This window comes from Micromys minutus (assembly GCF_963924665.1).
Source record: "Micromys minutus genome assembly, chromosome: 16".
NCBI classification, from domain to species: domain Eukaryota; kingdom Metazoa; phylum Chordata; class Mammalia; order Rodentia; family Muridae; genus Micromys; species Micromys minutus.
Genome location: NC_137985.1, coordinates 31,740,105 through 31,811,334, shown reverse-complemented (window position 1 = coordinate 31,811,334; position 71,230 = coordinate 31,740,105). Strand labels below are relative to the sequence as shown.

Genomic DNA, 71,230 nt, shown 5'->3' with positions numbered 1-71,230 from the left:
AAAAAAGTCCCTTTCTTAGGGCTGGGGAAGTGACTCAGTAATTAAGAGCATTTACTGCTCTTCCAGAGGACCTGGGTTTGACTCCGAAAACCGCCATGGTCACCTACATAGAAACTCACAGCTCGAGGGAATCCTTCACGAGGCATGCATATGGTGCACATACATGCATGCTAGCAAAACACTCATACACAAAAACAGTTAAAATATTTTTAAATTGTTTTAAAAGATTTTCATTTTGTCTCTTTCTCTGTCTGTCTCTCTTTCTCCATGTTTGTTTCTGTCTCCTTGACCCTCTGTCCCTCTATCCCTCTGTCCCTCTGTCCCTCTGTCCCTCTGTCCCTCTGTCCCTCTGTCCCTCTGTCTCTCTGTCCCTCTGTCCCTCTGTCCCTCTGTCTCTCTGTCCCTCTGTCTCTCTCTTTCTGGGTGGTGAACTTTTTGGTCTCTGGCACCTTGTCATGGACACTTCTCCATTTTGTTAGTGAACTTTCCACTGCTAAGACAGAACACCTGAATCAGTTGATGGTGAGGAAGGTTGTGTAGCTGACAGTTACAGAGGCCTCATGTGAGGAAGGTTGTGTAGCTCACAGTTACAGAGGCCTCAGCCTCTGCTCATTAGTCCTGCTGCTTTAAGCTACTGGCAACACCACATTTCATGGTGGCAATGTGTGGTAAAAGGGGTCAGTTTACCTCATGGTGGCTGAATTGCTCCTAAAACTCAACACTGGCCCTTCCGGTGAATCAACGCTTATGCTAAGATAAATTGGATTTCTATACCTTCTAACCAAAGGGATCTTGATAGACACAATATGCGTGAACTCAGCATTAAACAGATAGAATATAATAGAGGCTCATAATAAATATTAGGCACAGCAAATGCTCCCAAAAAAAATTTTTGAGCTTTCACACTTACAGAATCTATGCTTTAACTCAAGAAAAACTCAGAAGCCCATGTGCATTTGCCTGCATGTGTGCATGCTGGCTTACAATGATGTTGACAGTAATAGTAATGAATAACAAACAAACAAAAGAACCTAACTATTCCAGAGGTACAAGCTCACTGGTACAAGTCAGTCCTATCTAAAGGTAAAGTCTATTTCAAAGGAAATGAGCACACATTTGCTGAAAAATGGGTAGGGAATCTTTATCATTGGGGTGACAATTAATTGCACCTTGTAAACATTGGAATAGTTAGATGGGTAGCTGTTTATGGATTACCAATTACTCTCATTGCCTGAGGAGCTGCAGGTGTTAGATAAATAAACAAGAGGCTCTGCATGAACATTCCTCTGCCTTTAACGTGTCTCCTTCCAGAGCTAACCTTGAAAGCCTTATTTTTAAAAATGTAGCAGGCAGACCTGCTATCTGGCTAGAGATAAAATGTTCAGAGCCATTTAGTTTTCATCTTTCTCTTAAGAGACACCTCCTTAATTGCTAGTAATTCTAAGTGTGGCAAGCTCATGCCTCCAACTTAGAACAACATGGAGAGGTTATAGAGGCAATAGAAATAATGAGACAGCAGGAGGCAAGACTTCCTGTGTAACTGCGGAGACTCTGAGTGGTCAACTCAGAGTCTATAATGGCTCCTTCAACAAAGCAAAACTAAACTAGAGCAACCACTTAGGAGAGCGAGGCTGGATGAGGCTACATGAACTCCTGTCTGACTTGCTAGTTGTCCCTAGAGTTTTCAGAGACAGTCATAAGAGAACTGCTGTAGGCAACCAACGGGACACCATCTTGTCAAAACAATGGGTGCATTGTCATAGCCTGACACACCCAAGGAGCATATTGTAATGTGCCAGAGCCACACTCTTCTGCCTAGTGACAGATGAGTGTGTTACACCTTCTTTAAGGGTCAAAGTTGACATTCTTTTTTTTTTTTAAAGCATATGCTATATAAGTCTGTACAGAGACTAAAGAACTGTTGAAATACTAGTGGAATTTCTTGATGCCTCAGGGTCAGAAGGAAACATGGTTTTGCCTAGCATGTCTCCTAAGCAGCAGGAACATTCTCACTAACAATGCAACCCAGAAACAAGTCATGTTCAGCTTTCCTCCCACTCACCCAACTCGAACACACAACCCAGTAAAGGCAAAGCAAAAATAACACAAATACATCAACCCAAACAGTATCAACACACACACACTTCAATGTTCCGCATAAACTGCTGAATAACAAAAGTAGTAATCTCTTATACATCAGGGCTCGAGTCTGACCAAAACTTACACAAAATAGAACTCAAGAAAATAAATTAAATTCACTTCCCAGTTCTCTGCAAGAAGGAAATGTTATCTGGGTAAAAAGTATTCCTATTTTTGCATATGAAAATACATTGTCCCAAATAAGCAAATTCCTACTATGATCCCATCCCAAGGCAGTGTGAAGTGCCCTTCATTCTGGGTAGGGCCCGGAAGAAAAATACAATGACTGAGTTCTAATTGTTTGCCTATATCATAGCTACCCTGCACGGAAGCTGATGTGAACAATTCTATCAATGTCTCCTTCCTCCTGAAGTTCAAGGGTAAGAGACATTTCTATACCAACAAGTTAGTTTACTATGAGAAGTGCCAGTGAAATTTTGGCACGGTAATTTTTGTAGGTTTAAAGACGTTGGTAGGTGTTACACCCTTAACTTTTTATAATCAGTAGTCACGCCTTAGTCTTTATTCACCCAACAGATACTGGCTTGCCCTAGACAGAAGCCATTGTACTGCTTAGGTTTTATCAGCTTGACACAAACTAGAGTTTACCCAGGAAGAGGAAACCTCAACTGCTTTCATCAGATTGGCATGTAGGCATGTCTCTGGGGAATTACCTTGATTAATAATTGATATGGAAGGGCCAAGCCCACTGTGGGTGGTGTCACCTAGAGTAGGTAGTTCTGGATTCTATTAAAAACAAACGAAAAACAAAAACAAATAAAACTTAAAAAAAAAAAAAAAACAAAAAACAAAAAAACCCTGATCAAGAGAATCCACAGCATTCCTTCCAGGTTCTACTTCAGTTCCTGCTTTGAGCTCCTGTCCTGACTTCCCTGGATGATGGACAGTAGCATGAGGTGAAATAAGCTCTTTTCTTCCCAAATTGCTTTTTGGCAGTGGTGTTTATCATATCAACAGAGAGCAAACCAGAACACACATTAACATATGAAGCTATTCAAGCACAATGGGATCAATACCATCTCAGGAGCTCATGAGAGAAATATCTGGGAGGTGGTGGCGCAAGCTTTTAATCCCAGCACTCAGGAAGCAAAGGCAGGTAAATCTCTGTAAATTTGGGGCCAACCTGGTCTACAGAGCAAGTTCCAGGACAGCCAGGACTACATAGAAAAACACTGTCTTGACAGACATACAAACAAACAAACAAACAATAAATAAATAAATAAACAAACAAAACAAAGCTTTTTTGAGATTATCACTAGATAGAGACTCTCTGAATGAGAACTCCAGCCAGAGCCCCCCAGAGCTCCCAGGGACTAAGCCACAAACCAGTGAGTACACATGGAGGGACCAATGGCTCCAGCCACATATGTAGCAGAAGATGGCTTTGTCTGGCACCAATAGGAAGAGAAGCCCTTGATCCTGTGAAGGCTTGTTTCCCCAGTGTAGGGGAATGCCAGGGTGGTGAGGTGTGAGTGGGTGGGTGAGAGGGGAAGCATCCTCATAGAAGCAGGGGAGAGGGGATGGGAGTGAGGGGGTGGAACAGGGAAAGAGGACAACATTTGAAATGTAAAATTTTTAAAAATTAAAATTAAAAAAAAAAAAGACTTCAAATGCTGAAGCAGGTTTCTCTTGTGGGCCTCCTCAGGTTCACTGCTACCAAACTGGCTGCCTATGTTGGCCTCTCTTGTCCAATCCCGAGCCGAGACTGTAGTTCTACCTTGAGCATCACTCGCTGGGCATAGAAGAGATGACACTGGAATACTTCACCAGGCCAAAGACAAGAAATGTTAAAACTGAGATAAATAATAATATTAAATCAAGACAATGGCAGAAAGCTGGCTTTTCCTGGTCTTGAAGCCCAGCACATTCTATCTGCCATGTTCCCATAAGGCAGCCTCTTCAATGAGGCCATATGAAAAGCACATCTCTGTGTCTTAGCGCATAAGAATGGAAACCTACGGCCAGATTGCAGAGCCATGAAAATCTGTCTCCTTCAGAAAGGCTTGCCTTTTCAGTTCTTTTCTTTTTCAATTGATTTCATTTATGTGGATGAGTGTTTTGCCCGTGTGTGTATATATGTGTATAATATGTGTGTAGTATCACCAGAAGCCAGGAAAGGGCATCAGATTCCTTAAAATTGGAGTTGTAGATGGTTGTGAGCCAGCATCTGGGTACTGTGGGCTTATTGAAGAGGTACTGAGCCTCTAAAAAAAAAACCTGTCCCATTTCCAGTAAGGTCATGCCTGATTACTGCAATGATCACTTTGCACTCTAAATCTTGCTTTCTCTTGACATACTTTTATTAATTTTTCCCTTCACTCATTCAATTATTAGAAAAAATATACAGTGTCTACTATATCCCATTCAGTGCCCTAAAACTACAATAATTAAATAATTCTAATTTTTCCTTATTGTTTTTCATTTTATGTTTTCCTTAATAAATATAATTGACAAATGAAAAGTGGATACAATGTGATTATTTGCTATATGTGTAGTGTTCTAGCTAGTTTGATGTCAACTTAACACAAGCTATCTGAGAGGAGGGAACTTCGGTTGAGAAAATGCCTCCATAAAATTGGGCTGGAGGCAAGCCTATAGGGTACTTTTTTCATTAGTGATAAATGTGGAGAGGCCCAATACATAGTGGGTGGTGCCATTCCTAGGCTGGTGGTACTGGGTTGAATAAGAAAATAGCTGAACAAGCTATAGAGAGCAAGGCAGCAAGCAGCGTCCCTTTGTGGCCTCTGCATCAGCTCCTGCCTCCAGGTTTCTGCCCTGTTTGAGTTCCTACCTTGACTTCCTTCAGTGATAGACTATGATGTTGAAGTGTAAGCCAAATAAATCTTTTTCTCTCCAATTTGATTTTGGTCATGATGTGTCATCATAGCAATAGTAACCCTAAGACGTGCATTATAAAATGACGACCGCAATCAAATTAACTCAACCAATATGCAGTTATTAGTGTCTGTATGCTCTGTACTTAACTATCACTCTCTTAGGAAATGCTACCATGTTACATTGGGTCCCTAGAATCTCTTTCCCTACAGAACACATAATATAATAAACATAAGTTTAAAAAAATAAGTTCTAAGAAGGCCTTATATACGGAAATGCATACTTAGGAATACATATAAATAAAATGAGAAAATTATAAAAGATACAAATTAAAGTTTGGTGATAAGTTGAAAATTGCTGATGATGAAGGATAGATACATTGTATCTATGTGACTACCTTTGGCATTAGTGAAACTAAAAGGCATCCTAAAAGTATTCATATAAGCTGATCAGTGAACCATTCATAGACCAAAGCATATGATCAGAACAACCACTCCAAGCTTCTAGGGGGTATCACCACAGTAAGGCACAGGGCTACAAAACTGACCATATGTACACAAGCCAGGAGATACCCATTCTGGGTAACTTTCAGAGTTTCTTCATCTCCTGGGTGAGTTATCCCCAGGCTTCTCTGAGGAAGCAGAAACAGCAGAGTGGCCAGAATCATCACTTAAATAAAGGCAGTGACATTGCTTCTTGAACAGGAATTGTTTTTTGTTTGTTGCTTTTCTATCATGCTAAGTGACAAAAGGCACAAAGGTCCTTAAACAGTCTAAGAAATAACAGAAGAATTATAACTCACTAATTAGCTTTCTGTTAAAGCCAATTAAAATACAGCTATGAATGTAGCTCTATTGATAGAATGCTTTCCTAGGTAGCACTCATCCCTGGGCTCCATCCACAACATCACATAAAACAGGTGTGGTAGCACATGCCTACAATCCCAGCATTTGGAAGATGAAGGCAGGGGAATCAGCAGTTCAAGATACTTGGCTATTTATAGCAAGTTTGAGGCAAGCCAATGCTACATGAAAATCTGCCTTTATTTAAAAAAAAAAAAAAAACTGTTAAAAATACGTGTGGCTGGACCTCCTCTGACTAACAAGGTTATTTTCAGGTTGTTTCTGAAGTTTGATATTCAAATGATATTAATGCTCTTCTTGGGTAAATGTCCTAGGAAGACGTGTTTGCCCAGCAGGTACTGGTCAGCCAGAAGAAGCTTTTAATCATGGGATAAGCAGAAAGCAAACTGAAGGAGGGGAAGAAGTAGGAAAAGCAGATGTTTGATACAATACAGGAATGAGAGTCAAGCCATATCCAGGATATTGAACTACACTGAGTCTAAGCTCAGAAAAAAAGTGGTGGATGGGAAGGAAGCAGGAGCAAGCGGCGGGCTGGGGAGATCTCTAAAGGACGTTGAGGCCAAGCACTGTGATACTGAGTACCATTTGGTATGCTTCTCGTGGTCTAGACATGCTCCAGTATGTCACCACAGATGGCAATGAGACACTGAACTTCAAACATAAAACCCAGTGTATAGTGAGAAAGGTCAAGAATTCTGTCCTCAGAGTTCCTCCAGCCAGGGCAAAGGTCACATAAGTTCAGTGACTTGAAATGAGCATCGTGGCTCACGAAATTTGTGCCTACTTCTCCTGTCCTCTTCCCACTCTCAGACCTGTTTACTTATGTGGGTCCACATCTTGCTTCAGGACAGCTTTATTCTTTGTGATCACCCAAATTCTCTGCTCCCATAACAGTGACTATGCGTGTCATTCATTCAGTATGTATGGCGTATTGCTTTTATTTTATGCACAAGAACTAAGAGGGAAGTGGATAGGGCTAATTCTTAAATCAAACACGTGCCACACAGAGCCTGAAGTTCTGTGGGGGACAGGTGTGTATGCACGTGTGTGAGTCGAGGGCTTGTAGACACTAAGGTTAGTTGTCTTCCTCCGTGACTGTCCAGCTCTTTTTTCAGACGAGGTCTCACACCACACCTGGAACTCACCGATTAGGCAGGCTACCTGGAAATAGAGCTCTGGGCATCTATTCATCACTCCCTCCCCAGCACCAAACTCTTAACAGGAAGGCTGAGGATCCAGACTGGTCCTCATGCTTGCAGGACCAGCACCATCTCCCCAGACCTGAGAGGAGATTTTTAAAGGAAACTCAACATGATGCAGCCCCAGTTCTGTATTGCAACTGGAGACCCAGTATCACACAAATAACAGGGCATTTTGCACATCTTGGTCTAAGAAAAAGAGGTTAAAAGTGTTAATATGCTCCACATTGGATGATTCCGTGGGAGCCCTCTGTAACACACTATTCGGATTTAGCTTGGTACTCACTCACTATTGATGGTTCTTTCTTTCAGAGTCTGTCCCTGAATATCCATTGGGAGATTCCCAGAAGCTCAAGTCTCTAATACAAAATGACATATTTGGAGCTAAAAGATGCCTCAGCCATTAAGAGTATGTGCTGCTTTCAAAGAGACCCTAAGTTTGGCTCCAGAACCCCCATTAGGTGCCTCTAACTCCAGCTGCAGGGGAATCTAACACCCTGTTCTGGTCTCCATGGGCACCTTTATCCACTTGCACATACCCACGCAAAGACATATACAGACACACATAAATACAATTTTTTAAACAACTTAAAAGTTGTTTAAAATGACATGTTTGTGAGTAACCTATGCAGATCCTTCTGTATATTTTAAACTTTCTCTAGCTTATGCATAATACTTAATTCAATGTAAATGCTATGCAAATGATTCTTATACTGTATTGTGGAATGGTGACAAGAAAGGAAGTCTGAACGGTATAGATGAGTTTATTTTCCCAGAATATTGGCAGCCTACAGCTAGCTGAGTCCATAGATTCATGCCCATCGACATGAAGGATGAACTACATATTATACAATTCTATAGTGTGTCCCCATGGCATTCTTCACCGCACGAGTTCAGGGAATATTTACTCTTCTTGATGATGCTGTAGGCAGCAAGGATGCTGGTGATGAATGACGACTGTTAATAAGGATGACTTCATGGTCAGCAGGTCCAGCGACCCTGAACTTTGAGTTTGAATGCAACCCTTCTGCCATGTGCTCTCATTCCTCCCCCTCCTTCCTGACATGTGGGTTAAGGGTGGGAAGAGCCCTCCAGTCTGGCACAGGCCCCTTTAAAAATGTACCCAGGCTCCTTCTCTGCCAACCAGGTTGCTAAAAATACGACTACAGCAAAAGCTGAAATATTTGCAGAGAAAACTGAATTTCCTGCGCTCCCTCCACTCAAATGGGTAAAACCTGACCTTAGAAGCCCCAGATCAGCTCTGCCAAAGGCACAAGCCTCCAGCTTTCCCACCCCTTCTTATTATGGAGTCTGTCTGTGGGCTTGAGCGGGGATGTTATGTTCAGAAAGGGCCCACTCCCAGGAAAGGAAGCCACAGTATTGGCAAATACATAGTCACGTGATGCCTCACCCTTCCCGCCCCCCTCTCTGCTTACTAGGACCAATCCTCTCCAAAGCCCATCTCCATCTGTCCCGTGAAGGGTATGTGCTGGACCACGGAGGCTTTACACTATGTTAAGTTTTCTCCTCTCACTGTTCGTACCATCTCTTCTACCTGCCTTACCTTCTAATCTTTGCTTCCACAATCCTAGCTGGCTCCAGCCCAGCCAGCATGCCCTGGCTCCCTCCCTAACCCAGCCTTTTCTAGAACACTCCTCTCCAGGACTGCAATCCTGTCCTTTGGCAGTTGTGGGAACTGGCGAATGGGCAGGACTGTTGAAGGTGTCAAATGTATAAGGTCCAAGATCCAAGCTAAGTCAGCTCTAAGACGCTCTCTAGAACTTGATCTCCTATACCCAGACCCTAAAGTTAAGCAGGCTGTGGTAGGAAGCATAACCTGACATCACTTTGCCAAAGACCAGATTCATGCAGTCACACACAAGGCCCCAGGCTACTCCTGTCCCTTCTCCAAGCTCACCTAGAAAACCACAGTCTCAGAGCCCCATCAGCTCACCTTGATGACAAAGTCCAGGCACCTTGTCCAGAAGAGAGGCTTCCCACTAGCCTTAAGCTGTGCTCCGAGGCAGTGATGGAACCCAACGGGAAGAAGTGTTGGATGTCACAGTGTGACAGCCTGCTCAGGGTGTTTCTGGAGATAGATGAGCAGCCAGTGTTGTGTGCCTTTGAGTCTGTGTGTGTGTGTCACTTGCTTCTGTGTACTTAAATTGTGAGTGTGCCTGTCTTCTCAATCTGGGTTCTGCCTTCCTCTCTGTCTGTCTTTTCCTCACCTTGAAGCCTGCCCATCCCCCAGGCCAAGCACTGAGGCCAGTTCTGTGTGGGCATGTCAAGTGGGCTGTTGCTGAAACAGTTGTTTTGTGGATGGAACTGACAGTTGCCGTATCTGGTGTCCCATGGGTCTGCCAGTGTTCAGACACCCTCACCCTACACAAAGGTGTCTTACAGGAGGAAGGAAGGGAGGTGCTGTGTGGGAGTTGGAAGAGGGGGGTAAAGATGCCCCTCCTTTTAGTTCTGACCAGCAGGAAGAAGGGCCCAGAGGCAGCACAGCCTGCAGAGCAATGTTGCCTAGCAACTCGAAGACTTTACTGCAGACTCACCAAATCCCGAATTCCTCAGCTCTAATTTGGGAAAAGCAGAGTCCAGATCTGATATCCTCTCTGCCCCTCTGTTTCACCCTTCCATCTCCCCTCTGGGTTCTGGAGTAAAAGCACAGGGGAAGTTGGCACAACCAGAGGCTCCAGATGTGTTTGTCATTTAGGCAAGGACCTTAGTTCCTAGGACATCCTGCCATTTGGTGGAGGTGGGGGGACTAAAGATGTGCCAGAGACAGATTGGGGAACAGATTTGCTGTTACAGGGGTGGGTGGGTCCCAAACATGCTGGGAGAGACACCCCTACACCCCAACCCTGGAATCCCAGCCAGTCACTAGCTCAGCTTGGAGCCCCAAGCTGGCTAATCATGTCCTCCAACCTGAGTGGACACTGGCATATCCCTCCCACCCATTCTCCCTTTAACAAGGAAAGCCATGACCCAATGTGGCTGGCCTTTGACAGTAGATCCACTACAGCCGGGCTGTCTGAGGCCCCCAGTCCTACTCAGAGCAACCAGGCATTTCCTTCCTCTCTACTTTAAGCAGTAGCTTTCCTTCCTTGTCCCTCCTTGGAGAACTTAGCTGAGGAGGACTTGAATTTTTTCAAAGGAGTCCCAACCACCTGGGTATCATGTGACACAATCAGCTATATTTCCCTGACAGGCTGGGAGGTTAAGAGACCACACACACACACACACACACACACACACACACACAAGTCAAGCTGCCTACTCCAGATGTTCCTTTCCCTATCTCTTCTTTCCAGCCTCTCTCCAAACCACATCCTTCCCCAGTATGGGCTGAAAGAGCCAAAACCAGTGATAACCCCTACACTGCTTGAGTTGACAGCAGCTTTTTTCTTCCTAAGAGCAAGTGTGAGGGTGGCTAACTTCTGTCTTATTTTAAGGCAGTGAATCCAAAGGTTAGAAAGTCTAGTGTGAGGAGTGGGATGGGTGGGTGTGCTAAGTCTGAACCAGCACATAAATACATTCAAAGTGGGTAGACAGATCATAGGTCATGGACAGATACAAAAGAGATAACTGGTCAGTGAGGATAGAGGACACATAGAACTAGTCAAGTACCGAAAATAAGAGGCTATTGAATGCCCAGCCAGAGAGAGGACATGTATACACCAATACTTCCACAGCTCAGAAAACATCATGGAAGAAATTGTGGAAAGAGTTTAAAAACCAGAAGAAGGGAGGTGAGGTATGGTATTATGACTCCCAGTCATGACATGGCAATTGTATTCTTGAGTTCACAACAGCTGGATCATCTGCCTAAGATCTGCACAGGACTGGGCCCATCAACAGTCTGCCATGGAAAGAGGAGGGGCTTATGAGGTCCCACCCAAGGAAGATTTTATACACAGTTAATAGTTGGAGAGGTAGGGACAGACATTTACTTCAGAGGTGGAGTCACTAGTATGATGCCTATGATGCTGTAAACATGCCCTTACCCACGCTCCTGTAAACAACACCAATAAAATTCAATTGGTCCCTTTCCTCCCAACCCCCCTCAAAAAATAGACATGACAAAGAATGCGGGTTATCAGGAATGGGAGGGGGCGAAAGAGGATAGCCAGGTGAACATTATTTAAACGGCACAAATGGGTCACAAAGAATGCAGTTATTATGTAAAATCAATATGAGCTAATACAGTGTTTTCGGTAAAAAAAAAATTAAAAAGAAAACTTAATGCAGACATTGACAGCAGTGAGGATGCAGGTATTTTTGTCTATGTGCTAGCGAACAGGAGGTCTACAGTCTACCTGTGCTTCGCGGGGTGTGTGTACACGGCCGGTGTAGTTGTTTTTGCCTATTGTGTCTGCAGTGTCTGTATGTGGGAAGACAGCCGCACCACTCAGCCTGGGGTATGTAGGGATGGGTGCATGAGGCTTGGAGCTCTGTGCCACTATGTGCCCATCATTCAGGCTGTATATCATCAGTTTTCTCTGTAGCTGGAGTGAGGAGGGCACCTCTTTGCAGAGGGAAGATAGAGGGATGTTGTGAAAGTATAGGGAGGTGAGTGGGATGCATGGTTTCCTACCTATGGGCGGTAGGGCGTGCTGCGCCCAGATGTGTATTTGTGCCCTGGCTGTTGGGGGGCCTTGTGCCTGCTCCGACGTGCATCTGCCTAGCAGTCTGCGATTTAGAAAGCAGGGGGGGTTGAATTTGGGAGATGGGGTGTGTAGGAGGAATGGATGGAAGTGTGTAGGTGGAGAGGTTGGGTCACCAAAGCGAGCGAGGGAGGCGGAGAGAGTCGAGAGAGGGAGTGGTCCTCGCTCCAGTTCTCCCCGCCCACCCTGCAGAAAGTGTCTCCTGATTGGCTTCGAGGCCGCAGGGCTCAGGTTACATTCGCAAGAGTTGCGGAGCGCGGGAGACCGGACCCAAGAGGAGAGAGGCTGGTTCTGCACCGATTCTGTGCTGGTCGGGGAGTGCCCGACAGCCCCTGAGCTGCCACCCAGGATCGTACAAACCCACCCCCGCTCTGCGCCAGGCTCCACCCCAGTCAAGGACCCTCAACACCGGCAATGGACTGCTGCACGGTGAGTCCATACTTGAACTCAGCTTGGTCTGGGGCAAGGGGCGCCCGAGAACCCCTGGGGTTGAGGAAGGGATGGAAGTGGGTGAGGAAGACCTAGGAGCCTTGTGGGGAAGGATGGTGCTGAGATATTGTATTGGATGGTGGAAGGCGCCTGCCTGATCTGAGCCAAGCCCTAGGGAAAATGCTCCCCAGCTCGCGGGGGCGTCTGAGCGCCCATGGGCCAGACAATCTAGGTTGGATCCGGAGCTGAGCAGAGCTTTCATGAAGGAAAGCTGCTGCTTAGATGAGAGATGGAACTTCCCCCCATGGAGACACAGGAAAGTTGCTCGTGTGCTAGTCCTTCCCCTTGGTATTTTTTGACCTCCACATGAGCTCTTATCTCACTGCTGCCGTCGCGGACTGTGGCAAGATCTTCAGGACCCTCAGATGATCGTCTAAACCTTTATGTGGCGAAGGCGGGGAGAATCCACCCTTGTCTTGGTGGTGATGGGCAGCAAAGAGCCTAGTCAGTGTGGTTCTGAGGAGGAGCTGGTCCAACCCCCAAGACCTTCTCCTTTGGAAGGTACTGGGTGAGTGACCGTGAGAGGGCTCTGTGGGCAAGGGGAGGAAGTGTCTGTCAGCGCCTACACGGAAACTGGATGCTGCCAGTGCCTAATGCCAAAGCAGATCGCGTTAAGGGCTCTTGTATGAAGGCATCCGGCACAGTACTGGCTCCTAGCTGGGTACTGGAGTTGAGTGACACAGGTCTTTGCTTATTCTCAGCCTCTGATCTGCAGGGAAAGACTACTCCAAACTCCTGGTGTTTTCTTTCTGTCGGTCTGGCTAAAGACGCCAGAGGTTACTTAACTGACAGCAGAAACCCCACCTTTCTCCCACAATGTGCAAAATAAATAACTAAGTTTGGAAGGAAAGAATAGCCCATTTCTTTAGGAGGTGACACTTACTGATGTCTGGGTGCCAAGAGGCAGTAAGAACTTAGGGACAAGCCATTGTTGACATTTTAATTCTTGTTAAATCAATAACAGCTGCCGGTGTGCCTGATCACCCTAGGTAGGTAGGTCTTTTACAACTGTACAAACGGGGATTTAGAGATGTGACCCCCACCCATAGGCGCCTTTAACAAGTGTGGAGCCCTGTCCTCTCAAAAAACTGCCCTCTTTGAAGCATACTGATTTTCATTATCGTAAATGCTCATAGCAGTAAATGTGTAAGACCAGAAAAAAAAATATGTAAAAAGAAGCATGCCAATCACATACAGTCCCCGCCCTTTGAAGAGCACTGGCCAGGGCTTCTTCCAAGGAAGCTGTTTGTTATTCTCCAGGGAACAGTTTGTCTGCTTATTTCTTATTTACTTACTTTTTTTTTTTGGTGTTGGAGATTAAACACTGAACTTTATGCCTGCTAAATATATACTTTGCTTCTGAGCTACACACTGAGCCCAAGAATCACTTTTTGGCTGGGAAAGGAGAGGTGTGAGTCTTCCGTCTCAAATGAGGAAGAGCCCCTCACCCCCAGCAGTGTTCCATTAAGTAAAAATAAATAAATAAATAAATAAATAAATAAATAAATAAATAAATAAATAAATGGCAGATTATGAGATATGAGTCAACAGGGGAGGAGGGTAACTGCTAGGCAAGAAAGAAAAGGATGAGAAGCCAAAAAGGATGGGGAAAGGAATCAGAAGATGTGAATGGGTGAAGATTCTAGAAAGCCTGAGAAGGATGAAGAAGATGAGATGTGGGGCTCCGGCCTCCAGTCCTGTCTCTCCCGGCTCATGCTTATGAATAGCCAGGAAGCCATTGGTGGTGTGTGGCAGGAAGATAGCTCCACAGCATATAACCAATACCCATAAATAATAGCTGAGAGTGTGGCTGACATGTTTGAAATCAGTGTCCCCTACAGGAAGAGGGACTATCCACCCAGGAGGGCTTCCAGAGGTATTGAATGTCTGAGGTCCAGGGGTACCTCCTCCACTGGGCCCTGACACAGTTTTCTGTTTTCATATCCAAATTCCACTGGACCAAAGGGCCAGACAATATTGGGCATCAGTCTCATGGAGAGAGGCAGAAGACAAATGGGGCGAGAAGGGTGGAGGGCTGGGATGGGGCAGGGCTGCTCTCGGCAGCTCTGTGCTGTAGAAGGAACAGTAGGCTTCCTCATCTTTTACTCTGGCATTCTCTTCCATGACCAACCTACCTGATGTTTGGGAAGAATCTGGTCTTGCCTTGTGTGTTTCTTTCCCCCTTGGCAAGCAAGCTTAGAGAGAAATGAGGAAAAAGAAAACAAATCAGGGAATGGTTTTAAAGGGGCTATTATTCGATGCTTCAATGGCATTTGACATAGGAAATGTACATGTCTTTCCTGCCTTCGTTTAATAGGGAAAGGAAAAGAAATATGTTTTGATATCCCATTCCTTCCTCTTTTTTTCTTTTTCTATTTATTTATTTATTTATTATTCCTCCTCCTCCTTCTTTTCCTCTTCTTCTTCTTCTTCCTCTTCTTCTTCCTTTTGTAGTCTAGTGGCTGCATACCAGCTAACAGTGTAGAAGTAACCACCTGCCCTAAGGCAGGGGGTAAAAGTACGAATTCTAAAGTAGACCATTTCACTGTCTGTCTGCTGTGCAACCTGGGGGAGTTATAAATGTCTCTGAGGTTGTTTCTTGACTTCTAAAATGGGGGTTTCATAGCATAAAATGTCTCAAGTACTTAGCACAGGACCTGATATATAACAAGCATAGTTCTTAAAGCTGTTCCGATTTGGGGAGCAGAAGGACACTATTCACCTGAGCTAAGTTCTGCTTGGCCCTGAAGAAGATGAGAGTCCCAGAGGCAAAGGGTACCCATTCATGGTTCCTCCTTTTTTTGGCAAGTGCATTCTCCAATCCCCAGATATCCCCAGTTCACACAGAGGCCCTCTGCACAGATGACCATCAGTCTCTAAGAGGCAGCTGCCCAAGCACCAAAACCAATGAGCTTCTCCCAGATTCCTATGGCTTTTGCCTCCAGTTCTGCCTATGAGCAGCCATGAGCAGCCTCCTAAGGAATCAGCCACAGGAACTGGGAACAGACTCAAGGAAGAGCAGCATTGCCCTGTGCTAGGCCGTGTCGGGGTAGCTCAACTTGTCTTGCCAAGTTTCGTGTTCTGGATTATCTGTGGTGGGTGGTGATAAGATCAGGTCTTAGGGTAGTTGGAGAAAAATACCAACCACCCAAACCACCGCAACCTCTAACATCTAACAGTGGGAAGACTAAGGAGAGGGGATCCGGAATTTTGTGCTTGCTGACCTCTGTCAAAAAGTCTACTTCCTGAGGATATCTCAAAGAGAAAATTATACTCACACTCGGAAAATCAGAAAACCCAAAGGGGTTGATCTGAATTTTATGTGAAGTATAAGATGCCAGAGAGAGCCACAGAGCTAACTAAGAAGGACAAGAAGACAGAGGATGTTTTCGGCCTATCCATCTGCATTCTGGCAACTCCCTGAAATTGTGTTTAAGTCCATTAGAAGCATCTTGAACACAAATTAAGGATCTCTAAGGCCCAGGAAATGAGGGCAGTGGGGGAAACATGATGGGGGGAATCGTTTGTAAACTTTGCCTTGGGCTTCTGGAGTAGAAACTGAATCCTCACTCATACCCTGACCATTTCTGACAACTAGGTAGCTGGTGGCCAGGATAAGGCAGAAGAAATGCTGCCTTACAATGTGAGATCTTGGCCACCTCACAGAAGAAGAGAAAGACGGTGAAGGCAGTTAGTTTTTCTTGGTCAAGACAAAATCCCAGAAGCCATTGGAAGGTTCTTCTAGGCCCTTCTGGCTTCATAGCAACATCCCCTCCACATCCCTTACTGATGCTGGAGTAGTTAGCCTCTGAAATGGATACTATCAGCTTCCAAAGCCTTTCTTTTTTTTTTAAATAAAGATGTATTTATTTATTTTATAAGTACACTGTAGCTGTCTTCAGACACACCGTAAGAGGGTGTCAGATTCCCATTACAGATGGTTGTGAGCCACCATGTGGTTGCTGGGAATTAGACTCGGGGCCTCTGGAAGAGCAGCCAGTGCTCTTAACTGCTGAGCCATCTTTCCAGCCCCCAAATCCTTTCTTTATTTTTGCTCAGTTGGTAGTGGGGTGGTGGTGGTGTGTTTGAGAGGAGATCTCATGTAGTCCGGAGTGGCCTCAAACTCCTGATCTCCCTTCCTCAGACTCCAAACTCCATAGAACTGAGAGTACAGAAATCTACCTGGCCCCAATTCTTTCTGCTCTCACCTAGAGCAAGGTGACAGAGGAACAGAAGCTGGACATGAAAATATGCCCGCAGCATTCTGTGGGCAGAGGCAATAAGAACTGAGTTTAAGGCTTTCCTGGAGTACAGGTTGCCTTCCGTCTAGGGATGCAGCTCGTTGGTGGCCATTTGCTAATCATTCATGAGGCCCAGATTTGATCCCCAGAACTCAGAACTAGCAACAGTAAGAGTGAATGAAAGAAAGGAAAAAAGTGAGGGAAGAAGAGGAACCCTGGCTTTGATGACATCACACATTCCTTAATGGTGGAAGTATGTTTTGAGAAATGTGTCTGTCATTAGCCAACTTCATAATGGTTCAGATATTTCAGGGTTTACAAGTAAACTAAAATGGCTACAGCAGCAATCACTAATATAATTGGGGACTGCCATTGTATGTGATGTGTCATTGGCTGAACATATCATGGCACATGACATATCATTAGAATGAACTGTGTAAGACTTGTTACAAGACCACTTCCAGCTTACAGAAGCAGTGACATTTAACATCACCTCACCGTTTTGCAAGGCAATCAAAGCATAGCTACTGTTTGCTGATCAACTAAAGTATGCCAGAAATTTTCATGAAACCATTCAATTTATTCTTCTCTAGAATCCATAAAAGCAAATACTATCATTGTGATATTTTTCAAATGGAAGATCTAAGACTGGGAAAGCTCAGATAAGCTCTCAAGACCACACAGTACTCCCAGAAGTACAGCTAAGCTGGTTGGCTGGTTAACTGGTTACCTGGTTGCATTTCCTTTCTTAGGCATTACAATAAACTCTAAAACTTGTCATAACAAGGTTCAAATCTATTAGCTATTGATAATTGTCTGGATCCCCAGGTAGGTTGTTGGAGTTTTGGGGGTTTTTTGTTTGTTTGTTTGATTGATTGATTGATTGATTGATTTTCGGGTTTTTTTTTTTTTTTTTTTTTTTTTTTTTTACATTCCTAGCTATCAGTTTCATCACGGTAAACTCAAGAAAGAATGAAAGAGTGCTCAGTCTTTATTGTTGAGGAAGAATTAAAATGCTTGGAAAACATAGCTCTTGCACGTGGGATAAAGGAAAAGCTTAAATGGTAGCCATTGGCCTCATTCCTTTCTTCTCACGAGCACATGAGGAAAGAACTTCTTGCTTTCTGTTTCCTTTTCGGTAGTTGTTTTACCTCTTTTGGGTGTTTGAGTCCAACCCAGGAGACAGTAGAAAATAGGAAACCCAATGGGAACACCGAATGGGGCCTCTGGCTGACTTGTAGTCTTTTTCTGATGGTGTGTCCATTCCCTGAGGAAGAAAGGTCCTTCTGAGCTGCCGGGCATCATCTGAGAGCAAGGGGGGGGGTCACTTCCAGCACTACCTGCTGCTTTTTCTCTGTTCTTCCTGACGCAACTAGGCAGCACCCTGAAACTAAAGGCTACTTTCAAATGGAGCTAGCTGGCTTTCTTTTCTTTTTCCTCCGAAACACTTCTTCCTGTGTCTGTTGGTCTAGAACCTTTCTGGTAGTTGCTGCCTAGAATGTGTGCTAGCCCTCAGAGGCTTCCCTCTCTGCTCCTTCCGCCACCCTCCAGGTCCTCCCAGTTCAACAGGGCACTAGGCTTGCCCCATCCTCTGGGAGTCTGGTCTTTATCACCCCCATCCCCTCCTTGTCTGGGCCTTATCACCTCCATTTTTTTTAATACCTGCCCCATCTTCAGGAGAGTGCCTGCTCCAAGCCAGACGACGATATTCTAGACATCCCGTTGGATGATCCTGGAGCCAACGCCGCAGCAGCCAAAATCCAGGCGAGTTTTCGGGGCCACATGGCGAGGAAGAAGATAAAGAGTGGAGAGTGTGGCCGGAAGGGACCCGGCCCCGGGGGACCAGGCGGAGCTGGGGGCGCCCGGGGAGGCGCGGGCGGTGGCCCCAGCGGAGATTAGGCCAGGTGAGGCTGGCTGGAGCGCTTCGCGGGCGGGAGGCTCTCTGGCTTTCAGGCCTGCTTGGAGAAAGCTGGAGAAATCTAAGGTTGGGCTGGGAGTGGAGAAGGAAGTTAAGGGTGGGGACCCAGAGGCAAGTGGGTGGGAGGCCAAGGATGCTGGTATGCCACGAGCTAACCTGTTTCTCCCTCCCTTTCGTCTGCCTCACCTTGGACCGAAGAACTGAACATTTTACAAGGTAACCAAAGCGGCAGAGTTTGTAGGGGAGTATGTTGGGTGGGAGAAATGACTAGTCCCTCTCTCTGCTAGCCCTGAACCCCTCGGGCCAAGGAACATAACTTTGAAGGCCTCTGGTATGTCCAGACGCCTGAGGCTGCGGCAGGGACACACCTGGACCAGCACGTTCACATAGTCAGTCACCCTCATTTGACTGCACAAGCGCAGCCGACGGCCATAAGCGCGGGGAGGCTCGCTCACGTAGCTGCCCTAGGGCTCACTTCAGCTCAGTGAGCCGGGGCGGGGGTCTGGGTGACACTCCCCGAAAGGGAGGGGGAAATGGTGCCAGCAGAAAGCACATTCTCAGACCTTCTCTTTCCTCAGTTCCAGAGGAGAGTCGGATGCCGCGTCCCCCTCGCAGTGACAAGACTTCCCTACTGTGTTTGTGAGCCCCTCCTTCCCACCAACCAGCCAGCTTCAGGAGCCCTCCCCTCTCCCCGCCGCGTCCCAGAGACTCTCTCTCCCAGGCTGGCTTCGTCGTGGCGTAGCCAAGTCCGTGCCCTTTATAGCTCTTCCGTCTAACGTGGTCTCCTTTCGCCTTTTCTCCCCACCCTCGTCCCAAACTCCAGACTCCCAAAAATGTCCTTTTGCTTCACGCCCACCTGTCCACGCGCCCAGCATGCAGCTCTGCCTCCGCAGCCTCGGTGCGCTTCGCTGCGCGTACTGCAGAGGGCGCCCAAAGCGTCGCCCAAGTACTCTCAAAAAAACAAAAAAGAATGAAAAGAAAGAACATAATGAAAAGAAAGAAAGACAAAAAAAAGAAAGAAAGAAAAAGAAAAGTAACCACCAAGTTCTTTCGTTCTGTGGGCAACGAAAGGGGGCGCCCCGCGTCTTTCTGCCCTAGCCTAACCTCAACCTCCTAAACTTGGGGCTAGGAAAGAGGGGGAGAGGTTTTCATGATTACCTGATGATGTCCCTTGCTCTAATGGGAAGTGAAGTCCTGTCCCACACCTGCCCGTCACCCTCTTTTTTTCTTGAGAACGCACCCTGAGAGCAGCCCCTCCCGCTCTCCTTTGTTTATGCAAAAGCCTCGGGAGCAGCGGAGCGCCAGGAGGCTCCGACCGGAGGAGTCTTCTGCCGGCCAAGCCCCTTATAGCCTCTCCCCCACTGGGCTCCTGGGGTTGTGGCTGGAAGGTTTTTAATCTCTGCGTGTGCATGTTACCATACTGGGTTGGAATGTGAACAATAAAGAGGAATGTCTAAGTGTTCAGAGGGTGCAGGGTGGGGGTGGGAGGGAATGGGAAGTGAGGGAGCAGGGGTTTGCATAAGGCACTAACGGAAGTCAGAACAAATCTCATTTAGTCAAACCAAAACTCAGAGACAGGGTGGAGGGGTGAAAGGGTGGGAGCTATACAATGACACCTAGGCTGAAGCCTATCCCTTTGAACCAGTCGAACTTCCTACTTCTAGCACCATCTCTAGGATTTCAAACTCCTCACTCCTTCCTTTCTTTACTGATAGTACTCTTTGGGCCACAAAGAGGAATTCACCGCTAGAAAGGAGAACGAGGTAGCATGGTACCTAAAGGTTTTAATTATTAACATCCGCCCCCCCCCAATCACCCTCAGGGATCACAAGTCAGACAACCATAGGGAGTTTGGACTTGGTGGCGGTCACTGTGCTGCCGGATGGAGACCTCTCCAGGAGCCCTTTGCCGTAATCGGCTCCCATAGATGCTTGCTCAAAAACCCCAGGAGCGGTGGCATCCTCCCTGAAGGATACAAGCAAAGTCATAGGGAAGCTAGAAACATTCCTTAGGCAACTATCATCCTCTAACCCGGGGACATTTAAATTTTGCTGTCCTGAGAATCACCTGTGGAACTTTGTTTAAAATGAAGGGACTCCAGGCCGGACTCCACTGACACACACACTTTGCCTTGGGAAGCATGGAAAATGGCCTAAGTCAGAGCGTTTAAACAAGTTCCTGGGTCTTTGTCTAGTCATCCGAAGGCCACATTTTAAGACATGTCCTGGGAGTTGAGGAGGTGGCTCAGTGGGTCAAGTGCTTCATTTCTAAGCGGGAATACCTTAAATCCAACCCCAAGAATTATAAAATAAACCAGACACAAGTCTGTAATCTCAGAGCTGGAGAGGTAGAGACAGGTGGGTCTCTGGGGATTGCTTGTCATCTAGCTTGCTTGGCCAGCTCCAGATCAGTGAAAAATGACTACAAAAGGTCCTCTTATTTCCACATGGGTGGGACAGCACATGTATGCCCTACCACACATGTACAGTATGAACATACAACGTTAATGAGCTACAATAAGCAAAAATGTGTGAGATGGTCTTCCTAGAAAGGCCAGGTTATCCTCTGGCCACAAACTTGCACACTCAACCTGCACAAACATATACACACATGCGCATATGTGTACATGCATACACACACACAGAAAGAAATGATCAGGTATGGTGGTGCACACCTTTAATCCTAGTACTTGGGGAGCAGAGACATAAGATTTCTACGAGTTTGGGGCCAGCCTAGTCTACACAGAGAGTTCCAGGCCAGCCAAGGCTACCTAGTGAGACCTGTCCAAGGGAAGAAAGAAATCTCACTCCTGTCCCTATGCCAACGCCATGCCTTGCAGCTTAAGTGTCAGGTATATAACTAAGAAAGTTTTGGCCTTTTGTGTTTACTCCATCCAGAATAACTAATCCCATGACAAATAAAACTCCTGGCATCCACCTCTCCTGTTACCTCTATGTGAGATATATATATACCTAAATGCATTAGGTAAGTGATATATAGCTAAATGCATTAAGTGATATATATTTAAATGCATTAAAGGAAATACCACACACACACACACACACAGCAATCCAACAAACTGAGCCATCCCTATCCTAGCTTATAAATCAATCTCTCCTTCCAGTACCAGGGCTAAGTAGGAACCCCTCCCCTTAAAGGTTTTTAGTGACATTAGCTTGAAGACATCCACTTGGAGCCTGATCTTTTCCATTTCCCTCTGCACCACCCCCGGCTCTTCTGCTTACCGAAGGTCACTGCCCCCGTATGTCTCCTTGGGTTCCTTTTTTCTGTCTTTCTGGAACCTGATCAGGCAGAATGCAGCAACAGACAGCAACAGCACGCCCAGAAGCACCCCGATCAGAGTCCCAGCCACTCGGCCTTCAGAGGAGTCTAGGGAGACAGGACCCTCAGAGTTGTAGAAAATTTTACCCACCTTCAGATAGTGTCATACAGTCTCCCCCAAGCCAAGCCTTTGGCCAGGCCTCTCCTCAGCATCCCTACCAGTCACAGAGAGGTTCAGCTCGCAGGAGGCACTGCCCATCTGGTTGCTGGCTACACATCGGTAGGTACCAGAAGAGGCCAGGGAGAGATTGGTGAGAATGAGCTGCCCGGACACTTCATCTAGAGAGTGAGAAGGAATCGTGCTTTCATGTATTCAACTCACAATGAGTCCACACTAACGACCACAAAAGCTTAATGCATTTATTCCTTCAAACAACCTACCAAGAAAAGTTTAACCTCATTGGTCAGAATCCTGGCCTCCAAAGTCCCTGCAACCTGTGTGCCCTTGCCACCCGACACTGCTGCCTTCTCCGGAGGAAGCGGAACTGCATCTCCAGGAAGATGATAATGGATGTGGAACACTTACTGGATGAGCTCAGATCCTGGTGTCAGCGAACGTCTTAATAACTAAACATCCTCTAGAACAGATCTAAGCTGAGCCAACTGCTTTTCTCAACTCTACTTCTGCCTCAGAAGGCAGAGAGCACATCAGGAAATGATGGGGGGGGGGGGAGATTTGCTGGATAAAGCCGTCTACAGGGATTGTAACTACACAAAGAAACAAAGCATCTGGGACCAACAAAAAGAAAGCTAAGCCTTCTAGATATACGGCTCCAAAAAAAACCCACCAAATGTTTGAACCAGTCAAATCTACTCTAGTTGCCTCTCTAGGAAGTTTGGAAGGAACTTGTGACCCTTAACAGATAGATCTGTAATAAGTAGACAAGAAGGAAGTATATAACTGTCCCCTGGCTGCTACTCTCTACCATGTTATCCAGGAAGACATTTAGTTTGGGAAGGGTTTCCCAAGCACCAAAAGGAGGACAGACAAGAAGGCACCAATACAAGAAAGGAGGAAGGAAAGCCTTAGTCATAGCAGATATGGGGAACAGGGTATAGAGACCAGATCTTACGTCTCCAATCTCGTATTCCCAATGCCCTGTGAGGCTCTTACCTTGAACCATGCTCCCAGAAGGAGGTGTAGGAAAAGACCCAAGACGTACCCAGTTGTACACTGGCTTGGGTGCTCCCTCAGAAGAGCTGCATCTCAGTGCAGCAGAACCTCCCACAGAGGTTTGCCCACTCTGGCTGCATAAGGGGTTACTGGGGGGCACTGCAAAAACACACACACAGAAGAACCTCGGTAATCCTTTAACCCCAGACCTATTGAGTTTAACTTTTTCAATACCTCTGCCAATAGTGGTCTATACCACTCGGTGATTTTCCACTACTGGGAATTCTGAGTCCTAGAAAGGTCTTCCTCATGCTGAGCCCAAGCATATTGTTAATATAGTGTCGACGAATTGGTTTCACTTCTTGGCATCTGGGGCCACAAAGAGAAATTATAATTTCTCCTCCACATGAAGGCTCTTCAGATATTCGAATGCATGGGCCAAGTATAACATCCTGGGCCTTTTGTTTTTCCATATAAACATACCTGTCCACTTTTCAAAGGTCTTGTTCAGCACTGAACATAAACCAGAATTTATGGCGAGGTGGGAGCTCTGAGCACAATGTGCTACTCAATTCTGGGGGCTTTGTTCCTCTGGTAGCCACTTCCTTCTCTGTCACTGACATTAAGAGGGACAGAATCCAAATCTGAGCTCCCAATGGGAGGTTCCTGAATGATGGAGCTAGTGAACTATGTTGTGACTCAACATCTCCAAATATGGTTACCCCCTCCCCCACCAAAGGGAGATACTGTGGGGTGGAGTTGTAGCTTAACCATCTAGGGTAGGGTAATTTTTTTTCTTGAGGCTCCTAATGCCACTGAGTGCTTGGCCTGCATATCAAGACTAGAGGTGGGGGGGAAGGTAGGATAGGAGAGTGGCTAGTGCATTCCCAGCATGCCTTACCCAGCACAGTAAGGTTGATTAACCCCAACCCGTTGGTGTAGAAATCTGGCGGGTTATTAACGTTGCAGAGGTAGGTTCCAGTGTCGGAGGGGCGGAGGGCAGTCAGTTTCAGGGTAGCCAATCCTCCGGTGGGCGGGTTGTGGAGAAGGCTGGCCCGATCTGCTTTAGAGCCAGTGGGATACAGGTGGCCATTGGTGAAGTACAGAATCTGAGAAGAGGCCCACGTCTTATAAGCAGCAAAAGGCAGAACAGTATACTCTCAACCACACCGCCAGGTTCAGTCAATGTAGTGGCTGAACCAGGCTACATTTGGGCAGAGGAGTTGGGACTCATGAGCTGGGTGGAAGAGAAGGAGAGAGTGTAGGGCCAAAATGGCTGAGTCCTCCCCACCCTTCATCCTGGGTGAACCTCTGTCCCTGGCCAATCCCGGAAGGCACGCTGCCCTCAACTCACAGGCACAGATGCAGAGATGGGCTTCCCAGGCTGCACAAAGCTCCACTCCAAGGCAAAGTTGTCACCCACGGATGTGCTGTAACTGCAGCTCAGCTCAACCGTCTCGCCCGTTGGCATGCTCAGAGGCTCAGTGGGGACAGTCACCTCCACAGCTAGCCCTGGGACCGAGGACCCCAACAACACAAATCTGTCCCACACTACCATGGCTATTTAGAGGTTGGGGCCTCCTTTGCCACAGCACAACCCCCTCCTTCAGTTCAACCCCTTCTCTCCTGAAACGAGGTTTCCGGGAGGGAGGAGCCCACGGCCCAACCCGGTTTTGTGTGTGTGTGTGTGTGGGTAAAAGGTCCAAGACTAGGCCAGGTATGAGGATGCATTGGCAGAAAAGGAAACAAGAAAAGTTCCTGCAATGGTAAATCCTCAGATGTAAAGAGAGGCCAAACTCATTAGCTTGCCTCCCGCTTCTCCTCCCAGCCTTCACTGCCTCCTTCCCAGCCTGGCACAGTGACTCCCCGGCTGCAGGAACTAAGCAAGACTGGGAAGCCCTGCCCTGCTCTCAGCTCTCGCCTTGATCCCATTCCCCAACCCCCACCCCCAGCCTCTCCTCACCACTCAGGCACAGGAAGCCCAACAAGTGCCCGCAAAGGAAAGCCCCCACCGGGGGCCAGGCCATAGCCACTGCGGTCTCCAGGTCCTGTCCTTTATCGGTCTGAAGGATGTAAGGAGTTGGGTCTAGAAAAGCCCGAAGGGCAGCTGCCTGTGTTTGGGCTGGAGAGAGACTGATTATCTCAGAGCAAACAAGGGCAGAGGCGGGCACCCTCAGGTAAGAAAAATGCTCCTCCCTCTTCCAGGCCTGATTCTGGGATAATTTTTTCCTCCCCCACCACCAAACTCTGAAGCTTTCAGACCTCTAGGGAAGGTGCTGGGCTTGGGGTAGGCACTCTAAAGACAAGAGTTCCGAACCAGCAGTTTGCAAGGGAAGTGTCTTAAGCATTCTGATACTGACTGGCCGATGGTAATGTCACCTTGGAGGCCATAGGCAACAAGCATGTGTCCCAGGATCTGTCCTAAACTCTTCAGAGATTCTCTTCCCACCACTTGCTTTCAGTGTAAGTCTCTCCAGGGAAACTATACCCACTGCTCCATTTCCAGAGTTACTAGGGACAGAGAAACTGAGATCTGAAGACCCCACCCTTGGTAGGAAAGAACTGGGTAGGATTAGGACATCAACCGGCACAGCATCTGATGCCTTTCTTCAAATGAAAAAGGGCTCGGCTACCCAAATGGTAGGAAGGTACACCTGTTAAGAATCCAATGGCACAGGTAAGGAAACACACGGGGAGGTTCTTCCACATCACCTCCTTGCTGTTCGGAGTAGGTTAGGGAACCCTTGGCCTCAGGCTCTTGGTACCTTCTCATTTCATATGACAACGCATGGCCCTTCTACAGAAGCTATAAGCTAGTAAGCCCTGAGGTTGTAGGATCTACTTTACAGCCTCCCGAAACTCAACTTTGGAAAGGTCCTAGTTAGGGGGAAAAAATTGATTTGATTATTACTTGTCCATGCAAATTCGATGTATCTTTATTGAAATTTTCAAAATAAAGACAAAGACACCAATTTCAAGTCAGGTTTCAAATGTCTTTCCTATCCCCTGCTCCAACAAAACCCAGCCAAGCCAGCCGGACAGGTTATATTAATACAGGGTGATAAAGTGAGTGGCAAAGGGACAGCGTTAGATGAAGGCGTGGTACAGATCACAGAGCCAGGGGCATCACTGACCGGCAGTCTCCTCCAGGGCCCTTGGAGGGTAGCCAATCTCTGCAGCCTTCATCTGGCTTCATAGAGAAAAGCTGGGAGGAAGTGAAGCCTCCTTACTCCCAACCCCCAATCTCAGGTCCGTTTCCTCCTTTTGCCCTTTGACCCAGATTTTGGTCTTACTGAGGCCCAGTATTCCAACAATAGAAGGAGGTAGGGGCAAAGGACTGGAGGTCTAGAGTGTAGGTATCCTCCCAAGTTCCAGTCCTCTGTGCCTCCGGAGACCTTGACAGAAAGGTGACATACCAGATGTAGCTACTGAATGTCTGCGCTATCACACGAGAGACCCTGCCTGACTCTGTGCGGGCACCATCACAGGCACAGCACCCATGCGGTTCAGAGCAGAAGAAGACACCCCACCTGGGGTCATGGATACTGCCTGAGGTGGGGGTCCATCTGTCCTGGGCAGTCTTGGTGAGGACAGGGCCTGGCTAGAGACACTGGGTGTGGGAGTAAATGTGCCAGGTCTTGGTGGAGCAGACTTGGGTGGCCGCAGGGCCCGTGCTGAAGTGACTGAGGAAAGTGTCCCATTCTTGGAGATGGTGTCTGAGCCTTTGGTCCAAGGCAAGGTTCGGGGAGCAACGGCATCTTCCCTGGTCATCAAATAAATAACACATCAGAAGCCAAAAGGAGAAAAGGGAGAAGAGTTTCTACACGGTTGTCTTACTGTTCCTCCCCACACATATATCAACTCCCTCTCTTTCCTTTTACATCTTCCTGGAAGGATATTGTTATACCCACTGCCCAGCTCTCTATTAAAAATGGGAATGGCTTGAATTCCGAGATGCCAGAGAAAAGAAGAGTTGTCACCTCCTCAAAGATCAGGGCTACCTACTTGATATCATTGGCCAGCTCTTCTAGAGTCTTGCTCCGACGTTGGTACAATAGGACCAGCCCGGCTATCAGCACCAACCCAACAAAAGTGCCCACAACTGCTCCAGCAATCATTGCAGCCTTGGATCCTGAAAAAGCCTTAGTGTCATAAAGAGGGCACTTATCTGTTTCCTATTCACTCACGATTCACTACCCAGCTATCACCAAGACATCCTGCCCTTCTCTCTGTTAAGATGGAGGTAGAGGACTGCCAAGGAGAAAATGGCCAGACACTGATCAAACATCTGGACCTGCCTTTGACCAAGTTCAAGTCCCAGTCATGAATCAATGAGAAGCCACAGCAGACTGGCCTCTTCTTTCCTGCAAAGCCATCCACTGATTGTACTTCTTCACCACACTTACCCCTTACTGACCTGTCATTACGTCCAAGGTCACGTTGCACTTGGCAAAGCCTACTCTGTTTTGGGCCTTGCAGACATAGACCCCGGACATGGCGGTGGAAAGGTTGGTGAGCTTTAAAGATCCACGGACAGCATCTACGGAACCAATTTAGCTATCAGTCCAAGGGCCAACTTTTCCATTAAAAACAAAACAAAAAAGTATATATCACGCCCTGGTTCTGGAGTGGCCTCTTTGAGTCTCTGAGAGTCACTGCTCATCTCTGGCCTAATGAGCAGGAAGAATGTGGCAGCTTTCTGGGCTCTGAAGACAGGCTAGCTCAATCAATGCCTGCTCCCAATAATCCCATCTGATCTCTGAACAGACATGCTACGCAGAAAAACCAAATCATCATTTTGACATTTGTTTCTGAAAGGCAATGTGGGGGGATGATCAGGCAAAAAAAAAAAAAAAAAAAAAAAAAAAGTTTGACTAGAAACTAAAATAGCTAGGAACCCAAATGCCCACGTGACCCTTGTGGGTCCCTACTTCGTCTGCAAAATGGGGACAGTACTTTTCAGTCACTGGGGCTGAGAAACAGTCAGACCAAGCATGCTGTTTGGTTGCTGACTCTGTGCTGAGCCTGACCTAAACTCTATGCCTGCTTTTCCTTCACAAGAAACCTATTCACTGAGCCCTTTTAATAATTATTACGTAATTATTAAAGTGTTCAGATTAGGGGCTGGGGAAATAATTCAGTAAATGATGACCAGCCACTCTGGTCAAATCAATGAACATAGGTCCCAGTGAGGGACCCTTTCTCAAAAGCTAAAGTGGACAGCTCCTGTCCCAAGGGTGACAGCCGGCCTCCACACACACGCTCAAGTATCGACACTCAACTTAAATCTGAGGGAAAATGTCAAGTGGGTCCCAGGGCTTTAGTCTGGTAGTAAAATAGATGTTTAGTGTTTGCAAGGCCCTGCATTCTATCTATAGCACTAATAAAATAAAATGGTCCAATGAAAGTATAAAGGAGAAGAATAAAAATATTTACACCTGACACCCAGGAGTGGTTAACACTTTGCCGCATTTCTGTTCTTTATTTTTCTAACCCCACTGGCATTTTAAAGTAATACTTTGGGGCCAGTGAGTAAGGCACCTGCCACATGAGCCTGGCCACATGAGTTTAAGTCCCTAAAACCCACACAAAAGTGGAAAGAGAGAACAAGCTCCACTAAGGTGTCCTTAAGTATATGCCATGGCATACACACACACACACACACACACACACACTATAATAATAATGATGATGATGATACACTTGCCATGGCATACACACACACACACACACACACACACACACACACACACACTATAATAATAATGATGATGATGATGATGATGATGATGATGATACACTTGCTTAAAATATTTAAAGTAATATTTCAAACTGCATCTTCAAAAACAATATCCATGAAGTTGGGTATAGTGCTGTGCACATTTAATCCAGCACTTGGGAGACAGAGGCAGCCAGGTTTCTGTGAGTTTAAGGTAAGTCTGATCTACGTTTTGAGTTCTAGAATAGCCATAGAAGATGCATGAGACCCTGTCTCAAAAACAAAAAATACAACAAAAAAAATTTTCTTGTTATGGTATACAATCAAAATACTATTGCAAAGCCTCAGCAATTAATAATGACCTCTTAAAGTCATCTAATGCCTCATACCTCAAATATTCCAGATGCTGAGCATAGTGTATAATCCTAGAACTCAGGAGGCTGTCAGAAGGATCATTAGTTTGAGGCCAGCATTAGCTATATAGTAAGGCTCTGTCTCAGAAAACCAAAGAAGCTAGGGGTGTGACTCAGTGATAGAGTGCCCACCTTTCGTGTACAAAGGTCCTGAGTTAAATGTGCCAGTATCACAGACACAAAAAAATCCCCTCAAAATTTTTTTTAATAGCTGGTGTGTATAAATCTCATTTTACAAACAAGAAAATGGGAAAAGAGTCACTGAGTTCCTGAGTTGCAGGACTGGAACTTGAATCAGACGGTTTAGTTCCAGACTGCTCTTAGAAGCACTGAGCAGAGCACCTGCCAATATGTCATCGTTCCATGTTCCTCTCTGTAAAGCCTGTTCTCGTCACTCCAGTCTGTGAGGCACCTCTCATCTTTCCTCATCTTCAGCCACCATCTCAGAGACCTCCAGGAACTTCCTTACCTAAGGCTGGTCCGAAAAAGACCTGGGAGGATGGGGCCAGCCTCTCCCACTGGTATTGAGCAGTAGGTTTACTCCTTGGGGACTTGCAGTTCAGCGTTACGTTGGTCCCCACATAGGGCACACCCTGTAAACTACAGGATGGAGGAGCTGGAGGAACTAGAGAAGGGAACACAGGTTAAAATCCATACTCTGACGCCCACAGGTTCTACTCCCCTGATCTCTTTAAACATCCTGCATTTCATCCCGGGTTGTATGCTCCGCCACTAGAGAGGAAGTCCTCCCTGTGCCGCTGTGGGAAAGGATGCAGAGATGTGCCTTTCTTACTCACCCAGCACTTTGAGCTCTATGCTTTTGATGCTGTGGCCCAAACGCGTGCCTTTACTGTCGAGCACATTGACGGAACAGCGGTAGGTCCCAGAGTCTCCCTCCTGGAGGGCCTCCAGGCGCAGGGACACATTCCGCGTGGAGATAGAGTGGACCAGGGACACTCCAGGTTTATTTGACATGGCACCATTGATATAAGACAACACCTAGTGGGGACAGAACATCTGTTAGTAGTCACCAACGCATCTGTCAGCATTGTCAACATCTGTTGGCATATGTTGGGCTCAGCATATCTTCCTCTTCCAAAACAGACTTCTTCACTGCTTCTTCACTTGAAACCAGCCTTCTGACCTGAACCACCTTTCATTAACCCATCTTCTCACTCATTCACAACTCCAGGTAGTTCTCACTTCCAATATGGACCATCTCTTCAGCTTTTACGGTGGCTTTTATACTGGGGGAGGAAAGAGCAATGCAAAAGGAAACATTTATGAAAACAACTGGACTGTACAACTTTGTAAGACCTAAAGGGTCTACCTTTAAAGGCCTCATTTAAAAAAAAAATAAAATAAGATCCCCTGAGAGGCTCTGCCAAATCACGACAAATACAGAGGTGGATGCTCATAGCCAACTGTTGAACTGAGATTAGGGTCCCTAATGGAGGAGTTAGAGAAAAGATTGAAGGAGTTGAAGGGGTTTGCAACCCCATAAGAACAGCAATACCAACCAACCATAGCTCCCAGGGACTAAACCACTATCCAAAGAGTACACATGGACAAACCCATGGCTCCAGCTGCACATATAGCAGAGGATGGCCTTGTTGGGCATCAATGGGAAGAGAAGCCCTTGGTCCTACCAAGGTTCGATGCCCAGTGTAAGGGAATGTCAGGGCAGGAAGGCAGGAGGGGGTTGGGGGGGACCCTCATAGAAGCAGGGGGAAAGGGAAGCAATAGGGGGTTTATGGAGGGGATACTGGAAAAGGGATAACTTTTGAAATGCGAAGAAAATATATCCAATAAAATATTTTTTTAAAAACAACAGATTTCCCCCCCAGTAATTGAAAAGGGTATGGTGGGCTGGAAAGATGGCTTAGTGGTTAAGAGCTCTTCCAGAGGTCCTGAGCTTAGTTCCCAGAGACCACATAGTGGCTCACAATCATCTGTAATGGGATCTGATGCCCTCTTCTGGTGTAACTGAAGACAGCAACAGTGTACTTATATACATAAAATAAATAATTTTTTAAGAAAGAAAATAAAAGAAAAAGGTATGGCTGGAAAGATAACTCAGTCTCTGACACAATTATCCTACACACATGAAGATCTTGGACCTCGGAACTCATGTTTAAGAATCAAAACAAACAAGACCTCAACATTGTGGAGCATTTATTTTTTAACAGCACTGTGCAGTTTCTTAACCATTCAAGTACAGTAAGGTCTGATACGATGGGAACAGAATTGCAATGGCAAAGTAAACTGATATTCAGCATCTGACAGGTTGGAAGAACCACACACACTCACAAATGTCTTCCACAGAGTCAATACAATACCAGCCATTAACCTAGCACACAGAGTGTTGAAGTGGAAAAGATGGAATGAGAAAGATAGCTATGTTTGTTATAAAGACCAACCTTTTAAAAAAGACTAAAACATGTCCAGTTTCTCCCCTATTGAGCCCGTAAAGCATCCCACCTTCAAGGCTGACTATTTTGTTCCAAGAACTGACTTCCTCCCCCAATTCTTTCTTAAATCCTCAAAGACTGTACTGGCCAGTGTCATTTTACTTTTTTCCTCCTGACAAACATTCTAGAAGCTGATATGGAATCATAAAGGTGGAGCACATATAACTCTGAAGCTGGAAAGCCACAGACAGGTGGCCTTTGGGACTTGCTGGTGAGCCAGCATAGCCCAATGGGTAAGCTTCAGGGCTGCTAATATGAGACCCCTGTCTCAAAAACAAGATAGCACCTAAAGAATGATGCTCAAAGGTTGACTTCTGGCCTGCACACGCACACGAGCGCGTGCGCACACACACACACACATCAATATGCATACATATCCAAACATAAACATACATACACACAAATTTAAAGGGGGATTGAACAAGAGTGTCCGCCTTGCCCTGGTGTATTCAGGAACCCCTGGGTTCCATATCAGGCTCTGTATAATCCCAGCACTTGGGAGGCAGATCAAGGAAAGCTGATCTACATAATGAATTCCAGGATAATCAGGATGAGAGGTAGAGAGAGAGAGAGAGAGAGAGAGAGAGAGAGAGAGAGAGAGAGAGAGAGAAACAAATCCCAAACCTGAGATAATTAGATCAAATGACTTCCTGAATACATTTTCCAAGACCATGCAAGAAATCTGTACAGTGGAGGAATCTGAAAATGGTTTCATTAGCTTCTGGATTGAAAAAAAAAAAATCAAAGTGCCAGTCCTGTATAGTGGAGGAACAAAGACGCCAAGGGATAGCAAGAGGCTATACTGTCCTTTACAGATACAAAAGATTTAGGGGTTTAGGGCTGACAAGACGTTCCACTGTTGGGGAAAAAAATTACCACCAAGGCTGATGATCTGAGGTAAATCGCTGGAAGTCACATAAAGGCAGAAGGAAAAAATTATGTCTGACCTCCGGACTAGCACCGTGTCCTGTGCAAGCCCACTCCACACGAACATCCTGATGGGGACTGATAATGAGGGGAGCAAGTGATGAGACATTCTGCTTAAAAGGGGGGGAGTTTTGACTGGAAAGCAGAAGGATCCAGGAAGAGATATGGCCTGTACTTGACAGTCTCAAGCACAAAAAAATGTCAGCACACAGCATGGGGAGCTTTTTTAATTGGTGATCCTGGGATGGTGCCCCCTGCCTTTAATCTCAGCACTCGGGAAGCAGAGGCAAACAGGTCTCTGAGTTTTAAGACCAGTCAGGTATACAGGATAAGACCAAAAAAGAAAAAGGTTATGTTTTACTCACACCGTGTTTCTCCTATCCCCACTCCCCACCCCCACCCCTGTGCTTTTTCCCACGGGCACTTTCACAATGGTTTTGTGGACTGGGTTTCACAATGAGCACCAACATATAGATACTTCTCTTCCCTACAACGTCCTCCATCCGCTTTCTCCGCCAGCTCATCCCTACACCCTCGCTTGTCATTGGCTAAGCCCTTCCCCTCACCTGGTTTGGTTCCTTCCCTTCTTGTTCCAAGAACCAAATCAGGAGGGGCACCTCCCAGGGATGGGATGAAGACTCCTCCTGTGCCATCGTGTACCAGGCAGGGAGCACCACTTCTTCTCCCTCTATCGCCTCCAACTTGTTGAGGCCCGGGGGCACGTGCAGCTCCATCTGAGCCAGTGAGAAAGCGGCTGAAACACAGAGCAAGAAGGGTGTGAGCTGCTAGTGTGGGCTCCCCGGTCAGCCGAAGGAGCCGGCCCAACTTCCGTCGCTTGAGGGGAAAACATATCCCTGGAGGACAAAACTTGGAGACGTGCCCAGAGACCTCTTTCCCAGGGTCCTGCTTCTCCTCACTCCGACGACGTCCTGTGTCTAGACTTAGTGATGGGACCACATTTCTAGCCCTAAGGTACTGAGGCTGAGCAGATTCACCTCCAGAAGAGCGATTCCAGAAGGGAAAGCAGACCTGCTTTGGACCCACATCCCCAGGGCACACACTGGCTCCTCCAGTCTCCTTGGTGAAAGGCAAGGGAGAATGGAGATGCCAACCCAGGTCACCCAGACTCCTCACGCCCGAGCTCGCAACCGGATGGCAGATCGAGACGCAGTTACTCATTAACCCCGCTGCTCCTTCTGAACTCCGGAGTCCTGCGCTCCCAGCTCCGGCGCCTGCTGGTGACTAGGGGAATCCCGGGCCACCGCTCAGTCCCATTGAGTTAGCTCCCCTAGGAAAACTCTCGCCTGAGACCCAGCCAAACCCTCAAGAACACTTTTGGGGGGCCTGGCTATTAAAATGAAATGCCGCTGGGTTGCAGGAAGTTTCAGGATGAGGGGTGAAGACAATCTTGCCACAAGTACAAACCTTCCCCAGCGCGTGTTGGGAAGGAGGAAGGGGGTGTCTCTTTGATTAGGGAGACACTGGTGACACTCCAGTGACCAGAAAATTTGCTTTCTGCCCTTCGGAGAGGCGAAAGGGCGTGGAATGCTAAAGCCTTTTGGGAAATAACTTTGGGTTAGTACAGAGCCAGGGCACACAGGTGGCTCTCTTCCTGGGTCCTGCTCTTCCCGGAACATAGCACTCTGCACGCAGGACAAGCTGCCACCTCAGGGAAGGTGAGCAGGCAGCCGAGGCTCGGAGGCCCCAAACTAGCTGCGCCCCCCGCAAAGCCAGGCGGAAGGCCCAAAGAGACTTAGAATCCTACCGAGCCAGGATGCGCGCCTCCCCCATCGCTTCCCGGCCCGCGTCTTAACCGAGGTCCCCACCCCTATTCCTTGTCCTTCGTGGCATCCCCCACCCCTGACATTTCCTGGTGGGTCCCTGCAGTCGGAGCAGGAAACTTGCGCCCGCCGATAAGGCAGAAGACAATGAAGCCTGGGCTACTAGACCGGAGGCTCTGCAGGACAAAAACAACCCCGCCTTGAGAAGGTCCACTTCCCCTAGGGACTCCGCCTGCAGGTTGTTCCGCTACCTCCAGGCGCATCTGGAGCCTCTAGGCAGCCGCCGCGCTCGCCAGCCTGTAAGGCTGGTAAAGAGGGGGCGGGGGGAGTATCTACCATCAGCTTCGCTCCCCAGGGGCGCTCTAGCTGTCTCTTGCAGAGTTTGCACTTGTAGTTTGCAAATGAGGGGCAGGGGCTGGAAGTGAGATGCAGCCGGTGGACACACTTTCTTCGAGGTGGGCAAGGGGTTCCTGAGATTTCCCAGCCCTCAGGAAGAGCCCCCTACCTGATCAGACCTTTCTGTGGCTGGATGCTGCTGCAAAGAGAAAAATCGGGAGTTGCTAAGGTTCCAATGAAGGACTCCGGGGCTTCTCAAGAATAGCATCATTTGGCCCAATCTGAGACCAGAGGGAGAGAGCAGGCCAAGGCCCTAAGCAGAGCGAATGGGCCCTACTCCCCAGGGCTACTATTTTTAGTTTCCCTCTTTCTCTGAGAAACTCCCCTTGTGGGCTTCTCACGCTCTAGGGGCAGTTCTGAGCCATGAAAGAGCACACGGAGCAGGAGGGCCTTGTTGCCTCGTGCCTTCCCCAGGAGCAGCGAGTACATTTAACCCTCCAGAGGCCAAGAAGAGCAACCTTCATGGCATTGGCAGCAACTCAGGCTCTGGATCTTTGATATGACAAAATCAAACTCAAAGCTGAAAGAGAAAAAGGAAGGGTCCAGGGGTGAGCTGTGGGGTACGAGTACCTCTGTGACGCTCAGGCAGCTGATCTATCTAGGCTTTTCCTCCTTTGCTTGGAGGCTGACACTGCCCTCTCCAACACTTACTGCTGGAGTAAGGGCCAAGTCGAGGAAAGAATCAAGCTGAGGCTGAAGGAGCAGGAAACACTCCAAGCTTTGAAGTGAAGGGCGGAAGCTCATGAGACTCATATCTGGGAACCTTAAGATTTGATGCCTCAACACCACGGAGGCACAGATTAGGTTGAAAGAGACCATGGGCCAGAACAAGGAGATGCCCATCAATGCCTCTGAATTTACTCTATTCTTCCAGGTCCTTATTGCTCTTGACGTGCTCTAGCCCAAGGAAGGCGTTAAAGCAGAGGACTCCCTACCCAGACAGCAAAACAGCCTGGGGAATAGTTTATAATGCACGTAGTTCCTCCTGAGTCACGTCTCTCCAGAAATGTACTGGGCCACCTTCTGCTCTTGCTGAAGCTAGTTGTCCTGGGAAGCTCACCCAAGCACTTGTTTCAGGAGGTTTCCTTCCTCTGGGACCCTTTGGCACCCTCTCCCTATTTTCCTTGTTCCTTCGGATCTGAGAAAAGATAAGGACGACGGTAGACCTGAAATTGTACTGTGTGACTAGTCTGAGCAACTGACCTCTTCCCGAATTTCCTGTGTCCAAATGACCTCATGGTCAGGCTTTGGGGGTATCTCCTTTGATTTCCAGGGCAGGAAGCAGGAGGGAAAGAAAGGAACTTGGTGGGGAAAATGCTGGGACGTGAAGTACTGCTTGAAGTACTTGCGTCAAGGCTGAGGACCAGGCATTCCCCCCGTGGATCTCTCACATCAGCTCTGATGGGGGAGTGGGGGGGGGTGGAACTAAGTCCTTAAGCTCTTTAGTCACTGTTTCATCCAGTGCCTCAGCTTATCCCACTCCCCAACACCACACACCACACCAAAGCTAGAAGCCGGTCTAGCCATAGAAGGGAGAAAGTGTAGCACCAACCAGTGATGCCCAGAAGTGGAGAGTCACGAGGAAAGACAAGAATGTCAAGCAAAAGTCCCTTCAGACCGACTCCCTAAAGTCCTCCCTAGGATCGGATTTACCTGATCAAAAACCCTCCAGACCCGGTGTTTGACTCACCAAGGGTACTCAGTCCCAGGAACAAAACCCGCAACAAGCTGGTCTCCGGGGTTCCAGCCAGAAGAATCATGGCCCTCCTTGGCCCGAAGTACTCAGGGACAGTTGGGCACACAGTGTCTACAGGTGCTCTGGGGGAGCGGCAGCAACCCGACTGTGCACTGGAACCAGGCTACTGACAAGGGTGGCTCCAACCCAAGTCAGCGGGTGTGCGGATGGGGAGGTGGGGTGGAGACCGACTGGACAGGGGGCGGGGCATTCAAAGGGGTGGAGAGGTCACCGTCCTGCCGGGCGTGGCGCGTTAGTGACCCGCAGCGAGGGGAGGGGGGGTGAGCTCTCCCCGGGCTCGAACAGCCGGATCCGGCGGCATCTACCCGGTTACTTTTCAGACTGGGGTCGGAGAAGTCCTGGTACTTTACGAACCAGCCCTGGGAGTATGAAGGAACCACTGTCCTGAGACATGCCTCCCGTGCAGGTGTAGGGAATTGAGGGTGAAAAAGGGGGATTGGGAGACTAAGAAGCTACCCTCACCCGACCAGAACGGCCAGCTCCAAGCCTTGAGTGCCGCATCCTGAATCAAAGCAGGGCGGCCTTCTCAGAGGAAGCCGGAGCCCCGTGTTGTGTGGGTTCAGGTGGGTCAGGCGCAGCCGCTAAGGTATGGATTCAAACACTAGCCCAGACCCTTCTCCGCCCTGCTCAGGTCCGAGGCTTCTGGAGAGGACATCCAACATAGCCCGGACGCCACAGGTCTTCCTTCTCCTAAGGCGAGAGAAGGGCCGGTTCTCCAGAGTTCCAGAAACCGAGGCCCGAGGGGGAGTCTCAGAACTTTGCCTCATTGCTGCGAACACGGAAGACCCGGTACAAGGTAGATGAGCAGGAAACTGAGGCAACAGTCCTCAGCAACTCATCCGTGAAGTGTTCACATGCTTAATGCTGAGCAGGGAGGAGGGAGCAGCTGCAGGATGGGATATAAATCTCCTTTCCTTTCCTTCTGTACAGCTGCTGGTGTCTTAGCAGCCGCCCATCCTTGTAGTGAATGGCTTAGGCCAGCTCTGATCCTTTAATTCCCAGGACTAGATCTTTCCACTGTGAATTTAATTTCAAACCCACACCCCTCCCATGTCATTCGGTGGTGGGGCACCTCTGCGCCCCCTGATGGCCGAGGCTGCTTCAGCAGGGAACGCACCGGTTCTAGCTCAACAGCCAATAAATTAAAACATGCTTCAAGTATTTGGGCAGGGCTTCGCTGCGCAGGGCAGAAGGCATGCCTGGGGTGGCCTGCTGGGAGGGAGCAGAACTGTCAGGTAGTAGAGGCAGCCGAGCTTCTTCATCTATACACACCACTTTGTGCAATTGCTTTCCCTACCTGTAGAGCCCCTGCGGCTTCTTCTTAGAGCCTGGCTCCTCTTCAAATACCAGTCATGCAGTGGCTCTACGAAATGCCTATACAAACACTAGACTGCTCCTGACATCTATGGAATCTGCCTCTTGGCAGCTCAACCAAGAGGCAGAGACCTTCAAACTTTGGGCTATCAAAGGGGTGGTGTTAGGGATGGGCCGTCCTGATTTTCCTTTCCTATCCGATTTTCCTAGATTTGAGAATACGAAAATCATTTTTTAAAAATGTATACGGGCATTGTGCCTACATGTGTCTGCACCACATGCATGCAAGTGCCTGTAGAGGCCAGAAGAGGGTGTGGGATCCCCAGGAACTGAAATTGACAGTCGACTTTGAGCTCCCATGTGAGCAGATGCAATCAAACCCTAGTGATCGGGAAGGTCCTTACCGTTAACCACAAAGCCATGTCTCCAGTCCCATAAGGACCTCTTTCAAACACCCTTCATTTGTTGCCTGGACTATGTTGTTACTCCAAATGAACAACTCCTCCTAGGAAAAGGTAGTACAAAGCTTTGGCTCTAGCTCAGTGACACCGAAGTTGTGTCCATCCCTGCCCAGGAGCTTCTTCCTGAAATCTGGGGTTAAGCTCAGCCACAAGGATCTGAGGACAGTGACTGTCTACATGTGGCACAGAAGCACACTCAGGCTTTTACCCCAAAGAACTTTCCTCATTGTCTCCTACTGCAACCACTTTTGACCCTGAGGAAGTCACAACCTAGACATTTGTTGAGTACAAGCTAAGTTTGTAATTTCATAGGCTTCTCATCTAACATCTTACAAAGAATTTATAATTTGGGGTAGAAATACATCTCACCAGTTAAGAGTCCTTGTTGATCTTGCAAAGGATAAAGGTTCAATTCACAGCATCCATGTGGTGGTTTACAACCACCCACAATTCCAATACTAGGGAATCTGATGAATCTGGCCTCCAAACACACGTGGTAGGTACACACACACATGGAGGCAAAAGACTCACTCATAAAAACAATTTTTAAAAAAGCTTAAAGGGCCCCTATCCTTCCTTGATCAGATAAAAGGTTTAAGGTCTTAATTAGTCCTCTTGTTTGTCAAAATGCTGTTACCCGACAGCCTGTTGCCTGCGTTCCTGTCAGCAAGTCACTGTCCTCACAAGGCTCCATTTCCCAAAGCTGCTTGGTCCTCTTCCCTGGCCTTCAACGTTGCCAGCCACACGGAACTCAGGCTTGATCCCATCTTTGCCCTCCATCTTGGTCACAGGAATCTAACAGTGCCATGCTCCCAGTTATGCAGATATAGAAAGTCCTCACCGACTGTTTCTAAAATATTCTGTCCCATCTGGTAACACTACTCGCCAAGGAGAGCGACTGTTAATGATAGCTCTGGACTGTCAGCGGTCACACTGGAGGGGCCATGCAGTGTTCCGGTACTGTGTCCGACCAGTTCAGCACTGGTGACTGTGAGAGGACTGCTGTATGACCGTCGGTGTGCCTTCGCCTGAGAACCAACGTGTGAACCCACAAGACTCTCCAGGGCCCTACACACAAACACTGCACCCGCTGAGAGCAGGTGCTGCACCAACAGTCCCAGTGTATTTATACTCTCCCTGAAGTGGCACCTATGTTTAGCAGCTTACATTAGAAAAAAAGGTAACTTCTCAAAGTCCAGGTTCAAGTAACACGGACCATCCCAGTGTTTAAGATTATGAGGAAAACATAAGCATCAATTAGCCAAATGGTATCAAGATGAGAAGGGGGAGGGGAATCACTGATTTGACACTATTTTGAGGGTCGTGAGAATGAATTTTTTTTAATATGCAATTTTATTTCTAGTTTTTTTGAGAAATAGAATATCCCTGTATAGCCCTGGCTGTCCTGGATCTTGCTCTGTAGACTGGCCCATCCTCAAACTCTGTCTCCCAAACGCTGGGACTAAAGGACCACCACCACCTCCTGGCTTGTGAATCTATATTTAACAGTACAGAAAATCAGGACTTCTGGTTCTTATCTGGACCTGCTTCCCATTTAAAGCAGAACACTTGAGCACTGTGGAGGAAACCCTAACCCTGAAGATAAATACCCACGTTTCTGCAATCCTTGACTACCAGGAACTATTCTTAGCCAAGGGTACTAACCTCCCACTGGAGTCTCAGAAAAGGACTGTGACCCACTGCCTAACGGCTGGCACCTTCCAATTTCTTCTCAAGGATCCTTTTTTTTTTTTTTTTTAAAGACACAGAAAGATGGTATCAAGTTTGTCCTTTCACTTCTTAGGAGACTTACCACAATTAAGTGAAAAAGATGAACAATCTTACAAATTCATACAAATTATCTTACAAATTTCTACTGCTAAAGTCAGAAGAAACAGCACTACATTTTCTAGAAAGAAATACATGCGACTTCTAATGATCTCTGGAACTGACAAGAAATTACTATCTGCATTGTTAATAGAGAAAATAGTGCATCTGCAGGGCTGGGTGGGTCTGGTCCTTCCTTTTCTTCTCTTTACAGTACTGGGGATGGAAGTCTGGGCCTTGTACATCTAGACGAGCACTCAGTAATGGCCACAAACAGCCTCGGTCCATTCATTCTCACAGCAAAGCCAGACGTCTCCACAAACAGGGCAGCGCCACAGTGCTACAAAAGGCTCAACAATCACACTCAGGAAGTCAGGAATTCCTTTAATTTTTTTTTTTTTTTAAGTTTAAATGGCAACACAACCATAAAAGTTGGTACATCACATAAACAAAAGTCTTTGCAGGCAACACTGATTGGAAATAGTAAAACACTTGGTTGGTGAAAAAATGAACTCTAAATTATATACAATAGTAGCTAAAGGTAATATTCAAAAACAGTTTTATTTACTGTGACTCGATTTACTTGCCATTATCTATTGCTTATTTATTCAAGGTTGTAAATAATACTTATAGAGATGTGTAAAAATGAAACAGTGAAAAAAATACAATTTTCAATTTCATATGAAACTCAAAGTATAAGTTTTGTCCAATATGGAATGTACCTACATTTGTTTATATCAAGGCTCTAAAATCGGTTTTAAAATTGATGTTTTCTTTTTGTAAAAAAGAACTGACCCACCATGCAAGACCCGCTTGCTCAAAACGAGCATTTCAGGTGAGGTCTGCTTTTTCTGCCCAGAGTTTACTATGATTTCTTAGAGGTTGTATTGGTCTCATCGTGGAAACAGCTCCCATGAAGAGTCCGACGGCAGCATCTGGATGTGGGGTAGTCTGGGTAATGGGAAGAAGGGACAAGAATGCACAAGCCCAAATCCTTATGAAGGATGACACTCAGTTGTTAAATTTTAAGGGGTATCCGATGGCTTTTTCCAGACACTCAACTAATGAGCCCGCGGAAAGAAAATCCCTCTCTACTTCTACAAATTTGATATAGATGGATTTGGGGGAAACTCCAGGATCCACAATACAGTTCTGAGACAAAAACCCATTAATACCAACCCAGTCTTTACTGAAGGCTTTGGCATTTGCTTGGAAATGTAAGAACAAGCATTGCTGCAGAGTCCTGACTTCAGCAATGCCGAGGTAGCAGTAGATGATCCGGGTGGGCTCTACCTCCACCTGCAGTGAGGCTGGTGCTGAGAGCCCTTCCAGGTCAACATGGCCCTCTTTCCCTGGGTCCAGAGCACGGCGCTCCACATCTGGCGAGAGAGGCCTCTCAATACATTCTTCATAGCCAATGGCATAAAGGCCTGGACTTTTAGGAATCCCTCCTGGCAGTAAGTACTGAACCACATTGCCCCCAGTGGGCTTGGAGTGGGCAATGGGTATCCAGTCAATCTCCATGTGCAGCTCTAGGCATCTCGCCTCACTGATGGTGATCTCTAAAAATTTGTAGTAAACGTTTTTCCAATTCATTTTTTGCACCCGGGTCATAATGATCCGTCCCTCAGGCTTCTCAGAATTGAAATACTCCCGAAGACGCTTGCCAAGAGGCACCTGTGAGCTGATCTCAGCATAATGGTAACGGATATCCTCTTTCCAGCGGGTGTTATAGCCAATTCCAAAAATGGCCAATTTATTGGAAAGATGGAGCCTTGAAAAGTCTGTCCAGCTCTGAAACAGTTCCCATTTCAACTGCACTGACTCCAAAATCTGTACAATATTCTGCATGGTGTCTCGCTTCCTAGAAAGAGAAGTTAACAGTCAATTTCTTCAAGTGTCTAGAGCAGCAACATCTAACTGAATTTTCCACAATGGTGGAAATGTTCAATTCCTAGACTGCCCACTATAGGAGCCACTAGAACTTAAAATACAGTCAACAGGAATGAAATGTTACATTTAAACACCCACACCTCAGAAAGGCTTCTGTGCCGGAAGTCACTGAACTAAATACCTCCAAACGTTCCTAGAATTACAAACAGCTTTTCATGGTCTCAGATCAATTTTAATAAATATAAATACTTCCACTCCTAGGATTTCATAGACCATGAATTTTTGGGAAATTATTATTGTATGTATACGTGTGCTGTGTCATTTGTATGGAGGTCAGAGGAAACTTTGGATTTTTCTCCTTCCATTTTTCCATGCATTCTGGGGATTGAACTCAGGTTGTCAGGCTTGAACAAGCACTTAACTCACTAAACCATGCCACTGACCCACACCAGGATCATGACTTGTTTGTTTTTTCAAGACAGATTCTCTCTGTGTATAGCTCTGGCTGTCCTGGAACTCACTCTGTAGATCAGGCTGGCCTTGAACACAGAGATACACCTGCCTTTGCCGTCCAAGTGCTGGAATTAAAGGTGTGTGTCACCAATGTCAGTGGATCATGGATTTTCTAAGTGGCTAACACAGCCTTTTATAGTGGTCTTCAGAACAAAGTTCCAAAAGGCAAAGAGCACCTTAACACGAAAATCAGTGCTGCCTCAAACAATACACGTTTTGAAGGAAAATAAGTACATGGTTAAGACTAAGGACATAATACAAGAACACTATGCCATGCCAATGAACATTAAAGTAATATTCCAGAAATGCTTCATTTATGAATTTCATAATTAGCAAATTAAGACAGAACATGACATGGAATTCCTGTTGAATAATGTATTGACTGATACTTCATGTAATTTACATAAATGCAACTATAAATCGTTTCTTGTTGGAATTGATGGTGCACACCTTTGATCCCAGCACTTAAAGGCTGAGGCAGGCAGATCTCTGAGCTCAAGGCCAACCTGGGCTATGCAGAGAGGAGGGAGGGGTGAGGGAAAGGAGAGGAAAGAATTGTTCCTCAAATATGACCAAATTTTGATATGGTAAATCTGGCTTATTAGATATTAACTTGGAAATCAAGTTATTACATTAAAAAAAAACCTGTAAGTTTAACTACAAAAGTGCTTACTTCCTTACTCACAATCAAAAAAAAGCAGATTTGGTAAGAGTGCTGGGGGTTTTGTTTGTTTTTGTTCTAGTTACTATTTATGAGTGGGGGGCTGCTGAAGGCGTAGGCTGTAGTCTTTGGACACTAATGCCGGAATCTCAACTTGAGGCCTCTGCAAGAGCACCAAGCACTTTCTTAATCACTGAGCTTTGTCTCCAGCCCTCTGCTAAGAGCATCTTCAAAAGAGGTCATGGTCCTTCAGACTTTCACTTTAAAATTTTCTCTCTTCCAGGAGAAGAGCTTAGAAACGTTCTCGAGAGGCCTCACAAAGCCACTGTCTTTCCTCTTGTTACTCTTGCCTATCTTTGCAAGATGCAGAGCTGACAGTGTCCAGCTGCTTCTTAGGACCCTAAAAGTGCCCTAGGTTTAACCTTCACTCATGAGTCTGACTTATAATCTTCTCAAGTCAGCACCTAAGAAAAGCACTAGATGCCTGGGAACCATTCCTCTGCTAAGGAAATATGAAGGTCCTCACACAACTGTAATATTCAGTTGTGATGCTTTATAAGGCAGATATGTTTCTGAGTGGGGCAAGAGTTCAAAGGGATACTGTCTTTTATAACCATCAAATTGTCTTTTTTAAAAACTTCCTTAGCTTAAAATTGTGTGTGTGTCAGTCAGAAGAGGCTGAGTATTCTCCTCTACCACTCCCAGCTGTGTTCTTTTGAGGCAGTGTCCCTCACTGAACCTGGAAGCTCTTCAGATCCTCTCACTCCTCAGTGAGCTGGCACCAGAGAGAGCACACCAGAGTCCTGCTGGACACTGTTTAGAAGCTTGGAGCAATATGGCACCACACTTATTTGAGTAGTTCCTGAGAACTGCCCACTTCCTAGGTTCTTTAAGAGCCAATGCCAAATAAATTCTAGGGTTTAAGGCTAGTGGCAACTCTGTGATGGGTCTATACCTAATTACATCAAATGACCATCTCCTGAAGGCCCCAAGTTTGGGAGATATGGCATTTTAATTACAAAGCAAAGACATGGGCTGGAGAGATGGCTCAGTGGTTAAGAGCACTGACTGCTCTTCCAGAGGTCCTGAGTTCAAATCCCAGCAACCACATGGTGGCTCACAACCATCTGTAATAGGATACTCTCTCCTAGTGTGTCTGAAGACAGCTACAGTGTACTCACATATAAACAAAATAAATAAATTAAAAAAAAAAAACAAAGCAAAGACATTTTTGGAGAGTGAGGGATTTAAAAGTATGGATTTATAATAACTCACTTTAAAAATCATTTGTCAGGGCTAGTGAGATGGCTCAGAGGGTAAAGCTCTTGCTATGTAAGCCAGATGACTTGAGTTCAACCCTTGAGCCCCATGGATGGTGAGAAAGCCTATGAGCCCCATAAATGCACTGTAGCCAGCAGTGCCCACACACACATATGCACGTACAATGAGAATTATTAAGTTAAGCTACTGGTTTTCTTTCCTTCCTACTTTGATGTCACTATCTCAAACAGGTAACTACTTCTCAGTAAGAGATGGCTTTGGGTTTACTGATTAGTGTCACATCCTGCTTTTGAAGAGGATTGGGGGAAATGTTCATATTCCTGATGTTCACTCACCCTTTCCCCAGATACAGGACTAATCTGACATTACTGGGGATTCTTTCATTCTAAAGACACACTGCAGAAACAGACGTGCAGTAGAGGCTTACTGAACTTCGGACTTGACCTTCTGTGCAGTTATTAGCTATCTGCAGCTTAACTTTTCCTGTCTACCAAATTTCAAGATGAGAAATGTGGAATGTGTCACACAGGCATGGGTGCTGTGAGTTCAGTGTTACCAGGAAGAAAAAGGAGTGGTGCTCTTCATTTAGCCCGAGTTGATAAGGAACTCATGTAAAGCCACTGAAAAGAACTGTGAATCTAACAGATGGTGTTAACTCTTGTGGGGAGAACAACAGTTGGGCCAGTGACAGGCTCTATCCTGAACCTTCTCAGTCTGTCCTCCGAGAGCTGTTTTCTACATGCATAAGTAGGTCACCTAAGAGCTTTCTTTCTGAGTCTTGAACTGTAATAAAAGAATGTAAATGTCCTTTTGGCCCTCCTACCATTTCACCCAGCCTCATTTAAATTCAAGTCCTTGCAGATCATCTTGTCTCTTAGTAAGTATGTAAAAAATGCACAACCACACAAGGAAACACACATTTTCGTGTAACAATTGTTTCTTTCTCCTGTATAGAAAATGTGGCAGTGCAGGTCCCCAGTGGTAGGTTGAAGAATGAGCAGAAATTCTTTCATGGTCTGGATCATACCTAGGTGCCCATGATTCTCCCAGGTTACTAAACTTAGACATGTTGGTTAAAAATGAAGCATCTACTTACTGTGCCTCTTCAGAAGACTCTTGTTTTATTTTTAAAGTTCTCTTTGAAACTGGCATTTCATCTGAAAAACAAAGAATTTTAAAACAAATTATATTTTCCTAAGTGATGGTATATGTTTACATGAAGAAGAAGCTCTATTTACTACCTGTTCTGTACCTTCTTTATCCTCGTGTCTAACACTGTCCTGTACCAGATTTAAAAATGTAAGTTTATATAATGAGATGCGAACATTTATATGCAAGATCAGAAACCAGGTTCCACAGCATAAAACTCTTCAAGGTCACCAGTGGATTTCAAGCAAGGAGCTTAAAGCTTAATTTCGTTGCAAACATGATTTTAAAAGAACAAGAATGGAAATGGATTTTAAAAGAACCTATTTAGGTTTTCTGTGTAGGTTTTACAGGGTAAGTAATTATTGCCCAAATACGAGGATCAGCATATTCTGTGTCTCTAGGCCTGGTAATGTAACTCTTCACAGCAATCAGGATTGTGATGTGCTGCAGTTGTTCAGGCCTTATTATCCTGTGTGATTAAAAGACGAGATCATTTAGCATCTATTCTTATTCTTCAATCCTCGTATCTTTTACACATGGCTAATAATCTTAACAATTTGAGAGTCTCTTTCCTTTTCCCTTCCAACATTTGGGAGAAATTAAAACAGCATTAAGAGTAAATATTAAAACAGCATTAAGAGTAAATACAACAACAGTTCACCCTTTTTCTTAATTTCTCTGTTATCGGCAGGATTTCTGTATTTTTTTTTTTTTTCCTTAAGCAAGGGAAATAAATGTATACTGCCAACCCTGCCTGCACTTTCTCAGAGTCACCTGAGCACTTCACCAGGTGGAAGGGCACTTCCTAATAACAGACTCATTTCACAACTTGCTGCTGAGGCAAACAGGCTAGAGCTAAAACCTGATCAGTACTTCCCAGATAAGAAAGTCAAAACTGGAGCACTTGACATATAGTGATACAAGCAAACAAAAACTACATGTAGCTTCTCAATCGGACCACTTAAATGTAGATCTAAAATAGTTGGGCTCTTAGCAGAAAACCTTAGTGCTACAAAGAGCAGGGGTATTTTGAATTGCATAAGGCTCTGTCAGTGAACCTCCTTGTATGACTTAGGTCTAGAAGTCTTCTATCTTCAGGGAACTTAACAGTACCCAAGTCACCAAGTAGCTAATAACAAGCATGATTTGGCAGTTTGATGTTAAACCAAGGACGCCCATGTTGACTCAAACAGTTTGGCAATATGCTTTGTGCTGACAGACAGCACTAGAAGCTACTACAGATGGTAAATACCACTGCACTACTAGGTAGACCGACCGACAGACAGACAGACAGACAGACACACACACACACACATATTGTTTTCTTACCCAATTCCTGATCTGTTGGATAGCCATGGAGATCCTGACTGTGGTTTCCCCAGTCCTCCTGTGAATAGTCCTCCATAGTGCTGCCATCTGACTCCAGCTCCTGGTACAAGCCACTACTGTTAATAAGTACAGGCTGGCAGGGCTGAGCATCCCATCCTCCCTGACCAAACACCTGTTCCAACTGTTCAAATGTGTAACTGCTCTTTCTTTTCCCAACACCATGTTCTTTCACCCGACTGTAACACCTGCGAAGGGTCTAAGACACAAAGTCTTTTGTTATTCCTTTAAAGCTGTACTTCCTCCTCCAGATACGGACCACAGATATTAATTACTATCAGACAGACACAAACAGACAAACACAGACACATTGTTACAGGAATGCTATTTCAAATTCATTATTATATTAGAAAAATACTGATTTAGCATTTACTCAAACATGTTAAAATTCAAACAATTATTTTGCAATTATCAATTAAAACAACAAGAAACATTACAACATTATTGCATGTACCCAATACACATATTTTATGCCCCCTCCCCCATTTAAAAAGGATAAAGGGGAGGAAAAAAAGAAATACCAGCCAGCCAATAGGATGCACACCTCCCACAGGAGAGAGAGCTGCTATGGTGCCCAGAATTTAGAAAACGTGAGGGAAAGAGGACAGAAAGAAGAATTTCCCCAAGTGAAAAGCATCATCCTTACTCTTAGTTAAGAACTGGGGAAAACAGCTGTCTAGACAAATTAGCTAACAAAACAGATCACATACAGAGTCTGTTCCTTCCTAACTCACTCTGTCATGGCAAAAATGTCTACAACTGAAGCAGCAATTAAATCAATAATGTGTGTCACAAGTCCTTAGCCTTAGACACAATGACCAAGAAACAGTATATTAATAGCTACATTTTATTAGTCTACCAACTCACACTGCCTGCTAAACAAACCAACAAATAAGGCTGACAGTCCTTCTCAGGGAGAGTAAGTGAGGAGTCCTCTCGTGTCTTTTTCTGTCACTCAGCACAGGAGGTACACGCATTATACAAGCTCCTAAACAAAACCTGGACAACCTTTGCCTTGTTCAACTGTCTTGTTTTTTCTGATCTTTATTTCTACTATATATTTCAGATTGGCCCAGTTCCTGAAATTAATAGTACACCTCATGCTATCTTACCAGATACATCAAAAGTAAACCAAGGCCTCAGTCTCAACTTGAACCCAGCCACATTCAGGCTGTGTGTTGTCTGCCTGCCTTGCCTTCCTTTCCTTCTAATGGCTCTTCTCCACAACAGGGTTTCACTCAGAATTTGCTTGCGACAAACCCCTTTCCCTAGTGGCTCCTAAATATTTTCTAACTTAACTGCTAAAACTAGTTTCTCTCGAGCCTAATGTATAAGCATTGTCAAGACTATAAGACTCTCCTAAAGGACAGATTACCTGCCATCAGCCTATTCTCACCAAAGTAAACAAGTCTGGAACTTTACGGATCTCCATGAAGCATAGGATCTTTAAATCACAGCTGACAATATACAAGACACTTCTTCAAAGACTCTTTAAAAATGTGCTCCCCGAGGCCAGAAATACAAATAGGCAAAAAGAATAATAAAGCATGAGCCATGAGATCTCCCTGAGACACAGATGCCTGCCTGCAGCTTGAACCCCCAAATGAGCATCTACCCACTCTCCCTTTCAAAGAATCTCCCACCACCTCAAACAATCCGTACAGAAAACTGAGGCTTTGCACAAACTCTTTAAAAGTCATCTCTGCTTTCTTTTTGTAACAGAGAATTTTGACCCCATAAACAATCCAGAAACAAAAATGTGTGTCATGGTCAAATCTCCCAATGAAAAGAGACAAGAGCTGCAAACACCATCTGACTGCACACACTCCCCTTTCCCAACGCCCTTCACCCTCCTCAGAGATCGGAATTTGAATTGCAAACAGCCTCTGACAATTTATTTTTATCTTACAAGTCTAGTTTCTGCCTCCAAGAACACCCCAACCACTCTTGACTCCTCCAAAGACTGTAAATAGAGAGTCCCAACCCTGTCCATTCCCTCCTAAGACCATAAATGGAGATGGAAACCATTACCATTCTCACCATGGATTGGCTCCCTACGACAGCAAAGTCCACTCAATTCGGTCACTGAGGGTTACCCCAGAAGCCAAGGAACCAAACTGACATTCCCTTCCAATAGGGTGCCGCACAAGGGAGTGACAAAAGCACAGCAACCATTTTCTTCCTGTGTTTGCAAACACTATTCTCATCACAGGCTCACCGGGGTTTTATAATATACATGGGGAGAAACCAGAGAAAAGACATTTTCAAAGCCACCAAAGTGAGCTCACAATTTTCTTTGGTTATGTAACCGTGAATACTGAAACCAGCAATCTCTGACAGCTATAAACACCTTTTACTTGTAGTATACACCTGTAACTCATGTTTAAAATTAGTACAGTGTGCTGACATCTACCAGGTGTTTGGTAATCTCTAACTTGATATACCAAAAATGCATAAAAAGATTTCCAAACCAACTTTTTCTCCTTCAAGATATAAATACAAGTAAGGAGTACTTTGTAGTTCTAATAAATACCACAAATTCAAGGGCAGTCTGTTTAAACAGGGCATATATATCCATTAAGATGGGAGGTGGGGGTGGGGGACTCAAACATTGACTTAACTGCTACCCTTAGACCCACTATGATTCATTTGAGAGCTTAAACATAGATAAAAAGGACATTTGGAGACCTTCCAACTCTTACCACCCACAGAAAAGATTATACAATACATTAGCCTCTAAATGCTTAATCAAAGCATATCATTAGAAGACCGGGCGGCTGTATCAACAATCACAAACAAACCAACTAACAACCTTCTCTAAATCAGAGATCACGATGCTCCAGAGTCCAGGAAAGAGGAGGCTGCAGCTTCCATTTGAGTCGGCTACCAAATACAAGACCCACCAGCTGGCTGGCTCGGTGAAGCACATTGGACTTGAATGAAGAACCTTCTCACCTCACTCATCTCAGCAAGCTCACCTCCAGCAGGAGAACTCTGGGCCTACTAAAGGCTACTCCACTAAAAGAGAATAGCTCCTTACTGTGAGGAATCTCTCTGGCACATAGATATCGATGGTACGTTTTCATCTCCCTGGAGGAGGGGCTGTAAGACTACACTACCCACCAAGACAGAGAGAGGTCAGAAAGAGTCAAGAAAATCTAGACAGAACAACTTCAAGGGGCCAAACCAGTCATTGCGGTTCAGAAATACCAGGTGAATGCTTACTCAATCCACCATACTTAGGTTTCAGGGCTACAAACAGAAAAGAACCCAAGAAAGGCTTGAGGGATGTTCCATTACCGAAGCAGGGGGAGCAGGGTTGGCTGACCGCTGAAAATTACAGGACAGAGTGAAAGTCTTGCTAGAGTTTAAGATTAAAGTAAAAGGGAATCAGAGAATACAAAGATGACATTCATTGTGCATGAATGCATGGAGTCTAAGGGAGGAGGGCAGGTAAGCAAAGGCAGGACTGAGGGCTTGACGGCAGCAATGCAGAGAAAGACCCAGGGTTACAGTACACGTAACATTAAATACAGTGCACAATGCAGCTATCTTGCCAAAGTAAGTAAATCCAGTATTGGGTTGTATAAGCAGAGGAATCACATGTAAGCTATGAAGGTGGCTCTTCCTCTCTATTCAGCACCGGTGAGGCCACAGCTGGAGCACAGCATTCAGGTCTGGGCATCGAACCAGCTACAAGAGAGGGAAATTGTAGAGTTCAGAAAAGGGCAAATAAAATAATGAAAGGCTTGGAAAATAAGATTTACGAGCAGGGCCAGTGGTCTCAAAGGCCTTCCTGACATTATTCAGTTACTCTAAGGGCTAGACTTAGGCTTTTCTCTTCTGAGTTCTCTAATCCCCGCTCTTGCATTTAGGAAGTAGAAAGAGCTAGTTAGTTCTTCCCTGGTTTGGGAATAGGAGGCAAACTGAATAGCTCATATAGGCATAGGCCAAGGAAACTGCTGCTGGCAACTTACCCACTTTATATAATACAACAGTCACAGGACAAAACCACTGTTTTAACCAAATTGGCAGCAAGTGGAACAGAGCACACAAGGAGGAGCAGAAATAAGCCTAACAGCCATATAAATTTACTGCTTAGAAAACACTGGCTTCGCTGGTCTATGATCAGAAGTAAAGTGACCCTGAGGGGATGACAGCTTAGTTATAACGGTAGGAAACAATGTTATAAGAAAAAATAAACAGTAACACAGCTTTTCAAACAGAGTTGTCAAACTGGCCACACCAAACACGCCCTGCATGTTTACCCAGCAGCCAACTGAATATGACAACCCAAAATTCCTCTCGCTCAAATGATTAAGACAAGTCTTCAAAAATCATATAGTCCAGCAAAAAAATGGGGAAGTTAGATAGGACATAAATCTGCAGTAACTATCTTCCTTACAGAAGTTTCAAAGTAACACTTGGAGCTGGACATGGCAGTTTGCCCTGTAACACCAGCACAGTGCAGAAGACTGCTGCACGTTTAAAGGCCAGTGTGGTGTACAGTGGGACCTTGTCTCTAAAAAAAAAAAATAATCCCACCAAACAATGCCTCTAAGACAGATGAGTAGGCTCTGTAAAACAGGTCATTTTCAACTCCTATTACAGGTACTACTAGTAACCACTGAACTTAACTGAGGCAACAAAACTAGTTTAACCAAAAAGGTCTGAAGACACAGCTCAATGGAATGTTAGTATCAGGCCCTGGATTCAATCTTAAGCAACACACACACACACACACACACACACACACACACACACACACACTCACAGAGCCTGAGGATACAGCTCAGTTAGCAGAGTGCTTTCCTAACACATAACAGTAGGTGGCGCACGCCTATAATCCCAACACTAGGCAGCAGAGGTAGGAGGGTCTCTGTGAACTCCAAACCAGCCTGATCTACTAGAGTTCCAAGACAGCCACACCTAAATAAAGAGGTCTAACTCAAAAAAGAAAACAGCATAAATTTACACTCACAGATTTTGACATATAACTGCAACTTTGGGGTAGAAAATACCTAAAACAAAACCATTTAGGCAAAACTCTTAGTATTATCATACTGGGATTTCTTGCAAACGGACTAAATTCTTTAAAACCAACTAAAAGGAAAAAAAAAAAGACACAGAAAAATTAAGAACTTATTTCATGCTCCCCTGGTTCTGCATATTAGAGAAGAGTAAAAACCTCCTAATTCTAAACATTTTGCTTTTCCTTTTCTTATGCAGGAAAACTTCTAAGCCTGTGTTGGCCATGGATCTCCTGACAAAATGTACAGGCGGCAAACTCCTCCAACCCCCAATGAGTCTGTTTTAAAGCCTGCTCTACGGCAGAGACGTTCTTCCATGAGGGAATGAAAGCAGTATTAGGAAGGCTAAGACAGGTAAAGTCTGGCACAATGAGGGCCAGCAAGATGGGTTTCCAAGGTGAATGCACGAGTATAATCCTCTCACAAAGTCTCCCGTGTTGCCCAGAGTAAGCCCAGAACTTCCCTCAGCTCAGCCTCTCATAAGATGGAACCACAGGCATGATACATAGCACTGGGTTTTGTTTTCTTTTCCCCCTGTTCTTTGTTTCAACAAAATTTCAGTAAAGCTCACAATAAATAAACAAATAAGGTTATTTGTTTATTCATATACTTATTTTGTTATGGATAGGGTTTATCTATGTAACCCTGGCTGTCCTCGAAGTCACCCTGTAGTCCAGGCTGACCCCAAACTCAGAGATCTACCTACTTCTATCTCCTGAGTGCTGGAATTAAAGGTGTGCACTACCACACAAAAAGCACATTTTTCTATGTGATAAACAACAATTGTTTTTTCTAAAGTGACAATAGCAATATTTAAAAATTCATTCTGGGATACACGAGACCCCGTCTCAAAACAAAGCAAAACAACTCCAACGAAAGTGGCAGGTACCATGGAAATATCTGGCAGCAAGTGGCAGATATGCCAGAGGAGAATGGACCGAGGCATGCTGGGAAGCATGTACAAAGGGAGACCAACATGGACGAAATGTTCAACAGGGTGTGATATCCATACAGGGTAACTGCAGAAAAAGTCTTCCTCTAAAGTTGCTGTCAGCATCTCTTTCCAGGTTTTTGTCTTGTTTTGTTTTCTCAGTATTTCACACTTTGGGGCTCTGGCTCCAGGTGTTATTCAGATAGCATTAACATTGACATTAATTTAGTAATAGGTGATAAGGAGGGGAGAAGCAATTCACAAATATGTGTGTCTGGCATGGCAGAGAGAGCCATTCCTCCCCTTTTAAAAGTCCCAGTATGGGACTCTAGAGATGTTGGTTGTTTTGGAAGAGGACCTGAGTTCAATTCTCAGCACCCACACCAGGAAGCTCTAACTCCTCCAGCTCCAAGAGATCAGACACCATCTGACTTTATCAGATAGAAAAACACGTAAGTAAATAATAACAAGCATTTAAAAAATAAGTCCCTATACAAACTATGAACTAATTATTCCACACTCAATCATACCCCCAAATTAAGACCACTCCCCTAACAACAAAACCTAAGTAACAGCAAAAATCCTGACAGTTTTTTTATAGTAATAACATTACTTTGCTACTGAAACACAAAAGTGGCCTCCACTCAAAGTTTAAAAGTGAAACAAGTGGGTGGGGCAAAGAGAAGGCTCAGCAGGTGAAGGAGCTGAATGGGCCTGGCTACCTGAGTTCAATCCCCTCTAGAGCCCTTACGATGGTGGGAAGAAAGAGAACCAACCGAACAAGGTTGTCCTCTGGCATCCACATGCACACTGTGTGGCACATCTCCACGAATAGTCTTTAGAAATGAACCTAAATACCAGGCCACTTTATCCCTTTCATATGCTGGCCATGTGATTATCTTAGTTTGTACTAGTTTTCTTGCTGTAAATTATCATATAGCACATTAGTTTATGAAGTCAATCCTGACATTCATAATAGTTCATCTAAAAACTAAAGCTATTAGAAAATCCTCCCAAGACATCTGGCCTACGGCTGGAGAGATGGCTCAGCAGTGAAGGGCACTGGATGATCTTGTAGAGGACCCTAGTTCAATTCCCAGCACCCACAGGACAGTTTACTACTGTCTATAATCCTAGTCCCAGAAGATCCGATGTCTTCTTCTGACCTTGGAAGGCATCCAGCAAATGCATGGCGCAGACATACATGCAGGCAAAACATCATACACAATTCAAAGAAAAAAAAAAAAGATTTCTAGGCCCAAACATTAAATCAAGACTTAGCTAGTTCTAAAATCTAAAGGTTTTTTTTTTATAACATTTACGCCCTATAAAGTATAAGCCACAATTGCAAAGATCTCTTACCATTTTTAATGGAAAATTAAGCAATAAGCAAGTTTAAGTTTACTCTTAAGTTTCTGCCTTAAAGAAACCTAAACTTGTTTAGCTGTTGGAAGAAAATGTAATGATCAGGATAGGATAGTGTGGTGCACCCCTAATCCTAGCACTGGGAAGCAGCGGCTGCAACATCATTCACAACCATCCTCTGTCACACAGGCAGTCAAGGCAGCCTGAGGTATATGAGACTCCATCTTAGGGGGAAAAATGAGTTAAGAAATTTGTCATGAGCAGAAATTATACTGTACCTAGCCCAGACTTAATCGGCATGAGTGTATCATGGCACATGCACGGCCTCTTAACCATTACGAGAGGGCAGCCGCGTCACAAAGCACTCACTCACAGCAATGGCTTAGTAAGTTAATACACTATGTACTAATGACAGGTGGGTGAGCACCTAAACTACCAACTCACTGTCATCTTCAAGTGTTATACACACTGTCCACACTTACAATGACTTTTTTTCATTGCTGCTTAGTGTTTTGTAAGACAGTTTCACTCTGTAACTCAGGCTACCCTGAAACTCATGGAAATCCTCCTGTATCAGCCTTCCTTGTAACTTTTTGTCAACTTGCCACAAGCTAGAATCATTTGGCAAGATGGAACCTAAACTGAAAATAAGTCTGTATTAAATGGTCTGTGGGCATTTTCTTGATTAATGACTGATGTGGCAAGCTGTCATAGTTAGACATTAAAGTCACAGAACTTTTACAGTGAAAGCTATGAAGATTTAATGTGACAATACACTGACTGCCTGGTGCACTGAACATCCATCTTCTGAGAGACATATCAACTGCAGATATGTCAAGACAGATGTGTCCAAGCCTTAACAAAAGTGCACCAGTACAGCCGAGCTTCTCATCCTTCATGCTTTTAAATCATCCACTTAAACCTTTTATTTTATGAATATCTTACCTGCACATAAAGACATGTGCATCATATGTATGCAGTGCTAGAGGAGACCAGAAGGTGGCACCAGATACCCTGGAACTTAAGCTAGTGTGAGTTTCTGAGGGGCTCAAAACCAAATGAGTCTAGATCAGTAACTGGAACTATATTTTTCTGTTCAAGCACACAACATTTGCAACCAATGGATAATTTCACCTGAGATAAATGATTTAACATCATAATATAAAAATACAGCAAGTGGGGCTGGAGAGATGGCTCAGTGGTTAAGAACACTGGCTGCTCTTCCAAAGGTCCTGAGTTCAATTCCCAGCAACCACATGGTGGCTCACAGCCATCTGTAATGGGATCTGATGCCCTCTTCTGGTGTGTCTGAAGACAGCTATAGTGTACTTATATATATAATAAATAAATAAATCTTTAAAAAAATACATCAAGCTGTTAGATCCCATAAATCTAAATAATGAAAATTAACTGAGGAAAAACATACATTTGTCTGGTATATAAAAGGACCACAGTTTAATCCCAAACACACACACACACACACACACACACACACACACACACAGGGGTGGGGGAAAAGAGACAGAGGCAGGTGGGAGAGGGAATTACTAGGGGACTGAACATACAGCTCAGCTGACAGAATGCCTGCCTAGCAGCACGTAGTCCTGGGTCTGGTCCCCAGCACTGCTTAAAGAAGGTGTGGTGGCAAATGTCTATAATCCTAACATTAAAGAGACAGGAACATCAGTAGTTCAAAGCCATCCTCCTCAGCCACATAAGGAGTATGAAGCCAGCATGGGCTAAACGAGACCCTATGTAGAGGGTGGGGGTGGGAGGATGGACAGAAATGAAAAGACAGAAGAAAAAATATGTAAGTATAGTGTTGAGTCCATCTGGATCCTACTATATGGTTTTGGTATTACATTTATGCTTTATGATCCAAAAACATTACTGCAGCTGTCAAAACTTAAAGAAAGTGGGCTGGTGATCTGTAGGAGGGAATAAACCAAGTTGTTATAAACACAGGAGCTGGAACAAGAATGCTTTTCTATTGTCACCACCTGCTAGCTTTGTGACATTACACAAATTAATCTCTCTGTGCCTTAATCTTTCCAGAGTTAAGAACAGCGCTCCCATCCCAGATCTGCTGTGAGCATTAAATGAGAAGTAGAGCGTTTAAAGTGATATACCTAACTGCTTTCATTCAACAAATGTTAGCTCGCATTACAAAATGATGCAACCACAGTGTGTATACTGAAAGGCTTATGAGTACAGGTAAGCTCAAGTAGAGCAAAGCAGGAAATTAAAGTGTTGTATCAAAAGCACACAGTAGGCATAAAGTATGAACGACACTTTCAATGAACCCCTCTGTCAGGACTACATAAAAAAACTCAATCTCAACACACCTTCATTTCTAAAAAGACCCTTACTGCAGCAATCAACATTAAGAGTCACTGGGCAGTGGTAGTGAATGCTTTTAACTCCACCACTAGGAGGCAGGGAGGCAGAGCCAGGCAGATCTCTGAGTTTGAGGCTAGCCCGGTCTACAGAATGAATTCCAAGACATCTGGGACTACATAGAGAAGTCTCAAGACACTACCACAAAACCCTAACAACAATCCCCCTCCCCAGAAAAAAAAAAAAAAAAAACCCTTAAACCCAAAACAAAGGGAGTTCTGTAGGAAAAACAATCAAGAGTTTCAACTAACCCACACCATTCAACATTCTATAGAAATGCTACCTAGAGACTTTCTTCCACTTTAGCATTTCAGATTTTAAGATAACTTTGTTTGGTAACATAAGCTCAACACACAATAGATGAAGATAATCTTTTACCCAGAACCAAATTTTGGAAACATCTTGCTTTGTCAACTAATCAATTCCAACAGCTTTTAGGCTTAGCATGACTATAACACGTAATTAACATACTGACATATAAACAAAGAAAAGATGGCCTCACTCCCTCCCCAGAGAATTAAGCCTCACTCCCAGCAACCTAGTCACAAGAAGCAATCGTGAGGGAAGACAACACAAATAATAAAATTAGGTGCATGAACGATCCATATATTTTCTTGGAGTCTGATTAAAATGGGCACAGCACTGACCTCAGTGAGCCAAAGTGCTGTGTCCTAATTTCAGCTAGAAAAGGAAATGAAGTGCTTTGGCTCACAACTGCATACCCTGCACCAAGAGGAGTGCTCTGAGCTAAGCACTGACAATATCAGCACTTTGCTGCTCAGGAAGGCAAATCTCGGTATCAACTGGATGTGCACAATGCAAAAGAATTTTTAAAAAGCATGAAAATATTCTCAACAAAAACAAAAGCCAATCGCCCCATTCCTTATGCAAAAGTGCAGGGTATGGTTTTCAAACTGAAGCCAATAAAGTTCTATCAGAGACATCATAGCAGAGGTGCTTTTGTCCTGAGCTAATTGTTCTTATTTTGAAGCAAGATCCCACTACGTAGCCAAGCTGAGCTCAAACTCTTCTGCCTCCTACTGTCAGGTACTGAAATTACAGGAGTAAATTCACTTGGTTTGAATTAGCTATTTAAATAAACATACCTATTTTCTCAGGACTGGGTATGTGAGAACATGAGAGGGGCCTATCTAGTATATGCAAACCTCTAGGCTCAATCCCCAGCATTTTACAAACATAAATATCATCATTTTAGAATATTGGATCTATGGTTTTGTTTTGCTTTTTTAATCAGTTCTGTAGGCAAGTGTGCTAAATGCAGACCCAATTTGAGAAATGAAGGTGGGCCAATTAGAAGTTCACAGTTGTCAGTTACATAGTGAGTTACGCAGTGAGGACAGCCTGAGCTAGAGATGCTGCCTTTTTAAAAAGTTTATTTTCATTGATATATTCCCAGATCCTTCAATAACTGGCATATGAAAATGGATCCTCAAATCTTTGATGGGTGAGTGAATAAAAATTCTTTGCCACTATGTCTAGGCAGTTCAGATACTGCTTACGAGATTGACTTGCTGTCCTAACACATTCTTTATAACTTACAACCCAAACTTTCCATGTAGAGAAAAACATTTACAAATTAAATAAATAATAAAAGTAGTTTTAATTATAGGAACTTTTATTTCTTAATTAATATCACTTACAAACAATAATTGGCTTATTCAAATAAATGAAGTAATATAAAGAGAAAAAGGACTGTAAGTTTCAAAAGTTTGAGCTATTACAGTGAAGTAGTCTCACAGAAGAACTGCAACTAGCAAACATAAAAGTAAACAACTTCCTATCTACTCTATCAATTACAGTGGATCAATAATTTTTGCTAACTCAAAATACATTTTTCGTTATCGCAGCTGAGAACACACAGAACACCCGAGAACAGGCCCGGGTCATTACTTCACTAAGGGTCAGCAGCACATCCTGAGTAGAAGGGTAACACTTGCTTAGTGCCAAGAAGCACAAAGGCTCTCAAGGACTCTAAACTACAACTACGTGATAATTACAAATATTTAAATATATGTCTTTTTCTTAGTGCAAACATCATTCATCTAGTACTCAGAGCAGTGGAAAAGCTCAGCACAGATCACAAACTCCAGATAACTTGTGGCATATGCATAAGAGGTGCTGACTCAATCATCCATTTTAAATACATACAGAAGTTTCTGCGATGCCAAAAGCAGGCAGAACAAGAACATGGTACATAACCCCCCCACACAATGAGAAAATTAAGAAGTACATTCATTCTTATCCCTATGATCATAAAAATCGCTTAAAATCTAAAGCACTGGCGGGCTTGTTTGTTGGTGCATGTCTTTAATCTCAGCACGTGGGTAGCAGAGCCAGGTGGATCTCTGTGGGTTTGAGGCCCACCTAGTCTACAAAGTGAGTTCCAGGACAGCCAGAACCACATAGTGAATTAATGAATGGATGAATAGCATTAATAGTACTTATTGTTTTTGCAACTCTGAGCTCTTTCCCATTTTATTTCATTTTCTAAACATTATTTTCCATAGTGGCAGGAGCTTCCTTTCCCACAAAGGAAAAATACTGCTAATCCAGTGATTCACAATCTTCCTAATACTCTGACCCTTTAATATAGCTCATGCTGGGATGACCCTCAACCATAAAAGTATTTTGTTGCTATTCCGTAACTAATTTTGTAACTGTTTTGAATTGTGATGTAAATATCTGATATGTGATCCCTGAGAAACAGTCCTTCAACCCCCAAAGGGGTCCTGACCCACTGGTTGAGAACCACTGTGCTAATGTATCTTAGCCTAGTAATAAACGCATACTTGTATAATAACATAGAAAATCTGGCCCAACATAGTGGCATACTCTTATAATCTGAGCACTCCATAGGTGGAGACAGGAGGACTACTCCAACTTCACAGCTACCCTAATCTACCTAGTGTGGACTATGCCTGCCAGGACTATCTTGTCTTAAAATACTTTATTTTTTCATCTATCTATCTATCTATCTATCTATTTATTTATTAGCTGAAATCTTAGATCTGGATTTTAGTTCTTATCCTCTGGCAAAAAATAAAATAAAACTAGAAAAGAAGGCAGAATAATCACTTCTGTCCATATCTGTTCCAATTGGACAGACTAGACACTAAGAGAATACATCTTGCAGGCCACAGGACAGGACTGTCCTAACGTGATGCTCTATGTCTAGCTCACTGGGTTGTGAAAAGTGACACCTACCACTTAGCCATGAGGTCCCATCAAGGTCATCTGTGACCACAACAGAAAACTGGCAAAGGTAACAAGTAAAGATCCAACAAATAAATCCCTTATGAACTGTGCCAGGAATGTATGAACTGTTCTCTCCCAAGCTTCTGCTGCCGCTGCTCTCACCAGCTGCCTAAATCACTGCAAGAATGATTTCAGAATGACCTCTGCCTCCACTCTCACCCTTTCTATTCATTCACATTACCACCAGTGACTGCTATAAAATGAAGAGTAACCATGCCACTGTGTGACTTAAAATGCCTTGTTAGATAAGGATAAGGCCCCACTCCCTCCAGATTGTCACTAGTCTCCTTTCTTCTTACTACCTACTTCCCTTGACCCTTAACTCAACCAAGTGTTCCACTGAAGAATCGGGAGCATAGAGTGGGCAGACGATGGCTCTTGTCTCATGGATCAGTTGACTTAAGTTTGATCCTTGAAGCACACGATCTTCTGGCCTCTACAGCCACCAGGCACACATGTGATGCACAGACATATATACAGGCAAGATGCCCATGCACAAAAAATAAACAATTTTAAATATCATACGAAAACTTTTAACAAGAGCACAAGGCTGTCTAAATGCCTCAAAGTGTAAGAGTGTTTGCCACCAAACCTGTCAGACCTGAGTTCAGTCTCTGAGGTCCACATCGGTAAAAGGAAAAAAAAAAAACAATGCCCCAAAGCTGACTTGTACTTGAATGCCCCCCCCCCAAAAAAAAAAAAAAAAAAAAACCCACACATACACACCATAGCACACTAAATAAATTAACAAAATTTTCAAAAAGAGCAGAATGAAAAATGCTAATCTCACCTCTGTATTGTCCAGGTCTTCTTTTTCTTTGGGGGGTGGGGAGGGGTAGTTGAGATGGGGTCTCATGTCATGTAGCCCAGGATAATCTTCCTGCCTCTATTTCCACGTGCTGGGATTATAGCTCAGCTCAGTCATCTTGTATCTAACTAAGGATGGGTTCAGAAGTCAATTTTAGTGCCTGTGACAATTGCCCACATAAAAACTAAAGAGGCATTGCACACTAAAAAACAAAAACTGTTCTAACAGTAAGAATGTCACTGGTACCAGGCTGTAATCACAGCATTACAGGAAGGTGAGGCAGGAAGATCATGAGTTCAGGACCAACTAATAGTTAGTTCTCAGCCAGTCTAAGCTACAAAGTAAAATCTTGCCTCCCTGCCTGCCTGATAGATGGGAGCAACAAGGAGAGGGGGGTAGAAGAGGAACATGGGGACAGGAAGGTCCTAGTGCTGCAAGAGGGTGCCTAGTAAGATGGTTGAACAGGAGCTAGCTTAGGTCAGAAGGATGTATGCAAAGTAAGGGCTATATGAAGAAGACCGAGTCTGAGGAGTGGGCTGAGCCTATGGGCACTGAGCAACAAGTGGTATCCTGGCCCCCACAGTGCTACCCTCTAGCAAACCTTACGAAGGGGGCCTCAAGTATCTATGGGCCAGTTCATGATGCTGGAAATAGCTCCCTGCTACTTAAGTCTTTCCAAAGCAAAGACTATCACCAACTGCTGCTCTATCAATCAATGTAAAAAGAGCAAAGAACCACAGCCACAAAACTCTTAGTGAAACACTAAGAGACAGGGAAGTTCAGCAAGCATCTCTTCCTAACGTAAAGCTTGGGGAGTGGAACACTGAGGGTGGGTTCCTTTGGTCAGTTTTAAGCTGTCTTCCCTCCCCAGTTCCTCCAGCAATTCAATTCTGCCATCCATCCCCACGCCCCTGGTGCCACCCTGAGTATACCCTAGGTGGGGACATTGTGACCCTCGGCTGTAAGTGTCCTCCTTCCTCTCAGTTTCCTCATACCAGTTTTAGGTACAAAATGTCTGAAGACCACTGAGACTGAGCTACAGATAGAAAGGATAAGTGGTGCCTCAGGTGGGGTTACCGGGGAAGCAACACTGGCAAAGACTGGGAAGAAGGAAAATGGGTGTGATGCCAGGAACAACAAGAGGGTATAGCAGTCTGTGTTAAGTGTTTCCCACACCCATAGCTTTAAAGAGGTTCCACAGGCCTGCCTGTGTTCAAACAGGGCAGAACCTACTGGAGTAAAGTGTACAGTGTCAGCAAGTTAATGTTTGTAAAGCACATAAAATATTCTGTGGCACATGCTCAATACATTATTGTAGCATTATACATCTTTATTTGGTAAAATTTATTTCTATTATATGTACATGTTATAGTAATGCACTAGTCCCCAAAGTAAAATATATTCTTGTATGTGATAGTCAAATACAGATGTACAACTTTGGGTTTCTTAAAATCAAAGTTAAGGAATATAATGCATAATAGACAGATATTTATACAACTACAGCTCTATAGAAAAACATGCTAATAATCCAAACCATAACATAGAACTGGCACATCCACTCAAATGCCATCCTGAAATTACCAGTTTACTCTCAGATGGTTCTATATGACACTACAAAACAAGCATTCACTGACTTTAAACCATACCTTCACCATATACTTACTACACAGCAAATTGTTCAATTAAAACACACTGCTTTTCAAATCACTTAAAACTTTTGGAACAATTTCACTCTTTAGAAGAATCCAGGTTACACTGCTCCTGAGCTCCACACCAACAACTCATCTGCTCTACTGCCTTCTGCCCAACATCATGGTACCTTCAGGTAAAACCTGGAAGCCTGGGGTAACATGCTTCTGAAGCACAAATATAGTGCCTAAAGAACTTAGTACCAATACCAACACAACCACACAAACACCTACAGAACACCTAGTTCTTCAGTGTCTAACTCCTTCGGGTAAAGGCTCACCACTATACTTCTAAATCCTGTAAGTAATGAAGCATTAATGTCTATTTCAGACATTATTACTTAAAGAAACCCTGGATCTCAAGGATTGAGTCCCACGGTATTAGGTAAGAAAGATATCCAAAAGATACCCAGGATTACATATTTCCTCTGCTGACTGTTCAGGGACCTAAAAGTCTTGAAGACTGGGGTCATCCCACCATATTTTTTAGGAATAAAGTTTGACCTCTGAACTTAGAATAACCAAAGCAATGATGGGTCTGAGACATTGCTTCCTTCAAATATAATGAGAACTATCTCCTACTCCATAAATCTACTAACACCAACAAGGCGTTCAGATTCTGAGTACATTATTCAGAAATTTTACAGCCATTTTTGTCTCCCTCATCCCAAACCAGGGTATTTTATATATATCCTATTAATCTGTATAATACTTTAAATGTTTTTAGATTTACGCATGTCTGGTGCCCCACATTCTTAGCCAGTACCCTCGGAGGTCAGAGAGGGTATCAGATCCTCTAGAACTGTAGCTATGGAATAGCTGTCAGCCACTATGTGGTTGCTGGAAACTAAACCATGGTCCTTTGTAAGTGAAACAAATGCTCCTAACTGCTGAGCCATCTCTCCAGCCCCTAATCTACATTCTTACTATTTACCTAAAAATGCTTTAGAGAGAACATGAATTTCAAAGTCTTTGGGGACTATGCAGCAGAAAAGCTTGAACACCATTAATTCCAGAGTTTCTCTGGCCAATATAACAGCACAGACATGCAACTAGTCACTTTAAGTTAAATTAAAAACAAAACCCAGCTGTAGACACTCTGGTACCATTTCAGTTGTCTACAGCACCTGTGGTTACGCACATATAGAGCCTTCTTGTTATATCACATAAGACCTCCTGGACTTTGTGTGCAAAAAAAAAAAAAAAAAAACCCAAAAAACAGAGAACTTAATACTTGTCCCAGTCAGCTTAGAATACTTTTAGTTCTTGGACTAAAATATCCACCACTTCAAACAGGGAACCGCTTCAAAATTGTCCTTGTAGAAAAATAGAATGATATGACAAATGAAAAGAATTCTGACCTTCCCTTAGAGGTCTTAAGCTTGGCCAAATGAATCATTTTTAAAGAGTGCTTTAATACCCCATTAATACTCCGCAACATTCAACATAGTGGCCATTTTAAAGTGGCTATTTCAAAGTTTGAAGTAACTTAATTGAAACTAAATATATTTTAAAACAATTACTTGGACACACTAGTCACATTCTGAGGGTCACATGCACCAGACAGCAATCACACTGAACAGTTACAAACATTCCCATCATCACAGAAAATTTTATTGGATAGCAATGTTTATACTACATGGCCTGTTTTATATTATTTCCTTTTTTGGGTTTTTAGACAAGCGCTGATGTAGTAACCCAAGCCAACTTCTCGATATGACCAAGCGTGAATAACCTTGAGCTCCTGATCTTCCTGCCTCCACCTCCTAATTGTTGAGATTCTACTGTTCTACCATGCCCTCTTTGCTGTCCTGGGGGGGGGGGGGGGGCAAGCTTATCCATAACGGGCAAATATTTCTACCACAGCTATATGCCCAACTGTATCTTCACACTTTGTTTTTCTTCTCCTTTTCTTGTTTGTATTTTGTGATGGTTAAGACGGAATTTAGACTCACTTACAAAAGTGTCTCCAAGAAGGTCTGAGGAAGGAAATCAACTGAATGCTGTTCTCCAATGGAATGAAGTCTCTGGCTGAATAAAAGCTGAACAACATCATTCATCTCTCTGCTTCCTTACTGTGAAGACAGCACAGCCACAGTGGCCTGGAGCTCCTACTGCCATGACTTCCCTGCCACAATGGCCTCTATCTGCAAACTGTGATCAGTGTACACCCTTCCTTCCACAAGCTGCTTTTCTACAAATGTTACAGCAAGAGCAACAGTAATATAGTCTCTCTATGTGTCCCAGATTTGCTTGGCACTTTTCATGCCACAAATGCCAGCCTTGAATTTCCAATCCTCCTGCCTCTGCCTCATGAGTGCTGGAATTACAAATGTAAGCCACCAGGCCTAGATACATCTTTATTAAATTAAAAATATTTTAAAAATTAAAAAAATAAAAAGGGCCAAGAAACAATTTGGAATCCCATTCATTCACAGATCTAGTGGGAGCTTGTTGAATTTTTAAAGCTGAAAGCCCAAGGGAAAGATCCATGAGACAGGGCTCTGATAACCAGGATAACCTTGACCTCTCTATAGAGCCAAGTTGGCCTTAACCTTTTGCTCAACCTCGCTAGTGTTGGGATTATAGGCTTTTGCCACCATATTCTACTCAAAGAAAAAGATTTTATTGGTTGTTCTTGTTTCTAACAGTGCAGTGGATAGAGCCCAAGACCTTACAATGCTAGGCAAATAAATGTTCCAGCCCGAGCCACACTCCCAACCCCAAGCACATAAACTTACAAGTGATAAACACACTTTCCAGTGACGGAAGACAACAGGATCAGAATATGTAACAATATGTGGTAGATCCAACAAGAGGAAGATCTCACTGGATCTCCTTATGTGGCTGACAACATTTCTTGCAAATCTTTCAACACAAAGAAGAAAAGTCTTGTCTACAAACACCAAAGTGAAGTCCTTAGGGATGGGCAGTCCATTAAAAGGCTTGTACTAGGAGAAAGGCATCTTTTGGCTCCAAGTTTTCTCAGTTATTGGTTCTCACAAACAGAAAGCATAGCTAACATAAAAGGCCAAATGCGTTGTACTATAATGTGGGTGCTAAATGACAAAATGTAATTCCAACATAATGACAGCTGATGAACAAATGTAAGCAACGTCCCAAGAAAACTGTTTTGTGTGCTTGACAGAAGACGTTAATGGCTAACCAGCATAGAACAGACACAGCAAAGGCAAGTTTGTTAGGTCACACATAATACTTTGCCTCTCAGCCTCAGGCAAAGCTAGTCATATACATCTGTTTAGAGACATAAAACCAACTCTCAAGAGGCAAATTTTTGGCAAACACCCAAAAATATATGACTTGAGAATGAGGTTTGCAGTGCATCAGATTAACTGACTTAAGTGTGAATGTGGCACCTGGCTCAGAAGTGAACGCTTTCATGAATCCTAAGTCAACTAGATCTTTCAACTTCTGAGGACAATGGGAAGATGGCTCCCCTTTGAAGTTAATCACTTACAATCTGCTTTAGTCCTATGCCTCTTAATCAAGCACTGTGCTGCATACCAACACTGGAGTTGTGTCATACCTCTTCTCAACTCTTCCATATGTGTACACAAGCTGCAGCTGGAGTAAAAGCTTAGATTACAGGAACCATATTTAACAGGGGTTTTGTATCCTATCTTCCTTCGTCTGTCTAGCCAACAGCCCCACAAATAACAAGCACTCAAAGTAAATTTGGAAGCAATGGATCGGGCAGTATATGCAGTACTGCCTACATCCCGTTAAGGTGTTTTGCTTGTTCTACAATGCTGAGAATTGAGCCCAGGGCAATTCCATCTGCCTACCACACGACAACACTGACATCCTACTCCTGAGCTTACATCTAAATAAGCTACACTGCTCTCCACAAGAACGTCCTGGTTTGAGGGCCAGAGAGATAATAAGATGATAGTTATAAGCACTTGCTGCTCTTACTGAGGACCCAGGGTTCAGTTCCCAGCACCCATCCACTTAATAGCTCACAATCATCCATGACTCCAGGTCCAAGGGATCAAATGCTTTCATCTGACCTCTGCAAGCACCAGACATTCACATGGTATACTCACTCACTTAAGATAAAATAAATAGTCGAAATAGCCAGGCAGCAGTGGCTTTAATCCCAGCATTCTGGAGGCAGAGGCAGGCAGATCTCTGAGTTCAAAGCTAGCCTGGTCTACAGAACAAGTTCCAGGACAGCTAAAGCTACACAGATGAAACCCAGTCTAGAAACCTCCTACTTCCACCCCACAAAAAGACAGACAAATCTTAAAAACAAAACAAAACAAAACAAAAAAACAACTTTCTGGTTTTGTACAACTAAAGACAAGGGTATTACTGACAGGATTCTTTTCAGATTTGCTTTATTTATGTGCATGCCTATGGTGTACATGTGTATATACCAGCCTTCCATGTTTCTGTGGGTACCTAGAGGTCAGAAAAGGGCATTCGATTTCCTGGAGGAATAATTACAGGTGGTGGTAAACTGCCCTCTGGGCTGATTCTCCAGCCCCTGCATTTCTTTTTTACATTTCTCATCAAATTACTTTTCTAGCTTCCAAATTATGTTCTAAGCTTCCACTTCTAAAAACTGGGACCTAAAGATTTGTTTTTAGGTTAAAAGTTTTAATGACTCTGTTTTTAGTGACTACATTTGCTTCTGTGCTTAAGATCACTTTACAGTTTTCTAAAAGGACAGACTGGGGAAATTTTCTTTAACATGTTTTGTTTTGTTTTTTAATTTGTCCCCAGTGCTGGGGATTGACTCACGGCCTTACAGAAACCAGGCAAGCACTCTACCACAGAGCTGACTCTGAAGGTGCTAACTCCTTTTGAAGCTTAGCTTTAATGCAGTATGTTTAAAATTGGGTTCGAAAGTCTGTATTTTTAATTTTTAATAACACTACTATAAACTTTTCTACATTCAGTCAACTTGAGAAGGGAAAAACTCAGCAGAGGAAATGCCTTTGTCAGACTATCAGTTGCAGCCATCTCTGTAAGGCATTCTCTTAATTGCTAATTGAGCTAGGTGGGCCCAGCCTACTGTAGGTGGTGCCATCCCTGGGAAAGTATGCCTGGACTATGAAAGAAAGGTAGCACAGCAAGACTAGGGAAGCAAGCCAGTATGTGGTGTTCCTCTGTGGTCTCTGCTTCAGTTCCTAGCTACAGATTCCTTCCTTGAACTCCTGCCCTGGTGAGGTGGTTTGAATTAAAATAGCCTCCACCGACTCATACATTTAAATGCTTTGTCATGGAACTGTTTGGGGAAGGTTTAGGAAGTATATATAGCCTTGAGGAATGAGATGTGTCCCTGGGGGTAAACTTTGAGGTTTCAAAAGCTCAATCTCTTCCTCTCTGCATCCTGCCTGAGAATCAGGTGTAAGGTCTCTTTGCTATTTTGAACCACCATGATGGTCTTGGAGCAAAACTTAGCCCTCTGAAACTGTCAACAAGCCTGCAATTAAATGCTGTCTTTAATACATAGCCTTGGTCATGCTGTCTCTTCACAGCAATAGTAAAACTAAGATACCTGGCTTCCCGAAATAGCCTATGAGCCGTGAGCCAGATAAACCCACTCCTCCCCACACTGGTTTTGGTCAGTGTCTTATCACAGCAACAGAAAGTAAAAAACAAAACAAACAAACAAAAAACTTTCAAAATTCATTCTAAACTTTCTCAGATGAACGAAATTCTGGTTTGTCGAGGGATGAGACAGACCAGAACTTGTCCTTAATCTTTAATTCTGGCAGGAAATATCAACATTAACAAGTCTGAGTTTCGATCCACATCATTTTGAGCCACGAACTTTACAAAGCAAACATCTGTAGCCCTCCTTGTCTACTGGACAGTGTCAGAGAACCCATCATCTCCCAATTTCAAAAGACTAAAAATTTGAGGTCAACTTGGTCTTACCTGTCTGAAAACAGGTAAACTGATCCTCTAAATTCTTCAGAGGCTCAATCTCCTTTCTTTGCTTTAGATTTCCTTCTCATAACTGGACAATGAAGCATTCCAACTAGATATTCCCTGGTTGTTTGAGAAACAATTTTATGGAGAGATTTATATTCAGCAAGGTTTTGATAGTACAGTTTGAAAATCCTATGAATAAAAATCAAGAAAACAGGCATAATTTACAAATGCCTAAGACACTCTCAGAACTCAGAATAGTATGTGGGTGGGTGCTGCTACCCAGAACAACTCAAAGAAACTGCCCCAAATTTAACATAACCCTGAACAGAGTAATGAATGAAATCCAAAGAACAGTGGTTTTTCTCTATTACATATTATTTCAATGACATTCTTGTTTAACAAAGGAGTTCAATAAGAGTCCTCAAATATACATAATCAAATAATCTAGCTTAGCTTTCTAAGTGCCAAATTAATCAAACAGTTGGTAATAATGAAACAGGTTTCTGTACCAAATTTTCTAAGTAACAATGTCTCCAAATGAACATCTTTAGAGACAAGGCCTCATGAACTTTGGCACAATCTCCCCCAATTCAGTGTGATTACCCTTACTTAAACAACTGTTCTTACTGAATTTTATGGTTGTTTGTTGATGTGATATTCTCAGTTGACTGTTCTTAGCAGTTTTTCACTCCCCAGAAAAAGTAGCCTTCACTATCAGAAATGAACACTATGTAAACACAATGTAATGTTTCCAATGAAAACTGGGAGAAACTTTGAGCAGACGCTAGAAAGAGGGAAGAACTAAAGTACAGCTCCTTGTCTGCAAAGGCAGATACGAACGCCTAGACAAATCATTAGAAACAGTAAGCCGATATGCAGACTGATGGTAAAATTAGCCCGCATCTAAAACATGCAGGTGCATAAGGATAGCCCGATGCACACTGGGTTTTACTTGTCCGCATCCGGCATCTTAAAGCACACACACAGAGAAAAAAAAAAAAAAACAAAACTGGGTGTCAAGAAAGGGCTTCCTCAGAAATAGAAGCCCCCTGACTTCTCAAGGCAACCTGACTCTATAAAGATCTCCGATCCAAATTCCAAAAGAACCCTCAAACAGACTAACGCTCAAGGTGTCCTCTACTGTCCTCTACCTCCACAATAACAATGCACAACCTTTCTTTCATGAAGCCTTTCCAACTCTCCAAAAGCGCCTCAAATTTTGCTAGTCCTTTTACCACCTCAACTGACAAGCAATGCGACTGACACAAAAAGCCAGCCGTCCCAAGGCTCTTTTCTTAAAACTCCAGCACTTGAAGAAAAACCTTACACTGGGCGCTCATCCGGCCCTCTGCTGCCCTTCCTCAATTCCATCTCAGCTGAAAAGCTTCAGCCTGGGAGCCCCTCTACCTGGGAACAAAGCCGTGCGGGCGACAGCACCCGCGACAGTGCGGGCCCCGCGCACAATAAGAGAAGCTACCAACTTCAGAGCGCAGGAACATCCTCAATTGGCAAGAAAGAGGGGCGGCGGCAGACACGCCCAACTTCAAACTCAGAAAACCTACGGGCTGGCGGCCATCTGGAAAGAAGCGCCCCTTCCCAGGAAGAGAAGAAAGAGGCGGAGCAGACACAAGGGGTACCCGGGCCCGGGAGGGGAGCCCCGCGCTCGGCCCGGCCCCCGCCCCCAGGCCCGCTTCCCCGCCTTCTCTGCCTCTGGTTCGCTGCCCCGGGCAGAGCGGCCGGTTACCTTGATGCGCTCCCGGCACTGGGACGGGGTCCGCTCGTAGCCCAGCTCGGCCAGGGCCCGGGACACGCGCTCGTACATGGCCGGCCCAGGGGCCTTGCTGCCGAATACCGTGCCGGCTCCCTCCAGCTGCTGGTACCGCGCCTCCACCAGCCGCTCGTTGCCCCACACAGCGATGAGCGCGTTCGTCTCTGCCGGCGTCCACGACATGCCCCGGCAGGCGGCGGCAGCGGCCGCCGCAGCCCCGCCACTGCCGCCGCCGGGCGAGAAGGAGACCGAGGACGAGGCAGCGCTGCGGCCCCCCAGCCCCAGCCCGAGACCCCCGGACGCCGCGGCCCCCGAGCCCGCCGCGCTGCCCGGCCCGAGAGGGGAGGCTCCCCGAGGCGTGGAAGGGTCGGACAGCGATGGGTTCCCGTCGCTCAGGTCGCCAGGAGAAGCCGGGGAGAGCACCTCCATCTTCGGAATTTTTAGCGGCGAGTTGGCGGGCAGCTCCGAGCCACAGGGCGCAGCCATCTTCCAAGCCGCCGCCGCTGCACCGCCCGGAAGTGACGCAACCCCACATCCGGCCACCACGGTCTCCGAGGCTGCCCTGAGGCCTGGCTCCGGGCTAAGAGGCTCGCAACGAGCCGAGCGCTCGGAGGGCGTGTCTGGTAGGCTCAAAAGGCTGGCAGATCTTCGCTTTCCCCCTCCAGCCCGTTGGCTCCGGCCGCTCCCCTCCGGAGGCGAGTAGCTGGGACCCGGCTCACCCTAACTCCGAGCCGAGAAGGGTGGGGACAAGAGGGCGCGGGAGTGAGGGAATGATTGGAACCTTCCCACTTCCTCTCCAATCTCAGCAGGGGTGAGGCCCGCGAGGGGCTCGAATTCAGAAGGAACTGGCTATTTCTGGTTTTCTGTCTCCTCCTCTGAGCCTATCCTCCTTCTAAGCCCGCCTTTAAGTACCGAGACAGATATCCACGTTGGAAGCTAGGAAACCCTACAAAGGGTATGTGGAAGACAAGGCGCGAAGGCTGCAGACAGTAGTAGTTCTGGACAAGGCTTTCAAGCAGAGTTTGCACGCTTTAGCTTTTCAAGAAACTCATCCATGATAGCAACTTTGATTGCACTCTCGTGTTCTGCTAGACAAACACCCTGTTACTGAGCCACACCCACAAGCCTAGGTTCCTCGTTTGGTTTTCCTGTTACTCTGGGTAGGTGTAGCCAATGACGGAAGAAATAGATATCTTTCTTGCTTTTATACTGTATATATAATGGAGGCATGAAAGAGCTCCAGAGCCCAGCCGAATAGTTTTTCCAATATCTCAATCCACTGGA

At 44.9% G+C, this 71,230-nt stretch overlaps 4 protein-coding genes across 6 annotated transcripts; 1 reads left to right on the top strand and 3 right to left on the bottom strand.

The window, feature by feature from the left end:
* Positions 1 to 11,984: 11,984 nt before the first annotated feature.
* NRGN (neurogranin) lies at positions 11,985 to 19,830 on the top strand. The gene is made up of 4 exons (XM_080930634.1): positions 11,985 to 12,153; positions 18,132 to 18,358; positions 18,571 to 18,588; positions 18,951 to 19,830. Exons 1-2 carry the CDS (start codon positions 12,139 to 12,141, stop codon positions 18,351 to 18,353), a joined length of 237 nt encoding a protein of 78 aa, XP_080786760.1. The 5' UTR covers positions 11,985 to 12,138; the 3' UTR covers positions 18,354 to 18,358; positions 18,571 to 18,588; positions 18,951 to 19,830.
* Positions 19,831 to 19,944: 114 nt separating this feature from the next.
* On the bottom strand, positions 19,945 to 24,855 carry VSIG2 (V-set and immunoglobulin domain containing 2; the record flags this gene model as incomplete). The annotated part of the gene is made up of 7 exons (XM_080930633.1): positions 19,945 to 20,337; positions 21,618 to 21,762; positions 21,874 to 21,993; positions 22,829 to 22,987; positions 23,730 to 23,937; positions 24,183 to 24,340; positions 24,792 to 24,855. The coding sequence occupies 7 exons, from the start codon at positions 24,853 to 24,855 to the stop codon at positions 20,205 to 20,207; spliced, it is 987 nt and encodes a 328-aa protein (XP_080786759.1). The 3' UTR covers positions 19,945 to 20,204.
* Positions 24,856 to 25,745: 890 nt separating this feature from the next.
* On the bottom strand, positions 25,746 to 36,406 carry ESAM (endothelial cell adhesion molecule). The gene is made up of 7 exons (XM_080929966.1): positions 36,226 to 36,406; positions 32,925 to 33,112; positions 29,758 to 29,959; positions 29,430 to 29,585; positions 27,246 to 27,368; positions 26,834 to 26,960; positions 25,746 to 26,591 (listed from the first exon to the last, which is right to left on the bottom strand). The coding sequence occupies exons 1-7, from the start codon at positions 36,293 to 36,295 to the stop codon at positions 26,273 to 26,275; spliced, it is 1,185 nt and encodes a 394-aa protein (XP_080786092.1). The 5' UTR covers positions 36,296 to 36,406; the 3' UTR covers positions 25,746 to 26,272.
* Positions 36,407 to 40,331: 3,925 nt separating this feature from the next.
* MSANTD2 (Myb/SANT DNA binding domain containing 2) lies at positions 40,332 to 70,447 on the bottom strand (the record flags this gene model as incomplete). Of its 3 annotated transcripts, none has more annotated exons than XM_080929877.1 (4): positions 40,332 to 41,757; positions 45,338 to 45,398; positions 46,720 to 46,975; positions 69,923 to 70,447. In XM_080929877.1, the coding sequence occupies 4 exons, from the start codon at positions 70,430 to 70,432 to the stop codon at positions 40,905 to 40,907; spliced, it is 1,680 nt and encodes a 559-aa protein (XP_080786003.1). In that variant the 3' UTR covers positions 40,332 to 40,904. The 3 variants fall into 3 exon arrangements, with proteins under 3 accessions (XP_080786003.1, XP_080786001.1, XP_080786002.1); XM_080929875.1 differs by having other exon boundaries at positions 46,720 to 46,819; XM_080929876.1 differs by lacking the exons at positions 40,332 to 41,757; positions 45,338 to 45,398; positions 46,720 to 46,975 and adding an exon at positions 50,259 to 50,469 and having other exon boundaries at positions 69,923 to 70,432.
* Between the last annotated feature and the right edge of the window lie 783 nt (positions 70,448 to 71,230).

Bases quoted from the DNA above. Each gene is read 5' to 3' on its own strand.
- ESAM (XM_080929966.1), bottom strand. From the start codon at position 36,295: ATGATTCTTCTGGCTGGAACCCCGGAGACCAGCTTGTTGCGGGTTTTG. The intron at 29,960-32,924 runs GTGAGGGGAAGG...TGTCCCCACTAG, and splicing joins AAGGGAAGGAACCAAACCAG to GTGTTGTCTTATATCAATGG. The intron at 26,592-26,833 runs GTAGGTAGCCCT...TTTGATGACCAG, and splicing joins GAGCTGGCCAATGATATCAA to GGAAGATGCCGTTGCTCCCC.